This window comes from Balaenoptera acutorostrata, chromosome 21, assembly GCF_949987535.1.
Source record: "Balaenoptera acutorostrata chromosome 21, mBalAcu1.1, whole genome shotgun sequence".
Classification (NCBI taxonomy): Eukaryota; Metazoa; Chordata; class Mammalia; order Artiodactyla; family Balaenopteridae; genus Balaenoptera; species Balaenoptera acutorostrata.
In genome coordinates, this window is record NC_080084.1 from 17,678,006 (window position 1) to 17,738,953 (window position 60,948).

Below are 60,948 nucleotides of genomic sequence, written 5' to 3' on the forward strand. Positions count from 1 at the left end.
AAAGGTGACAGTGATGACACCTCACTTAATTCCTTCCAAGTCCTGCTAAAACCAAATTTAAGTGATGACCTTATTTGGTGACTTACCATTTCAACAGGGAGAGAGAGATAGATAGATTGATAGACCGAAAGATGAATTAATATCTCACAATATGATCACACAATTGATATTCATCAAGGCTCTATTAGCTATGGAAAATGTCAATAAATTTGAGAAACAACCATCTAGAATACATCTGGGCTAAGCTGGTTGAACATGGAAGGTATGAGGATTTTTTCTTTTGCTTCTCCCCCCTCCCCCAAGTATAGCCCCTTGGAAACCAAGGACTGTCCCCTTCTGGCTCTCTTAAGATACTGATTCCAATTTGTCAAGCACAGGTTTAGCTGAATTTCAGCCCCAAAGATGTGGATCTCTTTATTATCTCCTCTGTCATACAAGAGCATTGTAACGCCTGTTCTTTAATTGAATTACAAACAAAGCACCACTGTGCCCTGATAGGAAAAGTCACATTTATTTTCATTCTGGACACTTGCTCTGTGGGATCACGCCAGTGAATGCTGCTGTCATCCCCACTCAGACTTAGTCAGCTGAGTTGGAAGAGATTTTGTGTTTGTTTTATTTTATTTTTTTTTTTAAGAAAAGAGATTAGTGAATACATGTCTGTTTGAAAGCAAATTACTTTTTGAGCAAAACACCAGCTTGGAGCCCTGGTAATGAGTCCTCTCTCTCGTCATCTGGTGAGCCCTGACCTACGGGTGAGAGTATTAGATAGTAAAAGGTTTATTTAAAGGAGAATCAGAGATAAAACTCTACAATTCCCTCATCTCACAAATGCACAGTTTTCTTTTCCTTTTATGCTCTTGTGTTACATCTTTTGGGAAGCTGTTTTCTCATTCAAACCACCCCTACTGGGCAGGCATGTCTGGAAGAGCTGCAGGTGTTCCCTGGCCAATGCTCACAAAGCCTACTTGTTAATCAGCCCTGTCACGTGTCTTTTGACCCCTTTCCTACCCTGCTCTCTCCACATCTTTCCCAGCCAACCACCACTGCTACTTCTAAAAGGGAAAAAACAGAACGGCCAGTCAAAAGAGCTATTATCATAAAGATTCCTTAACAAGGCCTGGGGCTTTCCACTAAATTAGCTCAAGCTTTTGCTCTGCTCTCTCTTCTAGCTGTGATGCCCCCCTTTCCCCATTCACTGGTCACTGCAAAGCTTGTTGAATCTGCTACATTCTGTGGTCACTGGATATACTCCACCAAGTGTCCCGCCAGGAGCCTCTCGGCCACCATTATTATATGCCAGCACCAGTCAGGACTGTGCTCATCATCCCGACTCCACAAAGTGCAGCACTGGTGACACTGCATGCGACACTATCTGGGAGTTTTATATAGAGGATCTGGAAGACCAAGTTAATCGTGTTTTTTTCCCTCCAATCTTCTATACTTGATTAACTGGTCTGCCTAGGCAAGTCCTCCCCCTACTACTTGACAGAGAGGCAAAATGAGAATGTTAATTCTGTGACCTTATGACTTGGGAAGAGGTAATTTACTAATAAGAGTCAGTGTTTGTAGAAGGTGCAGGGGTTGGCATAGATAGATACTCTGTGTCAATTATGTACTGTGGACCTGAAATTGAAGGAGGCTACACAGGTACCTGCAGGTCCTACAGGGGAGGTTTATTTGCTCCCCCATGTCACCCCACCCCACCCCATGCAGGAATCAAGCAACATATGTCTCTGGACTGAGTGCATGCACTCAGAAACCTGAAAGGAGGAAGCAAGTTAAAGTCTTTTTTTGGTTTCACCATGTGGTGTACCGCGGAGAGAAATAAGACCTCTCTCCAGCGTCCCTTGTGCTGTATTAAAATGGGATTTTACTCCTGCAAAGGGCCAAGGCTGTTTATTGGTAAAATGCTCTGTGTCCAAAAATTGTCTTGAGATCCTTTTGTGGTATATTTTCTATGAAAAGCTAAGGAAAAAAAAAAAAGAAGGGAAAGAGAAAAGGCCACCTCACTTCAAGGGTGACTAAGCAAAGGAAACAGTTTTTCAACAGGTTTAGACAACTTTACAACAGATGGCAAATGACATGTTCCTTTTAGATAAATAGAAACCTTTTATTCTACCATTGAAAAAATCCTCAGGAAAACCTGATTTAGAGTACTGGCTTACCTTTGTAAGTGAAAACCTCTAAGATATGGTCCATGGAATGACATCCTTATGGCTGGGTTTTGGCAACTGATAACTAGGTCTCAGAGGTAAGGTTACGCAGAAGGCTTCCTGTCAAAGTCAACAAAAACACAGAGGTCAGGACACTCGGAAGCCTACTGACCTAGTAAAACCGAAACCGAAGCTGCCTTGGGGAAGACAAGGGGGAAGCAACTGCTGAACCACAGTAAAGCATGTGATGTTTTCTCAACCCTGACCTGATTTATCAGGCAGCAATCAGCCTGGAGTTTCTGTGATGTTAGAGAATTATGGATCTATCTATCTGCTACAGGAGTCTAAACCCTATGGCCTTCTGAATGACTAAGGCTCATTGACCTAAAGATACGTGAGATTTCTCAGACCTGCTTCATCTTTCACACACAGGCAGTTCTCTCACAGAGACATGGGTGATCTCTCTAATTGTGATAAAATGTATGTAACATAAAATTTACCGTTTTAACTTTTTTTAAGTGTGCGATTCCATGGCATTAAGGACATTCACATTGTTGTACAACCATCACCACCATCCATCTCCAGAACTTCATCTTCCCAAACTGAAACTGTATCCATTATACAATAATTCCTCACTCCCCCTTCCCAAGAGCCCTGGCAACCACCATTCTCCTTTCTGTCCCTATGACTTTGACTACTCTAGGTACCTAGGTGAAATCATACAGCAATTGTCCTCTTGGCTTACTTCATTCGGCATAATGCCCTCGAGGTTTATCCGTGTTGTAGCATGTGTCAGAATTTCCTTCCTTTATAAGGCTGAATACTATTCCATCTTTCTCTTTTCATAAACAACTTTATTGAGGTATAATTTATATACGATAAAGTTCAACAATTTTTAGCGTGCTATTCAATAATTTTTAGTAAACTTGTCAAGTTGTTCAATCATCACCACAATCTGGTTTTAGAACATTTTCATCATCTCAATAAGATCCCCCCATGGCCATTTACAGTTCATCCTCACTCCCCAACCCCTTTCCCACCTCCAGCCCTAGGCAACAACTGATCTACCTTCTGTCTCTGAAAAGTTGCCTTTTTTGGATTTTTTATTTTTCTTTTTTTCTTTTTGGCTACATTGGGTCTTTGTTGCTGCGTGCAGGCTTTCTCTAGTTGCGGTGAGCAGAGGCCACTCCTCGTTGCGGTGCGCAGGCTTCTCATTGCGGTGGCTTCTCTTGTTGCAGAGCACGGGCTCTAGGTGTGCAGGCTTCAGTAGCTGTGACATGTGGGCTCAGTAGTTGTGGCTCATGGGCTCTAGAGCGCAGGCTCAGTAGTTGTGGCACATGGGCTTGGTTGCTCCATGTGGGATCTGCGGCATGTGGGATCTTCCCAGACCAGGGCTCGAACCCGTGTCCCCTGCATTGGAGGCGGATTCTTAACCACTGCACCACCAGGGAAGCCCCTGGATATTTCACAGAACTGGAATCATACATTAAGTTGTCTTTTGAGTCTGGCTTCTTTCACTTGGTACTTAGCATGATGTTTTTGATGCTTGCCACATGTATCACTATTTCATTCTTTTTTATTACTGAATAGTATTATGTTATACAGATATATCACATATTGTTTATCCATTGACCAGTTGATGGACATTTGGGTTGTTTTCCTCTTTAACTATTATGAATAATGTTGTATGAACATTGGTATGCAAGTTGTTGTGTGGACATATTTTCATTTCTCTTGGGTAGACATCTGGGGGTGGAATTACTGGGCCGTATGCCAAGTTTACAGTTAACTTTTTAAGAAACTGTCAAACTGTCTTCCAAAGTGGCTGTGCCATCAGGAGGTTTGCTTGAGGGTAAGTAAACACATCTTTCAAATGGGTTTGTTTTTCCTTTGTGACCTTCCCAATGTAAAATGTTCTGCTGCTTTTCAACTCTGACCCCAGCTCAGTCAGAAAGCCAAGCAGTGGGCGTGATGAATTAATTCTTCAAATAGTTCTCATTTTCACATCCTTAACTCACAGCTGAGTTCACATTAAAATCAAACAACCTTGAAAGCTCAGAAGAAGTGTTATGAAATGTTCTATGAGACCTTGGGCAAGTCACATGGGTCATCTAGGGCCTCAGGGCCCCCATGTGTCAGTGAAGGATTAGACCAAGATGACTTCTAATGTCCATTAAGGGCATCTCTGGAACTGTCTGTGGACCCAGAACAATCCCTTGATGGGCTTCGAGATACTTAATTCACACTGCCTGGGTGTGGAGGTTAAGAGTTTCTCAACCATGCAAATACAAACTCAATTAAGGAACTGGGACTTTCCCCTAACCATGGACCTTAAAACTGGAGAAAGAGGGAGCTACAGATGAAAGAATGACCATTTTCTTCACTCATTGGAACATTTTTATTTTAGGAACTATATTAGTTTCCTAGGGCTGCTCTAACAAAGTACAGTCGTCCCTAGGTATCCACGGGGGATTGGTTCCAGGAGTGCCCCGCATACCCAAATCCACAGATGCTCAAGTCCCTTATATAAAATGACGTAGTTCAATGAATACAGTCAGCCTCCTGTATCCTTGGGTTTCACATCCTTGGAGTCAACCAACTGTGGATCTAAAGCCTTAGAAACAGAGGGCTGGCTATACCAAAAACTGGGTGGCTCAAAACAACAGAAATCTATTGTCTCACAGTGCTGGAGGCTAGAGGTCCCAAATCAAGGTGTCGCAGGGGCCAAGCTCTCTTTGACAGCTTCAGGGAAGAATCCTTCCTTGTGTCTTTCAGCTCCTGGTGTGCACTGGCAATCCATGGCCTTCCTTGGTTAGTAGATGCATCACTTTACCCACATGGCCTTTCTCTCATCACGTCTTTACACTGTCCTCCCTCTGTGTGCCTGTCTCTGGGTCAAAATTTCCCCCTTTTATAAGGACACCAGTCATATTGGGTTAGGACTCACCCTAATGACCTTATTTAGACTTGGTTACATTTGTAAAGACCCTACTTCCAAATAAAGTCACATCTGACCTTATTGGGGGTACTGGGGGTTCAGACTTCAATATATCTTTTTTGGGGGGGGTAGGGGAACACAAGTCAATCCATAACAGTAACATTTTGGAAAAAAATGAGGTTTGCCATAAGGTATCTGTCACTGAATGCACATCTAAATGAAATTATACTATAAAAGGGGAAAAAAGTGTTTTCCTTCTTCAACACCTGACATCTGAGTTCTATGGCACTTGGGCACAAAGAAACATAACAATCCTGAACCCTCGGCTTTCAGTCCTATGTGGGTTGAGATTCTGACATCTGCAGTTATTTAAATAATAGCTTTCAGTTTGGAGGGGGGAATCTATTCAGTGCTTGGGATAAAATACTGTAAATTATTTAACATGGCTTATCCTGGGTAGCACTGCCTGGGACTAAAGACAGGGAAGAACGGGATGTTGGGAATGGTTTAAAAAAAAAAGTTGGGACACAAGGATGTGATGCCATAACCACAGGACCAGGATTAACTGATCAGATTACTTGAGTTTCCACACCTTCGAGAAGGAAGAGAGAATTGAGGGTTGGCAACTTAAAGAGCCGATTATCACTTGGAAGGAAAAAGAAAGAGGACTGGGGCCGTGTATGCCTAGGAACCTTTACTGGCTGGCTGAGAATACCATCTTCTCGCAGGACAGAGGGAACCCAGAAGGGCTCCTCACAGCAAATTTTCAGAAGACCTTTTTCCTTCTCTCCTTACCCTGGCAATCCCCTCCATGATGACTCTGGGACTCCAGATGCCACCAAGGCAGGCCCGGCACACACATCCATGGCTTCCAGGAGTTTCATCCTCTCTCACCTGCCGTCACCCTCCTCCCCTTGCTAAATCTGCCTTTTCCCGACTTGCAACCCTATCAAGCCCGCCTTTCCCATCCCATCTGTGCTCCCATTTGATCTACTTCTTCCATGGGGTCTGCTGGAAACACCTGCTGATATAAGCAAAGTAACTAAGAGTTTAAGCTGGTGTTGAACACACCCCACCTCATGCAATGAGCAGAAACCTGGAATTCCCTTGACAATGCTTCCTCCATCCTCTCCAAGAGACCTCTCTTCACACTGCTCCGGATTACACAAGGTCTGGAAGAGAGCTCCTCTGTTTCATGGCCTTCTAGATCACCATGTCTCTCTTCGCCTCATCTTTGCTCCTTCCTCACCTACCCCTCCAAGCTCTTTCATTTTTCCTCTGGCTCCAGACACCACTCTGGCAGGAGAACTTCATTCACCAGATGGCTCCATACACTTCAGACTCCAGACACCACAAACGAAATCCTGACTTCCTTATTTGTACTAATGACGTCATCTTTCCACCAGTCTCTTGAAGCGGACGTTCTGTTGGTTATCTTTGATTCCCTCCTCTCCCTCAGCAACAGCACTGACCTCAGAGCTCCTGCGCAGTTTAAGTGAGAGAAAGTACGTAAACCATTTAGCACACAGGGCCTGACACAGAGGAAGCACCCTGTCCTGTAAGCCATGATTAGTTAAGGTCTTACTGCTCATAGTGATCAGGAAGCAACCGGTTCCCACATCTCCCTCTTGATGTCTTTCAAAACCATCCCTCCAACATCCATCCTTTCCATTCCCCCTGCTATGTCCCTTATCAAGCCCTGACCTCCCATCTGGACCAGGGTTAGAAACTCTAAGCCAGTCTCCTTGTCTCCAATTTCTTCTCCCACTTCCTAATCCGCCTGAGATATAAGATCCAGATAGAGCAAATGAAAAACTAACTTGGAGAGCATCGTTCAGCTGATCAGAAATGTCAATCCTCTCCCGTTGGCTCACTTAGAAAGCAAGCCTTTCCTGTCCAGTGCCCCACGCCATTTCCAGGCTTGTCTCCAATAATCATGCTCCAGCCAGACTGGATAAGAAATCTCTCAAAAAGTCTTCTGCCTCGCCCACGTCCATTCCTTTGCGGATACCACTCTCTCCGTCTGGAAAGTCCTCACTGTCCACAAATTATAATCCTTCTCATCCTACAAAGCCCCTTCCTCCCTGAAACCACTTCTTGTGTTTTTGTCTTTTCCTCCTTTGAATCCTCACTGCTCCTAGCTTATCTTCCTCTCATAGAGCTTCTATTCTGTCTTTTTTTCATCTTTCTTTTCCCCCCTATATTCCCTCATCCTGTGCTTCATAAGGAGAAGGCACTAGACAAATGTTTGTTGACTAAAATTGAACACCTCTCTATCATTTGAGGTCTCTTCTCCAGCTAGGGAGATACAGGCTTGGATTACTTTGGTCCAATCTTCATGCTAACTCCTCAAGTACCCCAGCTAGCATTATTTTCTCTGTATAATTTAATCCTACCTTTTTGCCTTTTTAATTCCTAATTACTTTACCCTATTTACCTCAAAGCACCACCTGCCCCAGACTTTGTCTTAATTTCCCCAAATTTAACTGCTCTCTTGTACAGAATGGTGCTCCAGGACCAAAACCCTGAAGGGAATCACTCTTTTTCGAGCTCTGATCTGTATCGGGGAAGCCAAGCCCTGCAATTAAAAATATCGTGAAAATGAACTGATAAGTGGGTAGACGCAGAATGCTGTGTGTACACAAATTGCACATGCATTGCAGGGTGAATTTTGGAAGTTCAAGCAAGAATTGTTTATTAAAATGCATGAGCTTACTGTAGCTTCACCGAGGAGATAACATACTTAACAGTCACTGGTGGAGCACTGCATAAGAGAATGGGTATTTTGTGTGGATCTAAGCAACTCTTTTGAAGTATTTTTTTATTCTTTTCATTAGGCAAGATGAAGCCAGTTTTAAGGCCATGTCGCTGGCATTAAAAGATGCACTTTGTATGTCAGCAGCTACAGTATAATGCATTTACTTTGTGTGAGTGCAGCAAAACGCTTGAAAACACAGTTTATTTTGCAGAAGGACTGAATTAACCATTCAACTGCTGTACCATGCCACAGAACCACCTTTGCTTCTTATAATTACGTTCTTTAGCCTGTTAATATATTAAAGACAAATTAAGTAAAGAGAAGGAAAAATGTGGGAACGTGAGTGCCTCCTGTATGCTCCATTCTGCGGGGTGGGTGTCCCCACCAGGCTTTACAGAGGAAGAACGGAAATATCCCACCTGAATCATGGGAACTAGGAACTTGTCAAACACCCGGGTTTGCCCTCTTCCATTGTAACTGAATTGCATGCACCTCCTGACGTCATTTTTGTATTTCTCCAGCGACAACCACTTTGTCCCTACCTGCTTATCAACACCTTCCCCTCCTGGTCTCTCTGTAAATGAGTGGGACTGACCCTTCAGTTTTGTTGGATGATGATGGAGGCTAAACAGAGTTTTCCTTCCATGTCTGTTCAAATGGTTTCCCTTCACTTCGAGAAGAAAGAAAAATAGAGCTGGACAACCAGTACTAGCGGAGGGCAGAGTGGAACTGCCCATCAGAGGAGTCAGACAGCTCTTGGTTCCAACCCCAGGACCACGACTTTTCAGCCCATGGGCCCTGGCAAATTATGTGGCCCTCTGAGCCCTGGTCTTCTTCTCTGTGAAATGGGGATGATGTCCCTCTCATGGGGTTGTTTGGCACAGGGTAGGTATTTAACCTACTTTCCTCCCTCTAAACCTTCTCCCCAGTTCTATTCATACTCAGGAGAAATCAGTGACATTGGAGCACAAGAAGTATTTTTTTTTTATATCCTTTCTAACTTTCTCCTTTTCTCACACAGAAACCAACCCTCAAATACATGTCTTCTCCCCACCCTCATCCCAGCCCCTACTCCTGCTCTGTCACCACCAGATCACTAAGAGAACGCAGGAATCTCAAGGAGAACCAGCCTTCCTGCTCGGAGCTGGGCAGAGGCTCACAGGCGCATCGTGGTGGGCTGCCTGGCGGAGGACTCCCGCTGGAGTTACTATACACTGCCTCTCTGGGGAGGAGGAAGGAGCAGAGAGAAGGCCACAGGTGTTTTTCTGGGGTCTTCGCGAATTCCCCCAAACCAGGCCGGTGCCAGGTGGTGACCTTGGTGCGGGCTCCTTGAGGAAACACCCAGGTCAAGGTGCAAGCCTGCTGCAGGCAGCAGGAGAAAGGGAGGGGACTGACTGGGTCGTAGGCTGTCAGACTCTCGGTTAAAAGATTTTTAGCCCGAGGACTATCTCGAACTCATTCTATCTCAGTGAATGAGTCACTTACTGGAAACGGTGTAAACACAGGTGTAATACTGGCCTGCGGAAGCCCTCATTGTCCCAGCGTGGAGGAAGACCAGCTCTTTCCACTCCAACCGTTGTATTCCTCTTTCAGAAAACTAAAGTTCAAGGGGGTTAAGCCATTTGCCTGAGGCCTCAGTCGAGGGACTGAGCAGGACCCAGAACGCGCTGTCAGGACTCCCAGTCCGGCTGGGTCGTGCGTCAGCCTCCTCCTACCTGCAACAGTCATGACAATCTCGGTGCCCACGCAGCTTTCGGAACGCGTCTCGGTCCTGACCTCATCATTCCCCTCCGGACCCCTCTCTTTCCTTCCCCCCGCTCCAGCTCTGGGGCTGTACCCTCCACGCCTCTCTGGTCCTCTCAGGGTCTCGCAGAGCAGGCAGGATGAAGGAACGCAAGACAACTACATACCTATGCGCACATCATGGGAAAAGGAAGGCTTTAGACACCGAAACTCGCCCCTGCAGAACCCCGCGAGCCCTCCTTGAAGAGGGGTGCAAACGGGCGCTCGCTCAGGGGTCGGACGCCTCCAAGACTCGGGCTGGGGGCGGAGCCTCCGTCGGGAGCGTGAGGGAGGGGCGGGGCGTGGATCTCCGGGAGGAATCAGGGGCCAGGGAGCGCGCCCGCCGGCGGGGGGCGTGGGGCGGCGGCAAGGACTCCGGAGGTGCGGCTAGGGCTGGGCGGGCGGTGCCACCGGAGGCGGAGGGGGCGGAGCCGCGCTCGCAGCTGCCACCCGGCCGCCGGGCCCAGGCAGACGACACCGCCCGCGGCCGGGCACGCACCGCGCGCACACACTCTCCAAACAATGCTCCGAGGCGCCCGGCGGGGCGGCTGGCGGCTCGGAGACGAGCGGCGAGGCCGGGGGAGCGCGGCCCCGAGGTGAGCCCGAGGCGCCTTCTCCAAAGCCTGCCTCTTTTTGTTTGGCAAACGTGGCCGCAGAGGGAAGCTCCGGGGGAGCGCGGCGGTTACCGAGCGGGCGACCCCAGTCGGCGTCCCCCGGGGTGACAGGCGGCCGCTGGGGGAGGGTGGAGCGTCCGGACCGCGTGCGCCCCGGGTTGCGCCCGAGGTGGAGGCGCCGATCCCAGAGGACCGGGGAGCCGGAGGGGTGTTTTCGATTCATTCGAGAATCGCTCTCTTTCGAACGGGGAAACTTTCCTCCGAGTTCCGGCAAGGGAACCGACTGTTCTGCCGGTCTCACTGGTCTGGCTGCTGGGTTTGGGGCAGGAGACCAGAGCGCTTTGGGGATTGCTATTGTGGAGACTGCCTTTCCGCGGCCGCAGGATTGTCAAAGGAGCAGAGAGGGAGAGACCGCCCGCGCGCCTCGGACCAGGCCCCCGGGGGTGATGCTTTGGGGCCCCAAGTTAGTAGTTGCCTCTTAGGCAGCCCCGAGTTGGATGCCAGCCTGGGGGTCTCCAAGGGGAACGAGACGATGCCTTCTTCTTGAGCCGTGGCAGAGCCCTCTGAAAGGCTACTGTGGGCACGTTGTTAACCTTTGCTTGTGCTGCCGCTTCCCCAGCCATACACACACACACACACACACACACACACACACACACACACACACACACACACACACACACACACACTTAGAAAATAGAACCTCTCCACTGAGAATGGAGGCAGGGCCGGCTCTGTATATTTCTCTCAGGTGAAGCTCAGCCAGCAAGCACATGGCTTTGCAGAGCCGATAGCAAAGCCCAAAGGTCTAGGAGGGAGGAGTTTTGCAAGGCGTCCAGCCCAGTGTCAGGTTGGGAAGGCCCTATAGATCATTGGCCTGAACTGTCCTTAACAACCCCTTCCCTTTTTGAGCCGTAAATTTGACAGGAAGCACTGGGAAATTGTGCGGTTATTTCGCTATCATCATGGGGTCTTGTGGAACGCGGGTATCTTCCTTACTGGTTTAGACTAATGGGTCTAACCCACAGAAACCACATTCCTACTGCTAAGATTGGATTACACTGCACTGGAGAAGGAAAAAAGAAAATTAAAAGTTGAGTGAATATCATGACTTACCCTCTGTGTGGGGGGGGGGAGGGGGGAGGTAAGGCTGTCACTTTCTCCTTTCTGCCGGGGCAACCTCTGTCAATGGAGTGTTGAAATCCAGACAAACACTTTCATAAATAGTTCTCTTTTCCGGTGTTGCATTCATTTAATTGTAATATAGATAATTTTTTTAGATGAATATTTTCTGGAATTCTGTCACTTCAGGGTAAGGTGTGAGCAACTTTCGATGCAAGTATGAGGGGCATTTGGAGCCCAAAGATTTCATTTTATGGATCTCGTCACCATTCTTCGGATTCTTTTTCCAGTGGGGTGGGTGTGTGTCTGACAGCTTCGGTCTTGCACATTTTAGCCACAAATCTGGTGCAGAAGTTTGCAGAGGCAAAGATATTTGATCATGACTTGGATCAGAAAGAATGCTGAGATCTTTTTCTAATCTTACACCGCTGCCTCCCACTGAAATGGAGGAATTTGCATAATTCTGGGGGCTCCCTCCCCTCGGAGGCAAGGAATGTGGGCTGGAAAGGTGCCGTTCCCAGGCTGTGGAGAGCTGGCACCGGCAGGCAAGCAGGGCTCCTGCTTCGTGAGCGCCACTTGAGTTTTCCACCATCTTTTACTTAAAACAAATTGGAGATAATTCCAAGCACAGAACCTCTCTAGACAGAGAGAATCCTTTCTGGCTTGATGTAGTGATAGATTCTGTTTGCTGTGACTGAGAAACCAGTTTTAACAGGATGTGTAGTGAGTCAGCGATGGTGAGGAGCCCGGGGCTTTATTCTGGTCTCGTCTTCATTCTTTTTTCCTGAAAAACCTCACCAGTCTCTGAGCAGTTGTGTGGTAGAAGTTGTACTCACCGTCAGAGAATTTCAGAGCTGAGGATGGGAGCAAGGAGAGTGCTCATGAACTGGTGAGGGGTTCTGGAAGCTTCCCGAACGTTGGTAATCCAGAGCCTACCAAAAGTCCCAGGGCTGGAGTGGGCCATCTGTGGCACAGGAGGGGAACCTCCGGCACCAAGCAACCATGACGAGTGTGGGTCATTTGCCTGTTGAGCAGGAAATGAGGCGTGGCTACCCCAAGCGGCTTCTTTGCGAATCTGTAGGATGCCCCCCGTGCTCAGATAGCCCAGCCCTGTGAGGAGCTGCAGGAAGGAGACGAGCCCACACAGAACCAATTCCCAAGCTCTCTCCCTCCATCCCACCTGGGGCGTGGGAGCCTCTGCCTGCAGTAGAAGAGGGGGGCCAGGAACGGACCTTGTCCTCACCTCGGGGCAGGGGTATGGAGATTTGCCTTAACTGAACACCAAAACACCTCCTCCACTTTTTCCTCTTTCCACCATCTAGCAGCAGAGCCTAGAGCTCTCCGTGGCCTGGGATTGTAGGAGAAAGAAAAATCCTTGCTCTCCTCTGCTTGTTGAAGCTTAGTGACCTCTTCTGGGAACTTGGCAGGGCATGAACCTGCTACTTGGGTGTAGCAGGAGGAGGAGAACCCAACTTGCAATCATCTTGATGCATAAATCCTAACAACGGTCACAAACTAAAAGACAAATACTTGTCTTTTATTTCAGAGAGTTCATTTAGCTTAAAGATGATGCAGTGGGCTTCCTGGTTAACTTTGGAGGGAAAAGAGGCTAATTTAGCTTCAGCTCTTGTTGAATAAGCACCCCTCTCTGTGAGTGTGGGAGACCAGAAAGAGAGCTCTTCCCACAGAGATTCTGGAATGATCTTTGGGGCTCCTGGCTCATTCCACCTGGTTAGTCCTGTTGACGGTATGGAGAGCATCAACCTCAGAGCCAGCTCTCACGGGAGGAAAGTGGAAAGCAGATCCCAGGGCCAAACCCTCCCTGTTTAATGAGAGCACGTTCACTGTAGATTCTTCAGGACGATTTTCTCCTGAACGCTCTCCTTTTGAGGAAGTCAGTTCATTTAAATGAGGAAAGAAGAGCAAAAGCAGCAAACAGATAATGGCGAGCAACTCAGTGTAATGAATGTGGTGATGAGTGAGGTGATAATGAGGCGCTGCCAGCAAAGTTAGCTTCTTTTTCTAGAACCCCCGAACTCTCTGTGTCTGTGGCCAGGTCTTAGTTGATGTCGCTACCGTTCTTTTCCCATCTGTAAAATGGGGATGACAGCTACCTGACGGATGTTATTCAGGTTAACTGGTTAAAATCTGCAACCCTTCGAGTTCCCCCTCAATGGTGAATTTACTGAGTGAATTCTATGGTGCAAACTCTCAGCCTTCAGTTTTTACTGTCAGAGGCAACAAACTCTTTCAGCAAGCTCACTGCCTCCCCTTCAGGGACCTCGTAGGGAAAATAACTGTGATCATCTCTTCCTTCTGTTGTAGCCTAACCAGCCCTAGACCACAGGGCTGTTGTGACCATGAATCTCTCTTGCGGTTTCCCCCTGGCCCTGCAGCTCTGGCTGTATTGATCTCACTGAGCCCTGGATTGAATGAGGCATACTAAGAAAGGGGGGCCGGGGAGGGCAAATTCCCAAGATGCCAGACCTCCCGACAAAGGTCCCTGGGGGTCAGGCCAGCACCCCACCTCCCCCCTTGCTCACCACTTCTGTCTCCATATCCTCATAAGTATGGGTTACAGTGCTGATTTCAGAGCCCGGGCCTGCCTTCCCACACACATCGTTCTTGGTTAAAAATTGTGGCTTATCTTCCAGAAGCCACGATTTTTATCTGCTGTCCTACTTGGTAGTTCTTGTTTCTCTGGGGCAGAGTCCCATGCTCGAGACCCCTAGCAGCAGGGGAGGCATGGGTCAGCCACAAGCTTCTCATCGCCAGCCCTGTGTGATTTCTTCCCGTTAACTGCCCCCAAACCTCCAAGCGCTCAGGAGTTTAGGGGACTGAAGTGTCTTTTACACTCTCTACTCATGCAACAGAGTTGTGTTTAGCTTTTACGATTTTTCTAAGGCCACACCACTAGAAAGGGATTAAGAGCCTCATGACAAATGGGTGAGGGCCTCAGAATAAATAGAATATTCATCCTCCTTTCCCCCTGCTCCCCCCTCTGCTCCCCAGTCACATCATCAGACTCAAATTGATCATGCCCCCGTCCTCTGGCAGGGGAGAGCTCTGATGAGGCAAGTGTTCTGCCTTTCCAGGAAGCCGCCCTGTGAGCCCCATCCGCCTCCCCTGAGACCACGCCAGGGAGCCAGGCGCAAGATGAACCAGCACCCCGCCCGCTGCTCAAGATGCACCAGACCATCCCAGTGAACCCCGAGCGCCCGAAAATGTCTGCGTGCAGCGACTTTGTGGAGCACATCTGGAAGCCCGGGTCCTGCAAAAACTGCTTCTGCCTGCGCACCGACCACCAGCTGGCACCTGGCCGCCCCCAGCCCCGAGCCGGCAGCCTGCCCCCTCCGCCTCGCCTGCCCCCCAGGCCCGAGAGCGGCCGCCCGGAAGATGAAGGCCTGAGCAGCTCACCCTACTCCAAGCCCACCATTGCCGTGAAGCCCACCATGATGAGCTCCGAAGCCTCCGATGGGTGGACAGAGGCTGGCGTGAGTGCCGACGTTGCGCAGGTGAGGCTGACTCAGCCCCGTGGTATTTTTACGAGGCTGCTCCTGTTGTAACACCACTGACTGGCCGGCAGCCAAGGAGGGCTGTCCCAGCAGGACTCCTGCAGGGTGGCTTCCTGTTGGCTCGCCCCAAAACCGCTCCTTCCCGACTACCGCCCTCTCTGTTCTCTCTGCCCTCCTTTCTCTCTGTCCCTTTAGGCTGAGAACCATCAATGCAGTCCCCCCAAGTTCGTTTGAAGACTGTATCAGGGCACACCAGAATGAAGCTTTTTCTAAAAAGTTAAAAAAAAATTTTTTTATTTAATGGATCATTTTAAATATATACAAAAGTAGTAAGAATTGCTTAACGAATCCCACGCATCCACCACCCTGCCACATGAGCTTGAACAATCATCAACTCATGACCAATCTTGTTCCGTCTCTACCCCTGCCCCGACCCTCCCTTCCCCACCTGGGGTTTTAAAGCAAACCCCACATACTGCGTCACGTCAGTACCTCTTTAAAAAATAAAGTCTTAATACAAAATATCATTATCACACTTAAAAATGTCAGCAGTAATTCCGTAATGTCATCCAATTCCCAGCCAGTGTTCATATTTCCAATTTGGAAGCTTGTGTTTTTCCAGCTTTGATCTAGGATTACTAAAGACAATTACATCCTTAGAGATTAGACCTTTCCGCTCAGCCCCCAGGTGACCCTGACCAAGGCGGAATTATTTAAAGGGCACCTGGAGCCTGCTACCTCTAGACATGTCTTCTGGGACTCTGCATTTCTAGGGCGTATTCTAAGAACTGCTTGTGACCTGTTTGACCTCTTTGCCCGTTCTAGTTTTCCTTAAACTATCATCGTGAGTGGGTCAGGAAGGGTGTGTGAGCTTATGTGAAATCAGAGGTCAGTTTTAAATCAAGGGAGGCTTGACTGAGGTGAGCCATCTCCTGGGGCTGCATTCAGCTTTCTGTCCCCTTCAGAGCCGCTCCATTTTGCAGAAGCTGGTTACACCCATTCCCCAGGCCTTTCTCGATACCTTTGACCTTCACAGATGTAAACCAGGGACTCTTTCTGTTCTGAATCATCTTGGACGGGAGCCAGAGGCAGACCCTGCCTTGAGGCTGCTTTAAAAGTGGGGATAAGGGAGACTAGAGGGGAAGGAGGAGGGGACAGTGATTTCAGTGATGGGAATGGCCACCCCACATCGCTGTCTCTGGCTGGACTAGTCCAGCCACTTAGGCAGCCTCGGCTGAGGTCACTGCCTGTAACTGGGAGAAAGAGCACAGCTCACAGTGAAGCAAGGGAGCCGGGACCCAGCTCGGAAGCCGCCCCTCACCCTGCTGCCCTCTGACCCCACCACCCGCCCAAAGTGTTTTTAAAAGCTTTATCACTTTGCTTTCTTTGTGCTGTGACACTGTTATCAAAAGACTAATGAACACAAAGCAAAAATTAAACAAAACCCCAAACTCTATTTCAAAGCCCTTGGGAGAACTTACCTCCTCCAGCAGTTTCGAGGGAGAAGGCAAAACGTTCTTCTTTAGCGTTTTTTTTCCCCCTGCCTCACGGACCTAAGCCGAAAGAATTACAGACAGGGGTGAGGGTGCAGTGTGTGGGAAGCCCAGTGGCTCCGTGGGGCCCCAGCGATGACGAGAAGGCTGTGGGGGGGTCAGAGGGTAGGCGCGCTGCCCGCCTGCTTCACGGTGGCTGGGAAGACAGTTTACAGTGTCATGGCCCTGCCCTCTCACCTTCTCTCTCTTCCTTTTTTCTCTGACAAGGTCTAATGTAAGTCTTTTAACCTTGGGGCTGTGTAGGTCATCTGGAGACGAGCCCCCGGCAAGCTCCCCCTCCCGAAGCAGGAAGATGTGCCGGTAGTTTACCTGGGCAGCTTCCGAGGCGTCCAGAAGCCTGCTGGGCCCTTGGCCCCGGCAGACGGGGGGCACCCTCGCTGCCCCCCTGCCTACGCCATGGTCGGCCTGCACAGCCTAGAGCCCCGGGGGGAACGGAGTGTCGCCTTCCACCCAGTGAGCTTCCCCGATGAGAAGCTTGGACGGGAAGATAAACCCACGATTCCCTACCAAGAGCTGACCTCCCCTCAGGAGAGCTTCCGCCAGAAACTGGCTGCCTTTGCTGAGATGACATCTGGCTGCCACAAGGGCCCCAGGCCCTACCCCTCTGCACTGCCCCTGCGGGAATCCCTGCCCTCGGAGGATGACAGCGATCAGAGGTGCTCGCCCTCGGGGGACAGCGAAGGGGGAGAATACTGCTCCCTCCTGGACTGCTGCCCTGGGGGCCCAGGTGGTCAGGACGCCTCACAGGCCGCGGACCCCGGGCGCAGACAGGGCTGCGGGGACTGCTCGCCGGCCTGCTGGGAGCAGGGGGTGTGCGCGAAGCCAACCGAGGAGGAGAGGCGGGCCTTGAGCGTCCCCAGGGAGTGCCGCAGCCAGGGCCCGACAGAGAACCCACCCCGCCTGGGCCCCAAGAAGCAGTCCCTCACCTCGGAGGCCGCCAGCTCCTCGGATGGCCTCTCTTGCGGGAGTGCCAGTAGCCGCGCCAGCAGCCCCTTGGTCCCCCAGCACGAGAGCGATTACTGCTCCCTCATGAAGGCACCTGGGCCGGGGAAGCCTCAGGACTCTGGCTGCCACGGGGTGGCCTCCAGCAGATGCCTGGGGCTGACTGGGGAGCCCCATGCCCCAGCCCACCCCGGGGAGACTGCACAGCCTGAACCCATCTATGCTGAGAGCACCAAGAGGAAGAAGGCTGTTCCAGTGCCTTCCAGGCCACAGGCCAAGGCAGAACAGGCGGCAGCTGCCCAGGGCCAGGGCCAGGTGAGGATGGCTAACACCTGGGCTCAGAAAACAGCATCTGGCTGGGGCCAGGACAGGGAAGGCCCAGAGGTGGCCCCCCAGGTGGCGGCCACCATCACAGTCATGGCGGCCCACCCGGAAGAAGACCACCGGACAATCTACCTGAGCAGCCCCGACTCCTCAGTGGGGGTGCAGTGGCCTCGCGGGCCCCTGAGCCAGGCCCCTGAGGCAGGCGAAGGGGAGCCTTCGGCTGGGCAGGGGCTCAGCTCTAGGGAGAGCCGCCATCACGGTGCCAGTGAGAGCACGCCCAAGGGGAGGCCTGCCATCCCTCCCAAGCTGTCCAAGAGTAGCCCCGGAGGGTCCCCGGTGTCCCCATCGGCCTCCCCCAAGTCCAACCTCAGCGAAGGCAACTCGGGTGTCACTGGGCCCCAGCCTCCATCCAGGGGCCCCGCTGACCCTGCTTCCTCCTGCCGGGCCAACGGTGTCCCTGCCAGCGACTCTGCCAGGGGCCCTCCGCCTGCCACTGCCGCGTCAGCCTTGGACCAGAGGCGGCCCCGGTACCAGACCGGCGCCTGGAGCCGCCAGTGCCGGATAGAGGAAGAGGAGGAGGTGGAGCAGGACTTGCTGAGTCAAAGCTGGGGGAGGGAGGCGGACAATGGCCCCGCGGACCCGTGCAGCTCCTCCACCTGGCACCGCCTCCGCCCCACAGACGGCTCCTCTGGGCAGAAGAGCAAAGCCGGGACCGGGATGAGCAAATCGGCCTCGTTTGCCTTTGAGTTCCCCAAGGACAAAAGTGGGATCGAGGCATTCTCGCCTCCCCCGCCGCCTCCAAAGTCACGGTGAGTACGGTTGTGTGTGTGTGCGCGACTCCGGGGCTCGTCTGGCAGGACCGAGGCCTCTTCCAGAAACCTTGGTCTTTGCCACCTGTACCGAAGCCATCAGGCCCAGGCTCAGAGTCCTAACTCCAGGCACCAGTGTCGGCCCAAAGGCCCTTGTGCCTTTGTGGAAATCTCTGTGACTTGGTGCTCAGCACACAAACCTACAAGCACTGCCAAGCTGTCGCTCTTTCCTGGTGCCCGTCCTCTTATAATCTGGTACTCTTTTTTCTCTCCATCCCTCTGAAGTGTCTTCAGCAGGCTTTTCCCCCCAAATCCTGAAATTCCCCATTTATTTAAACATGGAAAAGAAGGCTCCAGGAGGCTTTGCTACAGAATCTCAAGAGGCAAAGAGATGGGGAGGCCAAGGAGCAAGGACTCCTAAACTGTGACCATGATGGCAATTAGGCTTTGGAGCCAAAAGCAGAATAGTAGGAGGTGCTGCACATGGTTTGGAACCCTCAGATGTGGGTTTTTAAAGAAAAAAAAAAAATATATATATATATATATATATAGTGTCATGGTAGCATGCTGAAACTCACAGCTTTCTCCACTGCTTCACTGCTCTCAAAGGCCCGAGTTTAAAGTCCAATTTAAAGTCCCTCTCAAAGGCCCGAGAAAAATAAATGCCTTTTTTAAGGTATTGAGTTGTGCATGGAATTCAAATTCTGGGGGGTAAAAATGGCCCTCTATTAGAGCAAAACTGATTCCTATCAGGGAAAGGAACAACCTGCTCTTTTTCAAAAGCTGACAGCCTTTCCGAACAGACTTTTCTTCAGTCAGGTCATCTCTGTTGGTTCTGTTTCAGCTCATGTGCCTCCAGGTTTATGTCAGAAGCAGGGAACTGACCGCAGGGGGAAGCGGCTGTGACACTTGACTTTGAACATCAAAGCGTCACGGGCTGTGATGCGTTCTAACATGGGCTTTTTCTGGGACCACTACTTTGTTCTGGTATTGAGTTGGGCGCCTGCTATGCGGAGTAGACAGCCATCCTGCAGATCCTCGGGTGACCGCAGACTCTTGGGCTACGGTTTTCACTCCCTAAATGAATGAGGCAGCTCAGAAGAGCTCCCATTTATGTGGCACTTACGATGGGCCAGGCAGGGAGCTAAGAGACTTAGACATATTAACTCATTTGATGCTCAGAACAGCTCTAGGAAGTAGGAATCACCATTTACAGATGACGAAACAGAGATAGGAAGAGCTGAGTAACCTGCCAAGGTCACACGGCCATACTTGGCAGTCTGCTTCCAAAGTCTGTGCTTCCAAACACCTAGGGCGCATCAGCCGGCTTAGGGAGTAGGCAGGGCATGCGAGTAAAACGTGGGCATTGTATCTGTCTGCCTCAGGCCTGGGAAGGTTGGTGGAAAGCACAGGCTTTGGAGTCAGAAAATCGAGTTCATGCTGTGGCTGTCTCACCTACAGGTTAAGTGATCTTGCGCAAGCCACTCCCTGTGAACGAGCCTCCAAGTTATTGTCCAAAATGGGCTAATAATAACAACACATCTGTAGCACCCTGTTGTTGAAAGGCTTAAGTGAGATGAGCAGAATCCAATGCAGAGATTAGTTATGTAGACAAAAGCCGCCCCAAGCGCCCCAAGCTGTCGACAGTGGCAGGGACACACCCTGTAGGAACGGGTCTGGCCCGATCCCAGGAACACCACCTGAGCCTTGGAGAAGGAACTAAAACTTTCTTGGGTGAGAATCATAGGGTTTGGAGAAACCCCGGTTACCCACTGTAACAGTGTGACTCAGGTAGAATGTTCGTTAGCATCTGGGTTGATTGAGATCAAGTTTGGGGGCCAGTTTGTTATGACAAAACCATTGGATTATATACAACTTAAACCAGGTGGGAATCTCAGAGGTTCTAGGTGCCAGCTCTTAAAAAAAAAGTTTTTATTTTCAGAACTTTGGGGAGAAAAATCTAGGAAATAAAATTAGCGTAAGGGAACACAGAAAAAAGAAAAGAGCATCTGGTACCATTTAAAATAAATCAAACTCGTATATATATATTCATTTGAGGAAGATTTTTCAAGCATTACCAACATTCTCTTTTGAATCATCACATCTCTCCCATGAGGAGATAAGAGGGCAGGCTCAGGACCATAAATTGACTTTTATTTCTGGAACTCGGTACTGTACGTACTGAATTCCTTTGAGGAGGGTGTCAGGAACCCAGAGCCGTCAAACCTAGCCACGTGATGACACACCAGAGTATTGATGAGAATGCAGCCCACAGCTGATCCGGTACCGATACCAGCACCACATTGCTGACTACTGCAGGCTGATGTCAGTTTTCCAAGATGGAAAAATGCTGGAAGGTCTTTGAGCGACATCCCGGGTTAACTTAATTTCGTCACATGGGTCATCTGTTCAGTGGGTCCTGTTTCTAAGGATCAGCCTCACCTGTGAACAAAGATGACAGCTGTCACGATGTGTATTATGTACACTCACAGCTCTAGAGAAGGGGGCTGCTGCATGCAAGGTGGTGTTACGTTTTACTAACACTTACTTAAGCAGATCCACCTGCTTTCTCGGGCCATCATGGAAGAACAAAGAATCATTTGCTGGCTTTTCTACGGTCCTGTTTTACAAAACTGACTCACTTGGAGGGAAGAAAAAAGTAGATGTTGAGAGTGGCTTGGCTTTCCTGTGGTCTTGTTTTGAATGGTTGGCAGTAGCTTATCTGTCTGTTTGAGATATCATCCTCTGTAAACTCCCATTAGGGTTCCTGAGAAAACTCTTGCTGTAATGCCATGTAGGACGAAGGCTCTCAATACTCATTTAATGCCTGAAATCCATTTAGAGGTGTTTAAGTATATGCCCAGCCCTCCTCCCGGGCAGGTAAGGGTCCTGGGTCCTTCTTTACCTGCTGCTGCCAAGGCAACCTCCTACCTGTACAAGCTCACACCTACTCAGACTGACTGACCCCACTGAGTCTCTGGGTCACCCCTGCTCCAATTTAGAGCAGAGTTGGAAGGTGAGGGTCAACAAATACTGCTGGTTAGAAAACGAAAACCTGCAGGAAAGAAGTGTGGACTTCTTAGTTTAAATGTCACGTTCAAGACTTAAGGCAGTTGAATGAGAGCAGCCAGTGCCTGGGGGAGTAATTAAGATGCGAAAAAATCAAATTTATTTCTGCCTTTTATTTCCTTGTGGATGCAAACTGCGTTTTAAATGACTTATGGCTTTTGAACGACAAGGTCAGTTGAGGGAAAATCATCTGATTAGTGCAGAACAGGCATTTCACAAAGAAACCCCAAATTAGGCTGGTAGACCTGAACTCAGAGGTGGAATTAGAGGACGACAGGTGACTGAGAAATAAGACAGGTTTATAGGGTTTTAGTTTCCAAATGCTCTGGCCCCAGGTGAGACGAATCAAAAGAAAGAAACGTTTCCCCAAGAAAGCGAGGGACGACTTTGTTTTAAAGCTATCACTCATGCTTATTGTAATTTTAACCCAATACTACTAAGTTCTCCTCCTCCTTTGCAGAGATTCTGGGGGCAGAGACTGAGTCTGTCCTGGACTTTCATTCATTCCTTATTCCCCTCCCTCCCTCCCTCCCACGTGGCTTCTCAGCAGACAGGTGGTGATGGTGTCAAAGATGGAGGTCTTTTCGGCACACAGAAGTGGCCACGTTGCTATCCAAAGGAACCAAAACGACTTCATTGTGTGGTCTCTCAATCACATGATCTCTTAGCATGACCTTGAGGATGGGAGTCAGATGAGTGAGACGGGTCATTGTCTCCAGACCCCATATCCAATCTGATGAAACCTCCAAATGCTTTATTCTTGAAGCACTTTCTACTGTAGTGGATTACAATGGGATGGCAACAATTTACTAAGAAATCCCACAGTCTTCATGTACAACGGGTTTTTCTGGGTGGCATTCTGAAGATCACAGTTTGTATTAGACAGCACTATGTGCTTCAAGAATCTTCTCCATGTTTAGCCTTTTTGACAAAACAGAAATAAGTCAGCTGGAGGTCGAGTCGGTCCAGGGGAGACTGAATACTGGGCATACTTCAGGGGGAGAAATTGCCCTCCACACTGCACCCCTCCAAAACACACACAAAGTTTGGCAAACAGAACAAAGCACATGTATCAACAATACAAGTTTATATCCTGCTCCATGCCAGGGGGAAATTACTAGTTGGCCTCTTCCCATGAGTTTGTGGGTAGAACCTGACATGGGACATCTAGTGATGCTGAAGCAGGGAGAAATCAAATTGATTCCTGTCTTCCTATTCTGTAATTTTTTTTAAAATCACTGATTTTCATATATATGAAATATTTACAATATTCTCTCCATTTTTGAGCAGGCATCCATGGTGAAGGTTAGGGATTAGAGATTCTTTATTTTATTCATCAGATATCTACTAATTGCCTACTTTCTGTTACACTTTGTGCAAGGTGCTAAAAAGCCAGTGACTGGGGTTCTGCCCCTTAAGGCCCCTGAGGGTTGAGTTGGTATGAATTAAATCATCAGATGTGCAAAATGACCACGAAAGGTTCACTCCTGCTTTGGTTGCTTTTGATGAGACTGTTTACCATAGCAGCTGGATTCTCACCAGATTCCTTGTTCTATTCAGTACGGCCAAGGTAAGCTCGGCTTGGTGTCCAGGAGTAGTGAAAAAATAGTCCTTCCTTTAAGGTCTTTTGACCTGATACAAGATCACACATAGTACAGTATATACTAACCGTTTATTAAAAAAACAAAAAAAATCCAGATGCTCCTTGAAGGTGAAAAGCATGCTTAACCATATGTAATTCCAAAATACCCTGTTTGATGCCTGGCATGTGTAGATGCTCAAGAAATTTTTATTCAATAGACAGTAGTAGGCAGAGGCCATACCCTCTTTATTTCATTATGGCCAAAAGCACCTAACTCTATGTTTTGCACATGAAGAAATATTGAAAAAGGAACAAGTAGCATCATTAAATACTTGTATCAAAGTATCTTTCTGATACCCAGGTTTCGGATTGCCCCAGTGCTCTTTTCTTGCCTCTGTTTTGGCAGTTAACACAGTGTCTTGAACTAAACTGGATTCATATTCATATCTCTCTGAAAGCTTGTAAACTCTTGGGAGTACAGGAACCATGTTTTACACATTTTTCTTTGACTTTCCCATAGGATACCTTGGGACATAGTAGGTATTCAATAAAGGATTATTGAATTAGGGGGGAAAAAGGCCAGAGGGAACTACAGATCTTGGCCTTATTTTTCACTGGACACCCCATTATAATTCTGTGGCCAGCCTTGCTCAATAGAACATTGTCGCCTTGAGTTAAAGAAACTGAAGTTAATAATTATTAATGCTTCAAGGTGGGCAAACACCATGAGGGCACAATGCATCCTTTCATGGATTAATTACTCTCCAACGATTGTACATTTGCTCTTTTTTTTTTTTTTTTTTTAAAGCTGAGCAGGTGTGTGGAGCCCAGCCCTCTCTTGCCACAAGAATGTTCCTTTCAGGCAGTAATCACCCAAGGACTTTTTTTCCCCCACCCATGAATTGCAAGGAATTCTAGGGTGTGGTTTAATTTCTCTGAGAATAGATTTTCCATGCTTTCCGAGGTGGGTTGGGAAACACAAGCATGGGCCATATGATCAAGCCCCCTCTGCCCATCAAGTGATCAAAGGCACTTTGTTCCTAGAATAGCCAGCCTACCTTTGAGGTGTGAAACTCACCAACTGGTGAGAAATTTTCTCTATTTGTAGTGCAAGAAATTTGTTGTTTGGCGATCATGAAAAGACTTGCGTTTCCCTCTATCAGGGTAGATAGACCAACTACAAAGAATCCTCAGCAGCCATTTCTGCAGCTAATACTTTTCAGAGTTTAAGATCAGAGTCTTCATCCTCTGTGCTAAAATCACTCATTATTTCTTTCTATTGGCTTTTGGGCAGATCCCTAAAAATGCTGGGTATTAAGGGTGTTCGTGCAGTTCCCATACAGCTGTGTAAAATGCCCTGCTTCCACTAGCTTTTGTCTGATGCCCTGGACAGTTTATTCTCTGTACTTTGTTAACAGGCAGACTTATATAAACAAGTGTTCTCCATTGGTGGCAAAGGGGAAGTTCCAGATTAAAGACTACTTTAAAAAAATCCTTCCCTTTTTACTCAGATATTTTACTCTCCAGTTAATTTTAGTATCTGTCACTATCAAATGATCCCCCTGACCTCCTGTCAGTTTGGTATTTAGCCATTTCGTGCCCATTTATGCACATGCTATAAAAATTTTTCCTAGAGTTTAAAACTTGTGTTTTAGGCATGTAATTGGCGGTGTGTGCACCGTATGTCCCTGAGTTGTAGAAACCCTCCAGAATGGCTCCTGACTTCAGGAGCTCTGTAGACAGTCAAAATGAATGAAAATCCAGCCACCTTGGATAAAAACAAGAATAGTTGAGATAAATTGACACATTAATTAGTAATAAGACCTTGAAGATCAGGAAGAAAGGGAAGAAGAGTCCTTGGAATTTTAAAATCAGTCATAGTGAGGAGGTCACTTAAAATAATCCTTATGAATGTGTGCAGATCAAAAGGAGGGTTTTGTGACTGCATATTCTTGCACCACAAGTTATGTTGCATCCTCCACACCAACTGCAATCAGTTGGAGTACCAGTCTGGAGCTCCTCATGGAAAACAGTGAGGCCACGTGCCCACCCTGCAGGAGAGCTTGCCATCATCCATCAGTACTGTCTGCAGGTTATACGAGGGGGGAGTGCAGACATGTGTGCCAGCTGCTTGCCAATCCAGCATCAGAATCTAAAATTTACCATCGGTGATGCAAAATCATTGGTGGTCAATAACTGTTTCGTATACTAATTTAAAAGTTCGTACCTGGGAGGGGTGTGTGGTCTGTCCAGCCCACATGGCCCAAAGCAAAGAGTTTGCAGAAGATGGTCTTCCTCTCTGATTACAGCCTCAATTTCAGACTGTTGTGCCAAAATGTTTGGTTTTCTCTTAATGAGTGACTGTGAATATTCTGTGAAGTTTAATGAGTGATTATGAATATTCCATGCATTTTGGGAACTCTATTTTAGTAAACAACAGTTACCGTTAAGTCTAGTATCCAATATTTAAAGTATTATTTCTCCTTATAGACCTTAAATTTACATTTTCAGTCCTTAAATCTCGTTAAACAATGAATTTTCACTTAGCCTCACCCTCTTTGACTTATAACACTGACTTTCTGTGTCCCAGATTGAGGGGTAAGGGGGTCGGGGTAGGAGGTATGTCAGAATCTTTTGGAGGAATAGTTTGAAATTGGAAATTAAATATTATAATATAAATTTAAATTTCGGAAATTGAAAACAAATTATTGTTTTCATAATTAATGTTACATATAATTTTTCCAAGTCTTTTTGACTGGTGGTAAGTTAGGCCATCTTTTTTTTTTTTTAATAAATTTATTTCTTTTATTTATTTCTTTTTGGCTGTGTTGGGTCTTCGTTGCTGTGCGCAGGCTTCTCCCTAGTTGCAGCGAGCGGGGGCTACTCTTCATTGCGGTGGCTTCTCTTGTTGCGGAGCACAGGCTCTAGAGCGCTGCCTCAGTAGTTGTGGCGCACGGGCTTAGTTGCTCCGCGGCATGTGGGGTCTTCCCGGACCAGGGGTTGAACCCGTGTCCCTGCATTAGCAGGCAGATTCTTAACCACTGCGCCACCAAGGAAGCCCAAGGCCATCTTTTTAATAAAAATGTTCAACGTGAGGACAAAACGCATCTCCCTAGGTAAGAAAGTAGAAGAAAACCGGGACAGGAATATTCGCTGATCTGTTATGTTTACTTGGTGACCTCCCTTCAAATCTCTCAAAATGCCTTCTCTATATTTGTGTTCTCTTGAAACAGGGAATTGTCTGTGCAGTAAATCCTAAATCCAGCCCTTTGATCCAGCTTCTTGGCCTACCTTAAATACTGGTCTGCACTTCCTGTGAAAGCAGGGAAAGCTAATGAAAGAGACTCTTCCAACAGTGCAGAGTCTGAGACTTTCTTGATGTTGATAGTCATTTAATCACCAAGTATTGAGGACTTGGTGTAAGTGGAGCTAAAACGAATTACCCAGGACAATTAAGTATGAGAACACACTGTGTCCCCACGGTCTTTATTCCTGAGCGATGCCTTAGGGTAACACACACAGACCAATTAGGGGCATATACAGTGAAGATCTTTACAACATTGCTTATAGTAGCAGGGAGTTGGAGCAAACCCAGGTATTCATCTCTAGGGAAACAGAGAAGTAAAATGTGTGTGCGATGAAATACTTAATAGCAGTCTTGCTTTGGAGAATGGGAGGTCCAGTGAAAGGGTGCCAGGGAGCCGCAAGAGCTAGCTGGTCAGGACGCATGCGTTAATTATGGTCCCAGTCTGCACGGTTGTGTGCTTTCCTAGAGAAGCACTGGGCTGCCTAGTGGAGAGTGAGGATGTTTGGAGTTACCTAGTGTGATATTTTGATTTATAATAAGAAATCTACATTTGGTCTTTCTCCCCATTGCTGGCATAGAGCTCCTAAAACCCTTGGAATTTCCTAAGTGCCGAAAGCCATAAAGGTGTCTTTTATTATGTTAATGAGCTGACTTTTGGACCCTACCTAAGGATGAAGCTGGTTGCCAGGGGAACCAACCACTGATTAGGGTTGGTATTTCAGTCTCACCCCCCTCCCCACCTCCAGGGAGGGGAGAGGGACAGGTGGTCGAATCTGCCTCCATTGGCCGATGATTTAAATTATTTAATCAGTCATGCATACGTAATGTAATGAAGCCTCCATAAAAACCCAAAAGGACAGGCTTCAGAGAGCTTCCAGGTTGGTGAAGCAAGTGGCACATGTTGGCCTGTGGGGTACTGGGAGAGGGCATGGCAGCTCCCCGCCCTTTCCCTATACCTTGCCTGAGGCATCTCTTCCATCTGGCTGTTCCTGAGTGATGTCCTTTTAAGTAAAATGTTTCTCTGTGTTCTGTGAGCTTCTGCAGCCAATTTGGAACCTCCAACCTGTCTAACCCTAGCCAGTCGTCTGCAACAGAGGGCGGTCTTGTGGGACTGAGCCCTTAACCTGTGGAACCTGATGCCGTCTCTGGGTAGATAGTGTCAGAATTGAGTTGAATGGTAGAACATCCAGCTGGTGTCCAAGAATTGATGGCGTGGGGAGCACACCATCCCATGTTGGAATTGGGTGACCAGAACCCTTACCTGCGGTGGGGAGGGTTCAGCTAAGTCTGTGGACAGGAGGTGAAGCTGCTGGGGAGCAGGTAAGAGGGTGCTGACGAACTGACCCGGGAGTAGGAGGGGAACCTTATCCTTATTAGGCAACAGGCTGGACCAGAGTGGAGAGTAGAGAAGTAGATCATCCTAGGAGCTTAGTTACAAATAGCCTGAATCTCCCAAGTCAGGAGGGTAGGAATGAAATCTAACATAAATACACAGAGATTTCTTAAGCCCAATAGCTGGGCTCAGAAGCTGGGTCAACAAAGCGGACCTGAAGCATTTGCTGAGTCAAGAGAAGGAGGGAAAGATCATTCTAAAAGCGGGGTTGCCAAAATCAGTAGTCTAGAAACAAAAAGATTCTGGCCAGGCAGAGATCATTATGGTGGATGGATTCCAACAGGAATAGGTCAGGACTAGAACAGCAGTGATTCCCAGGTTGGTGAGCAACAACTCAGTACTGTTTTAGTTCAGTCCATCACTGGAGTCTTCTGTGTGCTAGAGGGTGGGGAGGTGGTGTGAAGCGGGAAGGAATCATGGGAGGTTCTTTTTTTACAGTGGGGAGGCAGGCTAATATAATAAAAGAGGTTCTTCTGTTTCTAAATTTTTGTATAATGGAGCTAAGCTACCTGGTCATCTGAAGACTATGTCAGCCCCTGAACCTGGGGCTACACTACATTTATCAAGCTCTTGAATATGTAGATTCAAACTGAGGTCTGGTTGACGGACAAGTCAACTCTTCCTAGTTATTTTAGAATAATGCATGTCCTCAAAGAATCACCCTGATGAACTTTCTTTTTTGGGTCTCTTCAAAGTACCAAGAGAGTGAAATCTCTAGCCCATCTACTTTCTGCTTCTATCCAGGTAGCAGAAAGAATTAGTGGGTTTGCTGGAGGCTGCTAAAGTCTTCTCTCTGTCTCTCTCCCCATCCATCCATCCATCCACCCATCCACCCATCTTTCTGTATAACCAGTACCTTCTATGTACCTGGTGCTGTTTTTAGCGCTTTTTAAATATTAACTCATTGAATCTTCCTAACCACTCTCCTCCCCCCACAGTGAGGTAAGTAGTGTTGTTATCTCCATTTTATGGATGGGAAGCTATAGCACAGAGAGATTAAGCGTCTTTTCCAAGGCACGCAGCCAGTAAGCAGTGGAGCAAGGACCCCAAACCCAGGCAGCGGGGCCCCAGTGTTCATGCTCTTAACTACATCAGTGGCCTTCCTGGGTGACTCTGAAATCCATCTGGGAAGCTATTCAAATGCTTACATTGCTGTTGTTCCCAAAGGCTCCAGAGGGTCCTTCAACGCTGTGCTGGCCTGTGGGCAGGGCAGCTGGTGGGAGGGGCCCCTCTGTGGATTGCAGTTGTTCAGTCTTCACTTCCAGTGGTTATTCATCGTCTTCTTTCCCATCTGCCCCTGTGTGAACAGTTGTAAGAGCTTCCACCTTGGCTTAACAGGCCAGGAGTTGAAGACTTATTGTTCTCAGGTGATGGGATTGGAGGTGCAAGTGTAGTGGACCAGGTGATGGGGTCCAGCCGCTGTGTTCTTCCGCACTCTCTTACTTGCTCTCAACAGCTGGTCTCCCCATCCTCAGCCTTAGCTGAAACCTCCCCACGCTTGGTAGTTGCAAACATCTGCCCTTCTCACTCCTGCACCAGAACCTCCTTGGGGAAGGACACAGCCACACAGACTTGTGGCCACAAATAAGAGACTGATTTTCCAAGACAGGAAAGGTCATCTTTTAAAACCATTTGTGTCTCTCAACGCCAAAGTATATCTGTGTATAGTCAGGGCAAATGGCTCCAAACTTCCATTTGACCAATTTAAGCATTTTTATCCATTTTTATACTAGCTAACTAGTAACCTAAAGATGTGTGTGTAGGTGCAGGCGTGCTTTATTTCTATTTTTAAATGGTTTCCACTGAATGCAAAGCACATTCGTTTTTGGGTTGAACCAAAGGCTTTTTCAGCTTGAAGAGCCCCAGCAGTCACCAGTGCATTAACTGCAAATGCAAATTAACAAGTCTGCACCGTGGGGACCATAAAGGTCATCTGACCCAAAATGAAACTGATTTCCTATCTTTATACATGCTAATAAATCAGCGGGGAAACCTGCCCCAGAGCAGACTGGATCCTTTAGTTCCTTCATTTGGCACTTAGACACTTGCAAAATAACTCCCATAGCATCTTCATCAAAGAGCACTAAAGATAAAAACAATAAGAACCTTTCTGGTGTAGCTATCTGCCTTTCTCATCCCATCTCTTGAAAAAAAAATTTTTTTTTTTTTTTTTTTAAAATTTATTTATTTATTAATTTATTGGCTGAGTTGGGTCCTCGCTGCTGTGCGCAGGCTTTCTCTAGTTGCGGCAAGCAGGGGCTTGCAGAGCACGGGCTCTAGGCGCACAGGTTTCAGTAGTTGCAGCACACGGGCTCAGTAGTTGTGGCTCACGGGCTCCAGAGCACAGGCCCAGTAGTTGTGGCACACGGGCCCAGTCGCTCCGCGGCATGTGGGATCCTCCCAGGCCAGGGCTCAAACCCGTGTCTCCTGCATTAGCAGGCGGACTCTTAACCACTGCGCCACCAGGGAAGTCCCAAAAAATTTTTTTAACTACAAGATTGTGTAAATTCAGGATATTTTGGGACTGTTGTATTTTGTAGATATGAGAAAGGTTCACCTTGAGTCCAGCTTTGCTGAGGGCTGTTATTTACTCAGTGTTCCTGCCTTTTGCAAGTTTTGCCCCTTTTGCAAGTTTTGCTGGGCAAGTGTAGCTGGGCAAGTGTAATTCTTTTCTAAAAGGAAACATTTATCCTCCTAGATGCCTCCCAGTTATTGAAACAGAGGCAGATAAACTTAATCAAGAAGTATTTAATAATTACTCTGTGTTCCAGCATGTCCTGACTGACACAGCTCCTCAAACAGTTTATAATTGTGGTGGCAACAAGCCTGTTTCACATGAAACGGAGTAATCTAACCAGGATTATAACCAGATGCTCAGTGATGTGAATCAGACTGTTTGGTGTGAGTTCCAGAGGGGAGAGACCAGTCAGAGAAGATTGAGATGGCTTAGGAAGGGTTTTTAGGTAAGTGATCCTGCTGCTAGGTCTTGGGGATGGAAAAGGTTTGAAGGGGAGAGAGAATGTTTTCCTCTGTGCCAAGGTGGGGAAAGGACAGGAATGCAGGGTGCTTTGGGGACAATGGGAGACTAGCCCCATTAGAGCAAAGTATATATGAGCATAAGTAATAGGTATTGATTAACCAAAATAGTGATAATTTTTTTCCAAACAAAAAACTAGGCATATGTTCTAATGTACAGACCGTGTGGGGAAATATTTGAAATAGGGAGTGTCAAAGAAAATCCGGGGTGTGTGTTTCTGTCACCGTAGAGGACCAGAGCTGATCTAGTATGGCTGCCGAGGTCAAGAATACTTACAAGAGCTCTGTGTAGGGCTATTCAGGGTTGGTCATCATTATGAGAGTAGAATTTTGGAAAGATTTTGAGTCAGGATGATCTGCCCCAAGGCTGCAGATCTTTTCGGAAGATGTGGCTTGAACCCTGTATATACTTTTTTAAAGGAGATGATTGATCAATATTTATCTACCAGGTTGTAGATAAATATGTTTTTTAATTTATTTATTTATTTATTTTGGGCTGCATTGGGTGTTCGTTGCTGCGCGCGGGCTTTTCTCTGGTTGTAGTGAGCAGGGGCTACTCTTTGTTGTGGTATGTGGGCTTCTCTTGTTGCGGAGCACGGTCTCTAGGCGCGCGGGCTCAGTAGTTGTGGCGCACAGGCTCAGTAGCTGTGGCTCGCGGTCTCTAGAGCGCAGGCTCAGTAGTTGTGGCGCACGGGCTTATTTGCTCCGCGGCATGTGGGATCTTCCCGGAGGGCTCAAGCCCGTGTCCCCTGCATTGGCAGGCGGATTCTTAACCACTGCGCCACCAGGGAAGGGTTGTTGAAGCAGAGACGGTGTCACCTCTACTCACTATCATATGCACAAGACCTGACACAGTGCCCGGCACGCAGCAGGCAGTCAATATTTATTCGCTGGAAAATCTGAGAGTCAGAAGAGACAGGATGGGGGATGCACTTGCAGGTCCTACAGGCATAAGATAAATAAAAACGGGGTGCTCTTATTCACCAAGCAAACCCCGTGTTTTAGCTCAAATCATTGAATGATTTTGACTTTAGGATGTGGCCAAATAGTAGAGAATGAATGGGGTGAAACCGAGTGTATTTGAGAGAGTATTTGAATTGCTTCTAATGATGCAGCCCAACAGGACAATTGGAGATTGAAAGCTGCAGGTCACAGAGGCAAAGCCGTCCCTATTTTCCTGTGCTTTTGCAGGAAGTGCATTTTATAGAAAAGTCAGAGGGGAACTGAGGGGAAACGGAGAGCTCTGAGCTGGTGAATTCACAGCAGGCTGACAGGGCACTCTCAGCCGCCTCTGAAACTGGCCCTTCATCCTCAGGGCTGCTCCACGGGACCCCGCGGTCACTGGCACAGCCCATCCCCAGGCTCTGGGGGGCCATGCGGATGATCACAGCACCGCAGGCTGGAGTCCGGGATGGTAAGAGGCTCTCATTCTTTGATTTAGGCATGACTTGATTTATTCGCATCTAAACCAGTCTGTTTTCACTTCTTGGTAATGTAAACAAGGTATATAGAGTTTTCTAACATGTTTGTGCTTTCAGAGCTACCTGCAGGGGCTTCTCCAAAAGACTAAACTTAACAGTGAACTTGACCAGTCCAAAGACTGGGTGGTGTGATTGTGTACCAGGGTCTGGAGAGCTAGTCTAAAACTGCATGCTGGCATTATGTGACTTTTCATATCTTCTGCTCCAGAGGCAAAAAGTTTTCAACCAAATGGATGTGAACTAAACCAAAGTCGGCCGTGAGAATGAAAATTTGCCTCTGTCACACTTTAAGTTGTGCTGCCGTATGAGGATTCTAGCAGCCATGTGAAGTTTGAGATACAATCTCTGCCCGACACTAGGGTCCAGTATCCGTTAAAAATTTCGAACATTCTGAAAACTCAGGGGGTATTTTTAGACTCGGCTTTTTTCCTACAAATGAGGAAGTCTGGCAGATGGCTCTTCCGGCTGGATTATTATTATTTTTTGCAGCTTTCTACTAATACAGTATGGAGAAAACTCTGGCAAGGCTTCTTTCTCTAAGGACAATGGGGGGAAAAGCCATTCTGCAAACACCGGGCAGCAGCTGCAGGGCTCAGATCTCTAAGGACGCTGTGCCACCGGCTGTGTATTTCACGCTGCTCTCCTGTGACTGTGTCTAATCAACGTGCGGAGGCAGGGAAGGAAGTCTGAGCAAGAGCAAGTCATTTATCACAGTGCGGAGCAAAGACATCTGTGCGGGCCGGGCTCTCGCTGCAGCTGATAAGAGTGTTATTTGCCACCCAGAGAGGAAAGACTAGAGTATGTGGTTTTGGCCCCATGAAGCCACTTCCTTAAATCACATGACATCAGAGTTCATCTTATAGATGGTTTGCACTGGTTTTATGAAAGGCAAATTAAACTATCATTAATGAGGGAAAAGTGCCTTTAAAAAAGTAAGTATAGTCTTGTTATGCGTTGCTCAGTACATTCGGATTGGCCTTGGCCTTGCATCTGACAGAACAATCCATTAGGGCTCAGAAAAGTCACCTTCGGAATATTAAGCCTTTTGCAGGGATTCTTAAGAAATCTATTGCACACACAGACTGGAGATACAAAAACAATGTGATTGTCAGTCTGCTTTGATGGCCAGCTTCCCCTTTCATTTTCAAATCTGGTGTGTTTTTGTTCATTCAATAATTAAAGTGGCAATTCTCTAAGATAGCAGATCATACAGGTTTCCAAGGTGGAAGATATTTGATGCAGTTCATATGACAGATTTAAGAGAAGGGGTCACCCCTTTCCTCCTTATTTACATCTAAGCATCCCAACTGCCTATTGGGTTTTAGTTACTGGGCGGGAACCTGGGCTTCTTGAGCTTTTTTGGTAGAGAAACAGTAGTAATATCCCCAGAAACCATGGAAACATGAAAATTCCACTTGTGGCTTGGACTAAGATTGACCAAAGTCTGCATTTGGAGGCTTCCCACTTCCCTACACACACACACACACACACACACACACACACACACACACACGAGAAATAACTTTTTCCATCCATGAGGCTATCCTGTGGTGGAACCAATCCTCGTAGAGCCTGTCTGTCCCATGGGGACTGATGGAAATCTCACTGGGTCATCTCTGTGTTCCTTGCCTTTCAGAGGCTCAGCAACAGGTCAACAGGAATGGCCAACCTGGACTCATTTAGGCCCTAGTGATTTTCTTTCCTTCTTTCTAGAAATGAACATTTCTATGTTCATTTTCAACTTATCAGGTATTTCAAGCATACAATGAAGTTCAAAGAATAATTTAACTCACTCTCATGTGTCCCCCTAAGATTTTTCAAATATTAACATTTTGTTACCTGTTTCGGATTTTTTAAAATAAAATATTGCAGGTACAGTGGAAGACCCCTCTCCATCCAATTTCCATTTCAATTTCCCCTTGCTACCCAGAGTCATCACTATCTTGAAGTTGATGAAGTTATTTCCATTTTACCACATATATGTAATATATAAAAAATACATAGCATCATTATATGTTTTAAAATTGTATATAAATGGTATCACACTTTACATGAGCCTTTTGCAATCTACTTTTAATATTCAGCATTTTAAGAATAATTTTCATACCTTAAAATCAAGTTTAGTTATTTTTGAATGCTATGTGGTATTCCATTACAAGACTATACCACAGTGTATCCGTTCCTTTATTGATGGACGTTGGACTGTTTATGATTTTGTTTTTGCTGTTAGTAACACTGTGAACAGTCTTGTCCGTGCATGAGTTTCTCTAGATCTGCACTGTACAGTGCAGCAGCCACTAGTTAAAATGTGGTGAGCCTGAATTGCAATGTGCTGTAAATATAAAATACACACCAGATTTTGAAGACTTAGAATGAAAAAAATATACAAAATATCTCATTAATAATGTTATATTCATTACATGTTGAAATGACAATATTTTTATGCATTTTGTGAAATAAAATACATCAAAATTAATTTCATCTATAATTTGGCTACTAAAATTTTTTAAATTTTATATATATATACATGTATAGATACATGACTTGCATTATATTTCTACTGAATAAGGCTGTTCTATCAATAGATCAGGAGTCAGTAATCCACCACCCACAGGCCAGCCATCTATGTCTGTGAATAAAGTATTACTAGAAAACATACCCATTTGTTTACATATAATGGCTGCTTTCCTGCTACAACAGCAGAGTTGATACTTGCAACAGAGACTATATGATCTGTGAGCCTAAAATATTTACCATCTGGCCTTTAAGGAAAAGTTTGTCTATCCCTATTTAACCTTTTTTGAACCAGGTTTTTAAAATATATTTTAAATAAGTATATTTAATATTGTGATCCAACACACACACACACGAAACAAAAATTCCACAAAACAAAGTTTCACAAATCCTTACTCTATATTTTCATTTTTTTTCTGGTCTGTTCTTATTAAAATAAACTGCTAGTTGGTAAACTGCCTTTACTCATGAAATTGACCTGGCCATTCATTCACTACTATTCATTTGAAAATATTGTTCCCTTTGCATCTGGCACCTGCTCATTTTTCTTTCTTTTAATGCTTCACTGTTATACTAAATAATTGTGTGTGTGTGCGCATATGTGTATCTGTATGTACTCATACATACACACATCTATGTATTTCTTAGTTTCATCTATTTATATACATTTCATCTAATGTTTTTCTGCACCAGCTCAGCAGCTATGGTGCTAGAGTTTCTCCCTTGGCAGCTTTTTGAGCCTGAAAACCAAGAGACTCCAGGGGCCACTTTGAAGAGGGCAGCGTAGTTGGATTGCCATAGATCTGGCTTTTTTCCTAGACTGAGGACTTGTCGTTATTCACAACTTCATATCTTGCCTTCATCTACAAAAGCCATTATTGATGGATCTGATGAGGATAAAAATATTTTATGAAACTTTCTATGATTATATTTTGCCAGAGGGTAAAATAAAGATAATATACTGCCATAGCACTTCCGAAAGATTTGATATCCCCACGGTCCCTACAGTGACGTTGAAATATAAAGAATACTATTGGGCCTTCCCTGGTGGCGCAGTGGTTGAGAATCTGCCTGCCAATGCAGGGGACACGGGTTCGAGCCCCGGTCTGGGAAGATCCCACATGCCGCGGAGCAACTAGGCCCGTGAGCCACAACTACTGAGCCTGCGTGTCTGGAGCCTGTGCTCCGCAACAAGAGAGGCCACGATAGTGAGAGGCCCGCGCACCGCGATGAAGAGTGGCCCCCGCTCCCCACAACTGGAGAAAGCCCTCACACAGAAACGAAGAGCCAACACAGCCATAAATAATTAATTAAGTAATTTTTTTTAAAAAAGAATGCTATTAGTTGTAACATTGCCATCACTGTCACACCTAGGTGTAACAGCTTTAAAACGTTTTTTAATCTGGTTCTAAGAGTTGGAGGTGGGGAGACAGACATGTTTCTAGAGAGCACGTTTCATGGGAGCGAACTTTCTCTAAACTTTTCTGTTAATGAACAAGGGATTCCAGTGCCTGTGAGGACCAGTACAGGGCTGCGCAGTATTGAACACAAAGAACGATCGGTACATTCTTGGCTGTAAGGTCATATGCATTAAATGAGGCAGTTCTGATGCCAAATCAATACTGTACTGTGTATTTCCTACAGCAGATATTGAGATATAGATCTGCCGTAGTGGGAGCAGGCATATAATCAGGAAATATCAGTTCAGACAAATCTGGGTTACCACCAACAGCGAAAGGGCTGGATTGATTGTGGTCTGTCCCACTGCGTGGGGAAAATGTCAGGTCAGAGTGAATATTCATGTAGTCCTTGGAAAGAGGGAAAGAGAAATCAATAAGCTAAACCTTCTACTTAATAATGCAACTGTTTTCTCCAAGGCGAGTTCTTTTTTCTTGAACTTGGTATTCCTGTCCCTGATGTATCGGTCATGCTGTCTTAGAGATGCAACCAAAGATTTCATAGAAAGCCTAAGGGCAGATTCATTCCATAGTTCTGGAATAAGGGTTACGTTAACATGGTTCCATCTAAATATTGCACTAGATGTCTGGTTAAAATTGACCTTAAGTCCAAGGAATAAGTTAGGCCCTTTGAAGCTATGTCAAGAGAGTACCAGGCACAAAAGAAATCTCTTGTTTTTGGCCTGAATTTGCAATTCCCTTGTCCTGTGATCTTGCAAAACCTACCCAATCTCTGTATATCTCTATACGTTGGCTTGTATGATAACGTTCAATTTTTCTTTGTAGAGATGTTACATAGGATATAGTAGATGACATACATGTTTTGGCAGATGGGGCCAGAATATGAAGGCAGTTCCTCCCAAATCATGATTTTGGTGCTTTTCTAAATTTAATAGACTCACTTCTCCTTAACCATGCTTGAGAAATCTCCTGCCATTCATGTGCATAAGGTTTCAGAAGAGTCCCTGTTCTCTCTTCCCCAAATCGTTTTTTTAAAACTTACTGGCACTGATCAGGCTTCAGGAGCATAGTAGGTTCATAATCCATCAGCTGGTTTTTGAATAGAAACCTAATTAATTACTTCTATCATTTGTTTCTACATTTTCCAGGCACCTGTTAAAAATGAACAAGAGCAGCTCTGATTTGGAGAAGGTGAGCCAGGGCTCTGCTGAGAGCCTCAGCCCGTCCTTCAGGGGCGTCCACGTCAGCTTCACCACGGGCTCCACGGACAGCCTGGCCTCCGACTCCAGGACCTGCAGCGACGGAGGTAACAGACTTGACCTTGATGGAGAGGCTTAGATTCCCTGAGTCTGGAAGGCCAGCCTGGGTTAATTGCCTAGATTCGGAAGGGCCGAGCTAGACCTGCTGTCTTGGTCCCACTTTCCCTGTGAAGTAGACTCTACCAAGGAGCAGTTGACATTTATTCCCTATTGAATTTATGACAAGGTGCCTCATCCCATATCTCCCTCTCCAGTTATACACAGCGCATCCGCATGGCAGCAAGGTGGGAGGAGGCTGAAGTTGGAAGCATATCGAAAGACTCCTGATTCCTTGGGTAATGAGACATCTGTGTATAGGTCTGCGTTCCATTTCTGTCCTCAGGGTTAGTTTACAGGGGATTGGGTGCATGCCAACCACAAATTCCCCCTCCCCCACCCTCTGTCTCTCTCATTCTTTCATGGGCACACACACATACACACACATACATATGCACACACTTGGACGCGCAACAGGTGTTTACATAAGTGTGTGTTGAATTAAAGCATGCAGGCTTCATTAGACCACCATCCATTCCACTTTCTGGATTAAGCTCTAAGGCATAATATGTGGCTAAGTCCTGACTGGGTATTCAGTCGGCCCTTGGTATTCTCGGGTTCCGAATTAGCGGATTCAAAGAATTTCCAACCACTGTTGGTTAAATCCGCGGATGCACAGCCCGCGGATACAGAGGGCCGACAGTACTCCGCCGTTTTATATAAGGGACTTGAGCACCCACGGATTTTGGTATCTGAGGTGATTCCTGGAAACAGTTCCTCGCAGATAATGAGAGACGACTGTATTCCTAAAAAAAGAACTCTTGCTTTCCTGTAGTTGTGATGGGTATTAAAACCTTCACCCTCTAACATTTGTGTGTGTGTGTGTCCTCTCCTGCATTTCTCATTGACTTGCCCTAGCATGTTAGGATTGGACATGTGCTAGCATGACTCTCTTTCTCAGTCCTAAGGAAGTATTTCTTCTCAGTAGGCATTTTTGGAGTAGAGGGTTCCACTGTGAATTTACTGTCACCAACATTTTTCTATCTAAAAGATTAGCGCTGCTAAGACAAAAGCATATGTTGTACGTCAGCCTGTGGTGTGTTCTGATGGGAAACTTCTGACAGCTCTGACTTCAAAACAGGAAATATCTTAGCCTTGATTTGGGTGGGACGTGGCAAAAGAGGATTTTCTTTCTCTGCAGATTTTCCTGGGTTTCTGTGTTTTTCCTTTTCCCATTCCATTGTGCAGAAATTCTACAAGGCACATTATTCCATCGAAGGCTGGGCTGGGCACGTGAACCATTAGTCCCTGTGCTGGTCAGCCCTGACCTGCTCTCTTGGGATTGTGAGCAATTCTGAGGGAGAGGTCTTTCATCCTCCACTCGCCAGCTGGTGTTGGTGAGAACTGGACTCAATTGCCCCAGCACTTTGCTTCTCAGAACCAGCAGATCATGATGTTTGCTCTCAGGGCTCTTACGGTCTAGCCAGGAAGGTAAGATTAAAATACCTGACATGTGGGTGGATGGGTTAAGCTAGGAAATTGGGCTGCTCAGAATAGGAGTGCTTATGAAAGCTTCCAGAGAGAGAGAAATCAATGAGCGCTGATGTAGGGTTCAGGGAAGGCTTTTTTTTTTTTTCTTTTGGGCCGCACCTGAGGCATGGGGGATCTTAGTTCCCTGACCAGGGATTGAACCCGCGCCCCCTGCAGTGGAAGCGTGGAGTCTTAACCACTCCACTGCCAAGCAAGTCCTAGAGAAGGCTTTTTGAGGAGATGGGACTTCAGCTCTTGTCTCCAGAGTGGTTAAAATTGAGAAGGTAGAGGGAGGAGGAGGGGTCTTTGCAGGTTAAGGAAACAATTCAAGAGGAGAGAAGGCCCAGGGTTAGCGGTGCACATGGGGAAAGGGTCAGACCAGCCCGACGCGCTTCAGTGGAAGCAAATGAGGGGCAGTGGGACATGAGGTGGTGGGAGGCTGAGGGCTGGATTGTACAAAGCTCTCAAAACCAGTTTGTGGAGTTTGGAAATGGGGAGCCACTTGAGGGTTTATGAGTACAATGGTGACACTTAACTCAGTCATTTTCGAATTAAAATGAATGTATTTTCTTGTACACCTGACACTGAGATAACATTGTAAATCAACTGTACTTCAATTTTTAAAAAAGAATATATTTTCATGGTTAGTCCTTTATCACGAACGAGTTATTCAGTGGAAATGCACCTCGAAATTTAGATTCCTGGATCAACAAAAAGGTATATAACTTCTTACCAGACTCTGACTCCTCAGAGCAAACCAATTTCTATCTGCTGCTCCTACTTATGGCTCTGTACCCAGAACCATGCTTTGAAACTGGCAAGAGACCACAGGCATTCTCTCTCCCTCTTTTTTTCCTTTTTTATGTCTCTTAAACATTAAGCTGGAGAATATCCAGAACCGCAGGTCATGAAATGTAAGAAACCCTTCATTCAGCCGCTCATCATTAGCCAAGACAGCTGGCTTTAATCTATTACTGAACAATTAGCTTTCCATCCTGTGAATCCTTACTCACTTTTACCTCGTAGCTGAAATATTGACCCATCGTGCCTTTTGTTACTATTTGGCATCTAGCGCCAAAGCTGAGAGAGGGAATCCAAATAGGAGAGGTAGAGTTAGTTCAAGAATGTAGCGTCCACCTCTTTAATATTATATATTAAGTCAAAAGAGACCATTCAACTATACATTGATTTTTTTTTTAATAATATATTTTTTTAAATATTATTTTAGAATTAGATTTTTTTTTTTAATTTATTTTTGGCTGTGTTGGGTCTTCGTTTCTGTGCGAGGGCTTTCTCTAGTTGTGGCAAGTGGGGGCCACTCTTCATCACGGTGCGCAGGCCTCTCACTATCGCGGCCTCTCCCGTTGCGGAGCACAGGCTCCAGACGCGCAGGCTCCGTAGGTGTGGCTCACGGGCTTAGTTGCTCCGCGGCATGTGGGATCTTCCCAGACCAGGGCACGAACCCGTGTCCCCTGCATTGGCAGGCAGATTCTTAACCACTGCGCCACCAGGGAAGCCCTATACATTGATTTTTGTCAGTAAGAATTCAGTAATGGAAACAATGCATTTCGTGGACTTTGTGCGTCTGTGGTATGGGTGGGCCTGGGTGAGTTGAGGACAAAGTCATTCCAGGGCATAGCATAGTAGTAGTTTGTGTTAACTTCTTGGAAGCTCATCAGGGTTAATGGTGAAAATTAGTTTTCTACCGTTCAGGTTTTGTGGTCCCCCAAAATATAGTTTTAAATTTTCTAAGTAAAATAAACATAATCAAAAGCTATAACTTGGTTGCATTTTAAAAACGAGTGTGTCAAAACTTTACGTTGACAAAATATTTTTGTATCAATGTTAATGTCAGCTCTTTGTGCTTGTATCACATTCCATACTCCTCCAAGCACATCTGTTATCCCATTTGTCCATGTGGGCAGTTCCATTGAACAGTGGGTCAACTCGGTGAAAGGAAAAATCCATCTAAGCAGTTTTCGGGTTTATGCTTGGTTGGGGAGGGACAAACTGCATGTATTAGGACAGATCCATGAATGCTGCCAAGGGAAAGGTCATCTGTAGTGGATGGATGGATGGGCGTGGGGGGAATGATCAGCAGAAATGGTCACCAGAAGACTCTTGTGCTTTTAAATGGTTACTTTTAAATATGCAGACCTCATAATTGCATTAAGATCATTTTCCCTTTTGATTTAGGATAACATTACAACTCCGTTCCACAGTTAAACAAAGATCATAGATGCCAGGTTCCCCTCTGCCCAAAGGAGATGAGTGCTGTGTTGAACTGAAAATATGGGCAGAAGTGATAGATGAGAGGTCTAAATAACTATACAGTAGTGAATATACTTATAAACTCCCATGAAGCTATGCACCAAGGTAGTGTTTGTGTTCTGATTTTTGTAACTGGCAAACCAGAAACACAGAAAGTTAATTAAATATCTTGACAGTAGTCAGCTTGTGTTTCTCAACAATAATGCCAAGAAGATTTTTGAAATATAGACATTAATTCAATCATTGGTTTGATAGATATTTGTTGAATACAAACTATGGGCTGGCTACAGTTTTAGATGCTGAAGATACAGCAGTAACAAAAAAATGCCCTGTCCCTTCCTTTCATGGAGCTCACATTCCAGTGGGGAGAGATGGGCAATGAGGAAGATAAGGGTCTAAAGTAGCCAGTGTGTCAGATGGCAGTAAGTGCTATGGGGAAAAGTCAGCCAGGAAGGGGCCAGGGAAAGGTGGGAGCACCTGTCAAGGGGAGACAGTAAGTCCACAAAGACGTCAGTCAGAATGAGTGACAGCCTGACCCTCACTGAGCCCTTGCTCACCTACTCAGGCTGTTACCTGAGACTCTAAGAAGAAATAGTATTTTTTAAAGAGTCATGTACCACAATGTTCACTGCAGCTGTATTTACAATAGCCAGGACATGGAAGCAACCTAAGTGTCCATCGACAGATGAATAGATAAAGAAGATGTGGCACATATATACAGTGGAATATTACTCAGCCATGAAAAGAAACGAAATTGAGTTATTTGTATTGAGGTGGTAGATGGACCTAGAGTCTGTCATACAGAGTAAAGTAAGTCAGAAAAAGAAAAACAAATACCATATGCTAACACATGTATATGGAATCTAAAAAAAAAAAAAAAGGTTCTGAAGAACCTAAGGGCAGGACAGGAATAAGACACAGATGTAGTGAATGGACTTGAGGACACGGGGAGGGGGGAGGGTAAGCTGGGATGAAGTGAGAGAGTGGCATGGACTTATGTACACTACCAAATGTAAAATAGATAGCTAATGGGAAGCAGCCACATAGCACAGGGAGATCAGCTTGGTGCTTTGTGACCACCTAGAGGGGTGGGATAGGGAGGTTGGGAGGGAGAACACAAGAGGGAGGAGATATGGGGATATAGGTATATGTATAGCTGATTCACTTTGTTATAAAGCAGAAACTGACACACCATTGTAAAGCAATTATACTCCAGTATAGTGGATTAGGATTCCAGGCTTTAAAGCCGTGGCCCAGGTTCAATCCCTGGTCAGGGGACTGAGATCCCACAAGCCACAGGTCGCAGCCAAAAAAGAAAAAGGAAAGGTGGTCCTGAAAAAGGCATCTAGGGCTTCCCTAGTGGCGCAGTGGTTAAGAATCCGCCTGCCAATGCAGGGGACACGGGTTCGAGCCCTGGTCTGGGAAGATCCCACATGCTGCGGAGCCTGTGCGCCACAACTACTGAAGCCCACGTGCCACAACTACTGAGCCTGTGCTCTAGAGCCCGCGAGCCACAACTACTGAGCCCACGTGCCATAACTACTGAAGCCTGCACGCCTAGAGCCTGTGCTCTGCAACAAGAAAAGCCACCGCAATGAGAAGCCCGCGCACCACAACAAAGAGTAGCCCCTGCTCACCACAACTAGAGAGAGAAAGCCCGCGTGCAGCAACTAAGACCCAAAGCAGCCAAAAATAAATAAATTTATTTAAAAAAACATGCATCTAAAACTCTAGCCAAAACTAGTGTGCTTTCTGACAATTAAGCAGGCTTGTTAGAGCACTTGATCCTAAATTGATGGGTTCAGTCTAATATATTACATTGATGTTTTGCTCTAATACAGTATACCCTCCCATCCCCCACGGAGACAGAGTCACCGGTTCTATTCTGGGAGATGTGTTACTGAAGGAAGGAGAAGTTATCCTAAAGGAAAAAATACTCATTTTTAAGATTGTCTGTGGCCTGAGCCCTCACAATATCACTGAAGTGAAGCTTCATTTTAGTTTGAGCTATTCCCTTTAAACTAAATTTTTTAAAAATATATTATTACTTCAATAAAGTCAATACATGTCTATGATAAAAATCCAAACAATGGAGAAAGATATAAAGTGAAAAGTCAGAGTCTTCAGACTCCCAGCTCCCCCTCAACTTGGAACATTTTTTTCTATATCATCCCAGAAATTCTTATCCATATTTTAAATATCATAAACTTCAGTTCTACACATTTTTGTACTTACTGTATCTTCAAGTCCTTCAAATCAGAACCTCTAGGTCTACCTCATTTTTTTTCACGCTGCATATTTTTTTCATTGTATAAATTGGTTAAACCCTTCTGTTGTCAATGCATGTTTAGGTTACTTTCATTACAAGTCTGCAGGAATATCCTGTGACGTACACTAATTTGGTGAGCATATCTGTAAGATAAATTCTTAGAAGTAGAATGGATATGTCAAAATGTATATGCATTTTTAAACAGATGTTACCAAATTAACCTCTAAAAATGTCAGTTTATGCTTCTGTCAACAGCATGTGGAAGTGCCTTGAACTAACTTTTAATTTTACTGTTAATTTGGAAGAAAACCCATAATGATTTTTTTATAACGGGGAAAGATCATGATTCTGGAACCACACATGGGCTGTAGACATGGAATATTTTCCACGAGCCTGTTTTCCAAACTGAGACAGTGCTTCTCCTTTTTTGCATGTCAATTGCCTACCCATCTGGATCACTGTTTCTTGGGATGATTAAGTGGTCTGGAGAGACTTCTCACAAATGCCACATTTTCCATCCAATTGTAAAATGCTAATACTATGCTTCCATTTTCAGACCACGTTTACCTTCTTGAAAAAGCAAGGGTTCCTCTTGAAGGAATGCTATGTGCCTTCCTTTAAAAAAAAAAAAATCAGAGTTTAGTCTATTCTGACCAGATTTTCCTTTGGAGGAAAAAATTACTCCGTGAGGCTAGAACATCCCCTCTGCCGCCACTCTTCACGTCTTCTGGGGGTGGGAAGAGGGGTTTTGGCCAAAATCAGTAAGACTGCCACTTCCTGTGTGACCCTGGCCTACACAGATGGCTTTAGTTTTCTCACCTTGAACATGAAGGGATTGAACCAGGCCACAGGGTGTGGGCGAGGTTTTCTCCATCTGCTTTGTTCCCTCTGCCTTGCATTTTGTAGGTGCTCAAGATATACTGAGTGAATGAATGGATTAATCTATACAGCCGTTTCCAGGCAAATCTCTTATCCTCATTTTTAAAGATCATCCACAGAACACTAAGTGTTTTGAACAAAAGAAAATTCAGTTTGCTTTCCTTTACTTTAAGTTGGAGAATCGTCAGACACCAAAGCTGAAGTTTGGAGCTGGGGGACTCTTAGCTTTGTCCCCACGTTTGTTCTGGCCCAGCTGCAGTCAGGAGGCAGAGCCGGGCGCCAAGCAAGCCACACGGGCTCATTTATACGGTTCAAAATTGGACTGACCACTTCCTCCTGAAGCCCAGCTCTCATTTTGGCTATAGAGAACAGTGAAAGTACCTATTAAAACCCAGCCAGAAGAGAGGACTCTATAATCAGGAAACCTCACAGTGCTGGGTTTGAACTTTTGGCCTGCATTTCTGCATAGGAGTTAAGCTTTTTTTCCCCCACTGTTGAAATCCTGATTTCTCTTCTCTGCTTTATAAATATAATGGCACCAAACTAGTATACTTTCCTCTCCATCGTTTTAAGATCCCACCCAGTGCACCGTATGTGATGTGTAGTTTTTTCCTAGAAACACTTTCTCTTCTCTGAAGCACAGGCACGAAGGAGATGCAGAGGTGTTCTGCTCTATAGCGGGCTGTGGGCTTGATATGCAGAACTGGAAATTGGACGGAAAACTTAGGAAATGGGATTTGTACCTCTCTGGCCCAATTAGGACTCAAAGTCATTAAAAAAAAACTACCAATGATGTAACTATGATGTAGGCAGACTTCCCAGCAAAGTATTTTCCATTCATATCCTTTTTACACCGTTAATTGTAAGCCAGAATTTGGAAACAGGGTGATCTAACACCGGCATAGAACCGGGATATATTTGACTTCGTCTCATGCACCCTTGGATCTGAGTCCTGAGAACATGGGCTGTTGGCCAGAGTTTTTCACGATTTTTTTAGGCACGTTTTTCTGAACCAGTGGTTTGCCTGTGAATTTTGAGACTGTTTTAGGTGTCAAGGCATATTTGTTCCCTCTTCTTTCTGGCTCTTCTAAATGCAGAGGGTGGCAGCTGCTGCAAACAGTAAGAATCTAGCCTCTGTGGGGCCCACAGCTGTGTTTGTGAGGAGGTGCCCCATGCAAGAGCCAAGAAAACGACAGAACCAGAGCGGGTCTTCTGGGGTGCTCTCTGATCCCGCAGAAGACAGCTAACTGCTTGTCTCATGCTGGAGCAATCAGTTTCATCGAGAAGGGCTACACGTAGACATCTCCCTCCAAACATTAACAGCGAAGAATATTAACAGCTGAGATGCTATATGGTCCTGGGGTGCCTGGGGGTGATCAGAGTGAATTATGGTCTTTTCGCCTGGTGCGGGTCCACATCTGGAGAATGGTCAGAAGATGGTGTACCTGTTACCCAAGTAGGCGATTTTTTTTTTTAATGCAAAAAATCACAATATGTGTATGTAATGGCCAGTTATACAGAGAAAGTGCACATTTCAGATGAGCCTCACTTCACCGGATGAGGTCTGTGTAATGCAGTCCTTTACAACCTCTGGGGAAGTGCATGGCTAGGAGCCTTCCTACGCAGTGCCATCCTCTGATTACTTTGTGCTTTAGGCAGTGATTGTTGGGTGAGAAACACCTAACATCTAAGAAATAAAGAAAAATGAACCAGCCCACATGCTAATCCCTGAAGCCGCGCCTCCTTCTAATACCCAGTACTCCTGCCCCAACTTAGCTAAGTGGTTATGGGATATAGATCTGATCAAAGCCACGCACTCACAGTTCCCACAAGAAAGCAAGAGAACACACACAGGGCAAAGGAGAAAATCACTTCCTTCCAACTCCCTGAACACACATGTTATTTTCTGTGCTAAAGCACAACCTCTTGGTTTTCTTTGGTAATCTAGGGAATAAGAAGTGTTACCGATTTTTTTTTTTTTTTTTTTTTTTTTTTTTAAGATTCCTGCTATCCTTAAAGATTGAAAAGTTTTCCAGCGGCAGCTTGTGGGAACTAGAGATAGAGGAACAGTGGAAGCAAGATAACCATCTGCGTAGAGGTATTTTATTTCAGGGGCAGCTTTGAGACAAAATGCACATGAGGAGTTGTTGCAAATGGAGAGAATGGCTGAAATTATAGACTATTAGTGCTGGAAGGAGCCTTCGCAGGGATGCAATCCGGTCAGTTTTTAAATGAGGAAATTCAGCCGAGTAAGATTGACAGCTTACATCAGGGTTCATCCCGCTGTGCGCCCTCAGATCAGACCAGAGGCAGAAAGGGGTGTGTTGAAAGCGTCAAGGAGAGCTGTAGGGGGAAGCCCAGGAAGGCAAACCAAATAAGGGGGTGGGAATAAGCATAAGGCTTAAGGAGGGGACTACCCATGAAACTGATTTGTCAAAAACCTCCCCGGCCGGTTGGACGGGGGACCCAGGAGTCCTGACCGTAGGCAGGCTGTCCCTGTCTGGACAGGGAGACTGGAGGCGCTGAGTAAAGCGTTGACCGGGATTCTGACCACGCTCTGCCCCCTCCCCAACCCTTATCTTCTGCGTGGTGATAATGCATCTCTTTGCACAAACCTGGTTCCCAGCTCCCGTGTTCAACTAGCTGTGTTTACCAACTCCGTCCTCCTGGGGGCTTTGCGCTGGAGCTTGTCCTGTGCAGGAGGCCCCTGCTGTCACTTACTGATGCTGGTCAATGGGGCTGAGGCGCGGACATCGGCACCTGAGGACATGGTCATCCACCTGGCTCCCTCCTGCCTGTGGAGCACCCCAAGTAAGGAGGCCCCCGTGTTGATGGGAGAGGCTTGGTGCCAGCCCACTCTGTCCCCCTTTGGCTGGAGAAAGCAGAGAGGGACTCAGGCAGATTCAGAAGCAGCCCTGCAAAGGCCATGTGCCTCTGAGTGAAGTGACACAAAACTAACAAGACAGTTTGCTTCCTTTGGAGCCTTTCTCCACTTGCCTCCGGCCTCTGTTTTTGTTGTGCGTCCTGCATCTTGGTCGTCCTGCTAAGGTGGGAGGGGGTCCAGAGAGGCACTATGTGCCCTGCCCTTAGGCCACATGCACAGTCAACTAAATGAGGGGCACACATCATAACTGCCTATTTCCTTGAATCTGACACCCATGTTTCTTTTGCATTTTAACCTTCAGGATAATAGGATGTATTTTACAATGTATGGATACAGTTAATGTTTCTTTTTTTTAATCCCCTTAAAAGCTGTTATTAAAATATTGGGTACATCTTTGAGTTAGTTCTTAGAATGAAAGAAATGAGTATTATTTTCAATTGGCCCCTTCTTGTCTCTGATGTCAGTACCTTTTCTTATATATTTTTTACCTGAACTCTTGTTTCATTGTGAACTCTCCATTTCATACATTGATATAAAGAGTGAGTCCAATCTTCGCTCTTGTCTCACTGTCTGTGACATTTCTCAAGGTCCCCATGCTCTGCGGAGGCCTGAGGCAGTGATGGAACTTTCCCCAAATCACATCAATATCCACCTGCACCTCTGGGAACTGTGGGGCCTGGGAACCACTCTCTTTCCCTTGAGATCTGTTTCTTCTTATGAAATCACATTCTCTGCCTTCTGAAATGTCTGTGGGCCTGCCCTGTCCCCCAGGCCATCAGGGCGTTTGTCAAAACTCAGAGAATTACACACTAAAAAGAAGGAATTATACTGTAGCTAAATTGTACCCTCTATAAACTGACTTTTTGAAAAAATCCAGCCAAGCCACACATGTTCAAGCTTGTTTGGTGCTGTTGCAACATTGTTTGCAAAATGTTAGAAGCAACCTAAGTGTCCATCCATGGGGGACCAGTTAAATAAATTATGGTACTTGCATATGATGATACAGTATGGGATAGCTTTTAAGAATTAGATAGACCTGAACATCATCTGATGTGGAGTATCTCCAAGCCATAGTGGCAAGTGAAGAAAAGGAATACTGCAATCAGTGGACACTGTTTGCTCTCCTTTGTGTAAATGCATGTGTGTGTGTGTGTTTGGGTTGTTTGGCAGATCTCCAGAAGGATGCGTGGGAAATTGCCAGCCATGTTTCCTCTGAAGAGAGGGTCTGGGCGCTAAGGAACAGGGTAGGAGGGAGACTTCATTGGCATTGTATACCTTTTTTGCATTTTGAATTGTGTTCATTGTGCATATGTTGTCTCTTCTAGATAAAAACAAAATAAAATAAATTGCTTTGACAGAAAGAAAAAAAAAAAGGCCCACGGGACCCTGGAACTGAGTGGCATGGGCCCCCAGTCTGATGGGTTCTGTTTCTCTTTTTCAGGTCCATCATCTGAGCCGACTCACTCGCCCACCAGCAGTGGGAAGGAGCTCTTCAGCCCTGTCCCCTTCCCTTCAGGCTCCACTGAGGATGTGTCCCCCGGTGGCCCCCTGCAGCCCCCGCCTCTCCCCCAGAAGAAGCTAGTGAGCCGGGCGGCCTCTTCCCCGGATGGCTTCTTCTGGACCCAAGGCTCCCCCAAGCCAAGAACGGCAGGTCCCAAGCTGAACCTCAGCCACTCGGAAACCAACGTCTGTGTCCATGACGAGTCCCACTTCAGCTACTCCTCAGGCCCCGGCAGCCGCCACCAGCACATCTTCTCTGCTTCCGAGCCTCTGGAGAAAACGTTCAAAGACAGTGGTCCCTGGGGCCCAGCGCCAGGGCTGGCGGGCAGCCAGAGCCTGCAGGGCAAAGGGGTGTCCTCGGCCGCGGCCTCCCAGCTGAGCGTGTCCAGCCAGGCCTCGACGGGCAGCGCCCAGCTGCAGCTCCACAGCCTCCTGAGCAGCATCGGCAGCAAGGAGGGCACCTACACCAAGCTGGGAGGGCTCTACGCCCAGTCCCTGGTCCGCCTCGTGGCCAGGTGCGAGGACCTCTTCATGGGCAGCCAGAAAAAGGGGCTGCACTTCAGCGAGAATAACTGGTCCCTGTTCAAGCTGGCCTGTAACAAGCCCTGCTGCGACTCGGGGGATGCCATTTATTACTGTGCCACCTGCTCCGAGGACCCCGGCAGCACCTACGCTGTGAAAGTAGGTACCACCCCCTCCTCCCATTCCACAGTGCCACCAGCTGGGCACTGTGGTCCTGTCTCGGGGGGCAGCGCTATGGCTGGGGCAGTCATTTCCCCTCAGCCGGCTCCCGGAGGAGGGTAGTTTCCTAGAAATGCTCGGTGATCTCACTCTCTGCCTGGCCCAGGACGTGGTGCAATGTGATTTGTACAATGAATAGAAGGTTCATTCTGTGCTTTCAGGAACGAACCTACATGATCGAGTTGGATTAAGACAGTTGTCTCTTAATGTAACGGAGAGTTCATTCATTTATTCAGCAGGTTTCTGTTGAATGCCTACTATGAGCCAGGTATTTTGTAAAGATCTGAGTATATAGAGGTGAACATATGGTTCCTGTGGAGCTTATAATCTAATTCGGGAGATAGGCAATTAAGATATAGTTCTTAAAATAGAGCTGGAAGGAGAGTTAGACCCAAGCATCATCTTGAACAATGAGAGTAATATTATTGATAGAGCAGTCAGTATACAACTAGACTCTTGGATGGGTGTGTTAACTACACGACCTCAAATCCTCACAGGGTAGGTAGGTGTTACAGGTGGGGAATCTGAGGCTCAAAATGATTAAATAATCTGCCCACAGCTGGCAGGTGGCTAAGATGGATTTGAACTCTTCTTTGTCTTGTCTCAAAGCCTATGCTACCACCCTGTCAGTTTAAGAAAAATGAAGTTCAGGGAAGTTAAGTGACTAGTCCAAAGTAACACAGCTCTTTAATCGCTGGCCCTGGACCAGGGCTGTTGCTAGCACACCCCATTGCTCTTTTGGGGCACAGCTCTGAGTAAGCTGGTGGAGCTGTCTGTATCCATCTGGCCCCTCTGGTGGCCCCTTTTCTCATCTTCTTTTGGTGTCCCTTGAGTACCTGGTGGTCTGTGGTCCTTCTATAAATGCAGGCTTTTGCGAGGAGTGAGAAGGGAACCCTGAACTCTTTTCTGCCATCACCTGCCCCAAGACATTCTTTTATTTCTAATTAGAAAAAATGCAAACAGTGAACTAACATGAAATGGTCTTGGCGGGGTAGCTTCCTTCTTACCAGTAAGATTATTTTTAATACTATGATTATTAGCCAAGGAAAATGGCAGTGAATTTTACTTTGAGATTTTTCTTTTAAAAAATTGGTGTGAAAAGGAAATCTGGAGAAGAGCTTCCAGTATTCAGAGTCTGGGGAACAACAATATCAATTTGCAAATGTGCCTGGCCTGTGGGGGAGGGGCGGGGGGCGGGGCGCGGAGCATCCTTCCACTCTGCTGTTCCACTTCATTAGTGCTGGTCCTAGATGGAATACAGTCATCTGCATCGGCTGAATCCCCAGGAGTGGGGAGCGGGGCTCCTTCCCGCACCGCCTGGCTGTGGCTGAGCTCGCTTCATCCGTGCCTGGGAAGCAGGAGCTTCGGTTGCAGGCTCGCACCTGCTCGGGCTGACGCTGGTCCCTCCGTTTGTGGGCTTGGCACCCTGTAGCCGCGAGGAGGTGAAGCCAGCTCCTGTAGTCCAGCTCCACGAGTATGAGGAGGGATAAAAAGCCTTAATTGTGTGTGCTTTCGAAGCTGTTTCATGCCTCAGTCAGCCAGAACTCCGGTAATTAGGGACCCGTGCTAAGCGGGCTGGGCCTTTTTTATTTAACAGACGTGACTTAGCCCAGATTTTCAACCACGAATCAGGCCGTGGCACCAAAGTTTAAAGTGAGACTTGGCTCAGTGAAACGTTTGAAATTTGAGCTGAACCAAAGGTCTGTGTGAAGGTCTTGAGCCAGAACTCAAGCACAGACTCCCTGAAAATGAACTTGGGGGGCGGTGAGGGGAGATGGGGTGGAAAAGAAGCCGTCCCCTCCCTCCGCCCCCTCCTCTCCCCTCACCCCTAATTAGACACTGCAGAATGATCTTGGGGGCCCCACCCGGGGCTGCCCCTCTGGATAACTGCACTCTGTCTTTTGTTTGAGGCAGTGAGGAAGCTGCAGGTCTTGCCAGAGGGACCAGCTCACTGATTCTGAAATGCATCCAGGCCACTTGTCATTTACTCTGCTCTTTCATTCACGTCTCTGTGTGAAGTGCCTGGAGCTCCCGAGGAGAGCGTTTGCCAGGCCCGGGCCTTTGACACCCTGGAGAAAGGGGATCCTTGGAAACACAGCCCAGGCCCCGGCAGCTGCGCCCTCTGGGTTTGTACAGCCAGCCAGCTCTGGATTGCCCAGCACCACCACACGGCTACAGCCAGACCCGCAAGGGCAGTTACCATAGCAACCTCTCCCGGTGGGTGCTCGCCTGGGCATTGTGTTGAAAGCCACACCTGTGTTGTGTCCTTTAATGCTCCCAGTGGCCCTGTGAAGAGGGATACTGCCCCTGAGATACAGAGGAGAAACACACTTGGAGATAAATACCATTGATCGTCAGTATTCGTGGATTCTGCGTTTGTGAATTCGATGCTGAAACTTACTTGTAACCCCACATCAATACTTGGAGGGCTTTGGGGTTCATTACTGAACTGGCACACTGAACTGGCGGGGGCGGAAATCCAGGTCATCCGACTTGCAAATCTTCAGCTGAGGTGGCACAAGGGGACCCTCCGCCTTCTTGTCTCAGCTCTCGTACTGTACACAGATGTACTTTTTGTGTCTATTTAGTGCCTCATCATCACACTTTTGTGCTTTTCGTTGGTGATTTCGCTCTTTAAAATGGCCACGCTGAGCGCTGAAGTCCTGTCTCGTGTTCCTAAGGTCAGGAAGGCTGTGATGCACCTTTGAGAGGGTGTTAGATCAGCTTAGTTCAGGCGTGAGTTACACTGCTGTTGGCTGTGAGTCAGTGTTAGTGCATCAGCAGTATCTATGAATAAGGCGTCTTTAAACAGAAACACACACACGATATACAACAAGGTTCCGTATTGATCAGTTGGTGAACATCTTGTGACCAGAGGCTTGCAAGCACTTCACATTGTATTTGCCCAGGAGCAGAGGTTCAGCATTCATGCATTCAGTGTTTGTGGCTACTTAACAGAACATAACGACCACAAATAACAAGAATCAAGGGAAAGCTGCCAATGTTTGCAGAGTTTATATTTAAACTAAGGTCCTTTTCACTCCAAAGCCCATACTTTTCACCTCCAGAATACTTCCTAGCTGTATAATCTAGGGCAAATAATTTAACCTCTTGAAGTCTCAGTTTCCTCCTCTGTAGTAGCATCTACCTCATGGAGTTGTTCAATGAGATGTAACGAGACACTACATGAAAAAATGCTTTGCAGGCATGGTGCAAGATCGGTAGGTATATGTTGTAGTTGAGAAGCCCTCACTGGAGGGGATGACATCAGTATCCATGGATAGCACAGCAGACGGGTCCATACACGGTGGTCGGTATTTATATGCAAGACTATTTTTTGAGGACCCCTCCCAAATTTCCTTTAGTGTAATAGTGTTCCAGAAGACTGCCATTTAAAAACTGAATACAGGGCTTCCCCGGTGGCGCAGTGGTTAAGAATCCATCTGCCAATGCAGGGGACACGGGTTCGATCCCTGGCCCGGGAAGATCCCACATGCCATGGAGCAGCTAAGCCCGTGCACCACAACTACTGAGCCTGCGCTCTGGAGCCTGTGCTCCGCAACAAGAGAGGCCACAACAATGAGAGGCCCGCGCACCGCAACGAAGAGTAGCCCCTGCTTGCCTAAACTAGAGAGAGCCCATGCGCAGCAATGGGGACCCAACACAGCCAAAAATAAAAACTGAATACAGCTGGGTGTGTTCGGATAAGAAAGAGCCTGCAGCAGTGCCTTTTAGGCATGCATTCTGAAATCACTTTTGTTAGTGTAATAGGAGGCACTGTCTGGGATAAAATGTACTTCCCTTTTATTTCTATTCTACTTCTCTAATAGAGGGATCAATAAATTAATGTGTTCTCTCCCCCCAGCCCTCCAATTATCTTTTAAAAAGTTTTCTCAGAAGCTGAGCTCTTTTATGCCAGGTTTTATGCTGAGCTTTGTAGAGCTGCAATATAAATAAATCTCTTTGAAAAGGTACTTGCAACAGAACTTCTGAAAACGTCACCTGTAAGCATTGTGGTGCCCCATGAACACTGCTGTACTCATTTGAGTGCAGCCACGCAGCACCCCAAAGGGTTATTTTGGGATTCTTTGCAGGATGATATTTTATAGATGGAGGCGAAATGCCTTTCTTTCTTCTCAGGATTACGCACTGATCCTTACCTTTCTACAAAGTATGGCTGGGGTTGCATCATCTCCTTTTGAGAGGGGCACTCACAGACCATCTACCGTCCCTTTCAGTGTAATTAGAGGGAAATTGAGGCCTGACAGGGGGCCATTGTGTCTGGCTCAAGGCTCTTCAGTTGTGTGGCCACCAGATGAGGGTTCCTGTTGCTCAGGATCCTTAGGTGGCAGTCGCTGTCGTTAGTACAAAAAGATGTAGAAGCGGTGGGAAAGACACTGGGAACTCCCCAAAGGAGCTTGAGATCATCCATCTGTTTATGCCCACCTTTGGTTCAGAGGGTGCCTTTGGGCCCTCTGGGTTCCCTATTCTCTGGAGAGCTTTCTGTTTTCTTTCAGCTGCTCTGACTCACCCTTGGAGGAAAAGCTCGTGGCTTCCACTTAGCGGCTCCACTGAAATCAGCCCTGCAGGTTGTGCCAGCTGGTAGGCATGGCATATGTACCTGGATCTAGAAACTAGGGCAGCCTAAGAGAATTTGACCAAGTCCTAGAGGTTTAGGGCCTGCATCTGCCCCCGAGATTCCCCAAGAAGGGAACATCCCAGGGGTCGAACACATCTATTATAAGGTAGCTGCCAATTCAGGTGCGAGGGCTGGGGAGTGAGGCTGACTGCCTGTGTAAGCTCTTATCTGGCTTCCTGAGAATTTGTCCAGCCTACGTTGTGGGCATGGGGACGTCTTCCTACCAAGGGAACTCACTCTTGCTGGGTTGTATGATAATTTTAGGTTTAACTTGTTAAGAAATTGCCAAACTCTATTCCAAAGTGGTGGTACCATTTTACATTCCACCAGCTATAAATGAGAGTTCCCATTTCTCCACATCCTCATAGACACTTGCTATTATCATTTTATTATAGCCATTCTGGTGGGCCTCACCTGGTCTCTCATTGTGGTTTTGACTTGCATTTCCCTTATGACTCATGATGTTGAACATCTTTTCATGTGTTTATGGCCAATTCTATATTTCTTTGGTGAAATGCCTGTTAATATCTTTTGCCCACTTTTTGATTGGGTAATTTATCTTATTACTGCGTTGCAAGAGTTTTTGGTAAATTCTGGATAGAAATCATTTTACTGGATATGTGTTTTGCAAATACTTCCTCCCACTCTATTACTTGTCTTTGCATTTTCTTAGTATCTTTTGAAGCATACAAGTTTTGAATTTCGGTAAGGTCAAGTTTGTCCATTTTTTTCTCTTATGGACCATGTTTTTGGTGTGGTATCTGAGAAATCCTTGCTCAACCTAAGGTCTCAAAGATTCTGTCCTGTGTTTTCTTCAAAAGTGTGTATGTTTTGGCTCTCACATCTAAGTCTCTCCATTTTGACCTAGGTCTCTGGGATCCATTTTGAGTTAAATTGTGTGTACGGTGTGAGATATGGGTTTAAGTTCACCGTTTTGCCTGTGGATGTCTAAGTGTCCCAACACCAGTTGCTGAACCGAATGATGGCTCTGGCTCTTTGACCTCACTGCCCCTTTCCCCCACAGATCTGCAAAACCCCTGAGCCCAAAGCAGCCTCATACTGCAGCCCTTCCGTGCCCGTGCACTTCAACATCCAGCAGGACTGCGGCCACTTTGTCGCCTCGGTGCCCTCTAGCATGCTCACCTCTCCCGATGCGCCCAAGGACCCCCTGTCTGCCCTGCCTTCACATCCCCCCGCCCAGGAGCAGGACTGCGTGGTGGTCATCACCCGAGAGGTACCCCACCAGACCGCCTCGGACTTCGTGCAAGACTCAGCCGCCAGCCACCAGTCTGAGCCCGAGGTTTACGAGCGGCGCGTGTGCTTTCTGCTTCTGCAGCTCTGCAACGGGCTGGAGCACCTGAAGGAGCACGGGATCATCCACCGCGACCTGTGCCTGGAGAACCTGCTGCTGGTGCACTGCGCCCCACAGGCCTCCCCGGACCCCTCCTCCGCCACCTCCTGGGCCCCTCCCACCACCATACTCCCTGCCCCTGCCGCTACCCCCTCCTCTTGCCCCTCTGCCGCCCTCCCAGCCGGCGTCACCCCCACCCCTCCGGCTGGCCCCACCTGTCAGGGAGGGCCCGGGGAGAAGCACTTGCCCCGACTCATCATCAGCAACTTCCTGAAGGCCAAGCAGAAGCCGGGCGGTACCACCAACCTGCAGCAGAAAAAGAGCCAGGCCCGCCTGGCTCCAGAGATCGTGTCTGCCTCCCAGTACCGCAAGTTCGACGAGTTCCAGACGGGCATCCTCATTTACGAGCTGCTCCACCAGCCCAACCCGTTCGAGGTGCGGGCCCAGCTGCGGGAGCAGGACTACCGGCAGGAGGACCTGCCCCCGCTGCCCGCGCTGTCCCTCTACTCGCCGGGCCTGCAGCGGCTCGCGCACCTGCTGCTGCAGGCCGACCCCATCAAGCGCATCCGCATCGGCGAGGCCAAGCGCGTGCTGCAGTGCCTCCTGTGGGGACCCCGGCGCGAGCTGGTGGAGCAGCCGGGCCCCTCGGAGGAGGTGCTGTGCGCCACACTCAGCAACTGGATCGACATGAAGCGGGCCCTGATGATGATGAAGTTCGCCGAGAAGGCGGTGGACCGCCGGCGCGGGGTGGAGCTGGAGGACTGGCTCTGCTGCCAGTATCTGGCGTCGGCGGAGCCCGGAGCTCTCTTACAATCGCTGAAGCTCCTGCAGCTTCTGTGAGGCGGCCCCCGGCCCCCGCGCTGCCCCCAGCCCCGCCCTGCCTTGCCTTGGAAACATCTGTCTCTCCTGGGAAATGGTACAAATGACTGTTGTACTTGGATGTAATATATATATATTATGTGTTATATATATACGTAAGATATAAATACAAAAGACTGAGGATGTCACTGCCCACCCTGGTCTGGCCTCCTCTCCTCCCCTAGTCTTGAAGTTTTCCCCTGCAATTATGTACATTTCTAGCTTATTGCAAGGTCCTGAGGACAGTGTGGCCAGCAGAGTGAAGCCTGGACTCTGGTCTCACTACCCCATTATGGGATCTCTTTACCCTCTTGTCAAGTGGCTATTTAAAAAAAAAAAAACAAAACCTCCATTTTGAATTAAAATTTTCAGTTGACTCATAAGTAAAGCTCTTTTATCCTCAAGTGCCCAAGTGCGTTAATACCTTTGGTGGGTAAAATTGTTTTTAAGCCCCTGAAGCAGTGGCTTCAAGACCACTTGAACTGTCCTCTATCTTACCCTTCTCGTAAGATAGAGCAACAGGCCGCAAGGGCCCCAGGCATGCGGAGACCAGTTAATCTTCCCTGCTCTCTCCCCACCTAACAAGTCTCTTAGGAAGAATCCAGGCACAGCTCTGGTGTGATCCCAGAATTTCAGAATTGAATCCCACTGCTTGAAGCCCATTTCCAGTTTGCTAAAGCTGGTTGTCATTTGTATCAGAAGCCTGGCTCAAAGCAGAAGCCACCCCAGATGGTTCAAATGACAAGACCTTAACAGGGGACCGCCTAGAGAGTTGTGGGCAGGGTTAAGAGAAAAACAAAGGATGATGAGGCAAAAGCAAGGGCAGGAATGGGGAGGATTCACTCAACCTGTTTCCCACCCGTCATCCCTAGGCCAAGACCAGTGAGATGCCAGACAGCAAGGGGGCCTGGGTGATACAGTCTGCAGGATTGGCCTCCCTGGGCAGGGTCGAGAAGAATGGATGGAGGGCTAGGTGGAAAACAGCCCACTGTTACTGCTGTCCTAGATAAGGACAGGGCAAGAATAGAACTCCGGTGTTCCCACTTTCAGACCGCTAGGCCCCCTGCTGTTCTAAGCTCCTTTGGGTTTCCATTTTCAAAAACTCATTCAAAATACTTTAAAAATACTCAAAGAAAATTAGGAAGCAGCAGATCTTTCCTCCTCAAAACTAGACTCACAAGAAGTCACTAAATACTCATTTGAAGGGAAACAGCCCAAGACCCTTGTATTTCTACCTAAAGAGTAATCTTCCAACTTGTGAACTAATTTCTCAAACCTTGTTAATAGTTATGGACAATTTTAAAACAAATGCAAAGATCTTAATGAATGTCCTAGAAATCTAGGAATGTGGCTAGCAACCAGGATGGGGAAATCTCCCAGGTCACCTTCTGCATATTAATTTCACTCCTTTTACAAGCCTTCCAGCCTGGGACTCCAGGTAAACACACCTACACTTCCAAGCATCTGAGGTGAAACCTGGGGCTTCAGGGCACATTTGTCATTTCAACTGTGGCTTGAGCATTTAGGGAAGAAGTGGCTAAAACCAACTTCCAACTATGTTTGTACAAGAGAAAGAGTTTTGAACATGGAAATCATAATTCTCCATAGGACCTGTCTGTTTCAGGGGGTATTATTTTGTCAGTTGTTTCTTCCTGGGAATATTCCAGGCAAACCCTCTGAATTCGATTTGCTGTCTTTTGCTTTCTTGTTCTTTCTCACTTCAAATAAATAAACAATGGAGAGGGAGGAAACAAATATTCTGCCAGGGGAATGCAGTGCTATTTGGAAATAAACGTCTCAAGAGGCACATTTTAAACCTCTGAATTAACTGCACCTTTTTTATATGCCACCCACTTCAGGAAAAAAAAAAAAAAACTGAGATGGTAGAAAAGGTTTTAGGAACCAAAATGAACCCAAAAATAAAGGTGGAAAGAAAAGGAACTATAGCAATAAATTCTAATTGAGAAGAATGATAGCGATCAAACATAAAATTTACTTCTGAGCTGTCCACCAACCTAGAAAAGTAGAAAACAACTGGTTGCAGAATTCGCGTAATTTTAGGAAATTGTTCATCGGGAGGAACAAACCTTTTCCTGGTGCTTGGTTTTGAAGGGACTTTGCCAAGGATTTCCTTGTTTGAAGGCATCGAATAATGTTCCCAATAGCACATATACAAAATAACATTTTTCTAGATAGGGCAATTTCTTCTGTCCACAGTTGGTGAGATCCAAGTGTGGAGTGTTCAGGCCTCTTTTCATTGAGGTGGTTCTGCAGGGCACTGGCCACCCACTCATCCCCATGGATCCACCTCTTCTGTGAACAGTAAGTCACGTGGCTACAAATATTAGCTTTGGCAAACAGCTTCATTCACACAAAATTCAGGGGCTCGATATAACTGGTTTTTTGTTACCCCAAAATACACCTGGGATGCATGGCTTTACCTCACAGAAAGTTCAAGCACCGAATGGATTAAGTCCAGAAACAAAAGTCTCTTCCACAGACTGAGGTTCAGAAATAAGCAGGGACCTTTATATGATGACAGTCTCGTAACATCTGGCTATTTCATAGTTCTGTTATCTGTGAGTTCATCTCCTTTTTTTCTTGGCTTTAGACCCAACTACTGGTATTTAAATCTCCAGGGTTTTTTCCCTCCAACTCTGAGTCAAGTCGTCCCCATATCCTTTCCACATTGTAATTTGGGTTGTTAACGGCCTTTCCCTTTCTCATGCCAAGATGTGGAATCGTTCTCTTTCCTGTAGGCGTTACGAAGCAGGCATCTAAATTATTATATCCTTGCCAGAAGCAAGATAAGCACTTCAGGGATGATTTATTTATCAAAACACATGGCTCAGATCTAAAAAGACAGGGTCTGGGGAGCTGTAGTTATCACTGTGTGACATGTCCTGGTTTTCAAAGGCTTGGGGCTGGAAAAAGCTCTTTTGTGATGCACACATGTACACAAAACAGTTATGAAGATTTTGAAGAGGGAAGACACACGTTACTTTAATGACTTCTCTGAAATGTGTTCTTTAAATATACAGCCAATAAAGGAAGCAGCCCTTTCCCACTCTGATGAATGTCTATAAATCTTTGAAGATCTAAGGATAAGCTCATTAAATCTCATTAAAATAGTAGATTTATAACGTAAAATCTGCTTGGCATATTTAATAGAGGGTGAGGTAAATGGAATTGATTTATTAGAAACCAAAATTTAAACCAACTGCTGTCATTGCTAAAAATAAAAGACAAGAATAAAACATCTGGGGTAAGGTCTATGGGACAACAGTCTTGACAAATTACTCTTTCCTTCTCTTTTCCAATGCTAATTATGTGGTTAATGACAGTCAAGGAAACCTACTCCAGGCAAGAGATGTCTTCGGAGGACCTGTGCCCTGGAAAGGAGGTCATCTTAAGGAAAGGAGTCCAAATTAACCCGAACACAATATCATTGATTGAGCGGGAACTGGGGATGGGCCAGAACTTCCATGGTCAGTTTGGAACCTTACTGAGTCCTGGGTATTCGGTCTTCTCCGATCTGCATGTTTCCTCCTGGGACTTGACTACATCCCTCCCAACTTTCTGGAGTGGTGGAAGCAAAGTCAAGTTTACTTGGGGTTTTTCTGCATGCCAGCAAGCCAACTTGGTATTGGGCTATCCCAGTAGGACTTGAACATGTACACTTATCACATATTCTGAATGCTGGATTCAAATCTTCCCAGATCTTTTACCAGAAGTGATTACAGCTATTTCCTACAAAAACACTGTCCTGAACACCGGATGTGCTTAGACTACCAAAACATTTATGTATGGTATTAGGACCTAAAGGTCATTCTTCAGGCTCCTGACTTGATGCCCTATCAGGGCTAATCAGGCATGGAGACAGGTTAAGGGAACTGAGCATGGCAACTGAACTCTTCATCTAAGAGTGGAAGAGAAGGCAGGAAATGAGAAGACAAGATTCAGAGACAAACCACCTGTTTTATCACTTGCCTGGATCCAGCCCTGAGGACTTCCCACAACCCCCAAAAAGGTATTCTTATGTCTTAGTCCAGTAGGGCTGCTATAACAAAATGCCATAAAGGGTGGCTCATGACAACAGAAATTTATTTCTCATAGTTCTAGAAGCTGGTAAGTCCAAGATCAAGGTGCCAGCAGATTCAGTTCTGGTAATACCACATTCCTGAGTCCATAGACGGCCATATTTTCACTGTATCGTCACGTGGCAGAAAGGGCAAGGGAGGTCTCTGGGGTCTCTTTTATAAGACCACTAATGCCATTCATGAAGGCCCCAACCTCATGACGTTATTACCACCCAAAGGCCCCACCACCTAATACCATCACATGGGGAATTGAGTTTCAATGTATGAATTTTGGGGGGAGGGGGGGCACACAAACATTCAGTCCACAGCATCACTCTT

The 60,948-nt window shown here is 46.7% G+C and overlaps 1 protein-coding gene across 4 annotated transcripts; it reads left to right on the top strand.

Moving 5' to 3' along the window:
* Positions 1–10,065: 10,065 nt before the first annotated feature.
* Positions 10,066–59,913, top strand: PRAG1 (PEAK1 related, kinase-activating pseudokinase 1). 4 transcript variants are annotated; one of them, XM_028164510.2, is made up of 8 exons: positions 10,066–10,230; positions 14,466–14,885; positions 16,682–18,513; positions 37,462–37,619; positions 37,827–37,929; positions 46,558–46,655; positions 48,883–49,622; positions 55,658–59,913. In XM_028164510.2, exons 2-8 carry the CDS (start codon positions 14,556–14,558, stop codon positions 56,510–56,512), a joined length of 4,116 nt encoding a protein of 1,371 aa, XP_028020311.2. In that variant the 5' UTR covers positions 10,066–10,230; positions 14,466–14,555; the 3' UTR covers positions 56,513–59,913. The 4 variants fall into 4 exon arrangements, with proteins under 4 accessions (XP_028020311.2, XP_028020310.2, XP_007174106.2 ...); XM_028164509.2 differs by having other exon boundaries at positions 10,067–10,230; positions 55,346–59,911; XM_007174044.2 differs by lacking the exon at positions 46,558–46,655 and having other exon boundaries at positions 10,068–10,230; positions 37,827–37,907; positions 55,346–59,911.
* Positions 59,914–60,948: the final 1,035 nt, after the last annotated feature.

What these genes read in the sequence shown, in the direction of transcription:
- PRAG1 (XM_028164509.2), top strand. Translation starts at nt 14,556, where the DNA reads ATGCACCAGACCATCCCAGTGAACCCCGAGCGCCCGAAAATGTCTGCG. An exon ending in CAGGACCTGCAGCGACGGAG is followed by an intron (nt 37,620 to 37,826) that starts GTAACAGACTTG and finishes CTCCCTCTCCAG; the next exon opens with TTATACACAGCGCATCCGCA. An exon ending in AATGAGACATCTGTGTATAG is followed by an intron (nt 37,930 to 46,557) that starts GTCTGCGTTCCA and finishes TTTTTTTTTAAG; the next exon opens with ATTCCTGCTATCCTTAAAGA.